At 42.4% G+C, this 69,334-nt stretch overlaps 2 protein-coding genes across 2 annotated transcripts in view; one reads left to right on the top strand and one right to left on the bottom strand.

The window, feature by feature from the left end:
• The first annotated feature begins 11,723 nt into the window (after positions 1-11,723).
• Positions 11,724-47,666, top strand: EVA1C (eva-1 homolog C). The gene is made up of 7 exons (XM_077807263.1): positions 11,724-11,810; positions 15,901-16,024; positions 18,957-19,109; positions 31,857-32,000; positions 40,414-40,494; positions 43,007-43,096; positions 47,263-47,666. The coding sequence occupies exons 1-7, from the start codon at positions 11,739-11,741 to the stop codon at positions 47,664-47,666; spliced, it is 1,068 nt and encodes a 355-aa protein (XP_077663389.1). The 5' UTR covers positions 11,724-11,738.
• Positions 47,667-65,389: 17,723 nt separating this feature from the next.
• CFAP298 (cilia and flagella associated protein 298) overlaps positions 65,390-69,334 on the bottom strand; it is a 13,254-nt gene continuing 9,309 nt past the window's right edge. The window contains exons 7-8 of the mRNA XM_077819333.1: positions 65,966-66,061; positions 65,390-65,839 (exon numbers count right to left, since the gene is read on the bottom strand). Coding sequence (XP_077675459.1) covers positions 65,729-65,839; positions 65,966-66,061 — 207 coding nt within the window. The 3' untranslated portion in view covers positions 65,390-65,728. The remainder of the gene's footprint in view (positions 65,840-65,965; positions 66,062-69,334) is intronic.

Raw genomic sequence — 69,334 nt, 5'->3', positions numbered from 1 at the left:
AGATTGCATGCCAGTTTCAGCCTGCTCAATTGCCACCTACTTTGCATATGTACAACAAGCATGTGCATGCACAAAAGCAGGGATTTTCACACCCACAGAGTCAGATGGCAACTATCCATATAGCTATCCAGTGCACACACTCAAGTCTTTGATTTACACACGTGTATGTGGTAGTTCCTGCAGTAAACTGTCACGCACTTGAACATGTAATCTCATTCTGAAAATCAGTCCTCTAATGTCTTGAGTATAATAGTTCCTTCTTTTACATTCTTCCTAAATGCCTCTTCTTCAAACTTCAGGTGTCCAGAACTCTGCAGCCAAATGACTTTCTCACTCCAGGAAGCAGAAACATTGTGTAACAAACTAACCCTCTGTCATTTCTGATGGCTTCATAGTTTTTTCTAAATCCAATTCATATTGCCTCTCCATGGACATGTTTCATGCTACCTCTCTATGTTTGCTTGCCTATTTCCTGTCTATTTCACTCATCTCCTCCACTATTGTCTTCCTCTCTCTTACCTCCACATGTAGGGAATCACTCATTCATTTGTACTGCCCCTTTTATGGGCCTTTCCCCCTCATTTATCCCCTTGAATGACTTCCCCACTTCACATTTCACCTTAAATCCTTTGTTTTATGGTAATGAAGATTAACTTTCTCTGACAACTGTTTTGTGACATCATGAGTGGAGATCACTGTATGCTACAATAGTACTGTATTGTAGCACAGTGAAACCGAGCTGAGTAAACCTTAGCCACTTTCATTTCATCACTGCAAAGCGATAGAAGCTGCAGTACATGGTCTGTGGTGTTAGCTGGATAGAGCCATTAGAAATGGTCAAGCCGCCTGTACAGAAATTATAATTCTTGGAGCAATATTAATTGATTATCTAACACTGCTAAATAGCCCTGCAGTGTCCTTGTGGGGCAGCAGTTATCACTGCAGACCAGCTGAGAATCAGTCACTTTCTGGTAACTTAGTGGGAGAAATCCTGGCCCCATTGAAGTCAATGGGAGTTTTGCCATTGACTTCAATGGGGCCAGGATTTCACCCTGTCTCTCTACATATCAATAAAGGAAGTGTTGCTGGGTAGCTATTACTAAAAATTCACCCATGGAACAGCAAGTATCCAGAGATAATTCTTCAAGAACTGACTAATATCTCAGTTGTAGTGGAGTTTATCAGTGGCTTAGTCATCACTGGGAGAGTTCTCTTCTGAGACTGTCAAACCTGCCCATACAATTTTTACTGGCTGTTGGCACAATTCTTGGAAAAACGGCAGGGGTTGATGGAGATTTATAAAATGGATTAGCTTTTTGGGACTCCAGTAATAATATGTGTGGTATTTCAGTCTATTTTCATCTGAAATGAATTAGCATCTCTTAAAAAACTGAGAACAAATTACTACGCTAATCAAGCTAAATTGAACTATGAACTATAACCAATACAATAAACTTATATAAAGGCCTGATTCAGAGAGCTGCTAAGTTCTGTGGGCCTTTCATATTCAGGCTCTAAAAATAAATGTTTGCAGAATGCATTCTTCATAAAAAGGCATTCTATTAGTAAACAGTTAGATTGCTTTTAATATGTGCCAGGTATTATCCTCAGAACTCATGATTATGTTCGACAGTGCCATTCTTCACTAAGGGTGAAATGCACCCCAGTGCAGTGGGCCTGCACAAAGCTTATGCATCACTTTAACCTTATTTCGAGAGAGATAAGTGGTGCACAGGTCTTATGCTGGCCACCTACACAGAGATGAATTAATCCCAAATGCAATGATATTGTTCTGGATAAGAACAAACTAATGAATTCCAATGTATTGTCAATTACAGTATTTGTGCTATTTTATGATGCACTGGAGTCTTAACTGAGTACTTCCAGACTTTCTGATGTTTACATTTGTAAACTACAACATTCCAATTTCCAGACTTTCAAACTTAAAAATAAAATTCTCCCTGAATTTCCTGACTTTCAAAGTTTTTTTTAATTAACTGCTACAGCATTCTAAGAATGTTATTTTAAATTGAGAGATCTATTTACAATCTTAACTCTATTTAAGCAAGGTTGGCATTTGGGGGCTGGGATTGTCTTTATGGTTGATCAGTGCCATGTCCTCTTTGCATTAAGAAGTGACAGTGAGGGGCCAACTTGCCAAATCTCTAATGATCTCTTCCTAGCTAAAGCTCAGATCTAGTACCCCACCTTCATTCTCCTTGACATGCCAGCCGCCTTTGACATCATCAACCATGCTCTTCTTGAGGTCTTGTTCTCTTGGCTTGTATAACTGTCCTTTCCTGATCCTCCTTTCACCTCTCTAGTCACTCATTCAGCATGTCCTTTGGAGGATCCTCCTCATCTACCCTCCAGTTGTCTGAGGGGATTCCACAGGCTCTGATCTTGGTCCTCTTTTCTTCTTCCTCCAAACCTTATCTCTGGTCATTTTATTTGTAAACACAAATTTAACTACCATCTCTATACTAACTTGTAGATCTACCTCTCTACTCCAGAATTGTCTCCTTCTGTCCAAACTAAAATCTTGGCCTAGTTACGTTCACAGCATACACACAGAAAAGTCAAACAAACAAGAAATACTGCTTACAAAAGTGTAACACTGCTTTATTTCTTAGAATGCAGGTAACATATGAGAACCAAAAAACAGAGTGACAAAGCAGGCTGCTCCCTAAACCAACTCAGCCACCTTCCTCTAGGCTGTCTGGCTGCAGACTGATTGCTGCTCCCAGATCACACACTTCACTACAGAGTTCCCTAGCCTGCAAGCAGGACCAGGAACCCTTCACTCATTTCTGACACTCTTACAGTGATAGCTTGAAATTGCAACACAGTCCTCAATACACCAGAGGCCTCTCTCTCAGACATCCCCTCGTGGATATCTAGCTGTCAGCTCAAGCTCAACATGGCTCAGGTCAGGTGGGGCTCTGAGACTGCTGGGTGTGGATGCAAGCGTGAGACTGGGGGGCTAGCTGTTGCAGCACCCGGGCTCGGCCTGGGGAGCAGGTAGGAACCGGGGTAATCAGGCCAGGGCTGGGAGCAACTACCTCAGGCCCAAATCACCAAGACCCTTCTTCCCAACTTGGTGCCAGCTATCTCCCTCCTCAAAATCTTCAGTAGCTCCCTTCACATGCCGTGCAGAGCACCATCCTGCTCCCCCTCCTTTCCCTGGCACCCCGACTGTCCCCCTCTCCCCACACGGAGCACCCATCCTAACTTTCCCTGACATCCTAACTTCCTCCCACTCCCTCTAAGTCTTCCCGCTCCCCATGTTAGTACATTTAGGTTTCCATGTGCGCCTCCACCCCTCCCTTTCAAAGCGACCTTCTGCCACTTTTGGATGGTTTTCCTAGTCCATTGCTTTGACCAGGTCTCACACCTCTTTGAATCCCTCCATTGGCTCCCCCGTTCTCAATTGCATCAAACATAAGCTGCTTGTTGTCTTTTTCAAGGCCCTTCACAGTCAATCACCCCTACCCATCATCTCATCCATCATCATGGTGTTGATGCTTGCCTCCACTCGCCCCATAATAGCAGCCTTCACTGCTGACTTGTTACATTGCAAACAAGCACCTTTGTGCTTTCTCCCATGCTGCCCTTCTTGCTTGGGAGGTACTCCCCATAAATATCCACAAAGCTACCTTGTTGTCCACCTTCAAATTCCTCCTTAAAACTCCTTTCCCGTGATGCCTACAAAAAACTGGACAATGGTTAGGTTACTGGTGTGCTGAGACCACACTGTATCATGCTGGCCAATACTGTGTCATTATTAATTTGTGCTCCCTCATCTGTCTGCATCCAGCTGTTGTCTCTAATCATATACTTAGAGTGTAAAGTCTATGGGGCACGGATATCTTTTTGTTCTGTTTCTACAGAGCCTACCACAATGGGGTCATGGCTTATGACTAGAGCTCCTAAGCGCTATGGTAATAATTAATAATAATACTATAATAATAATAATAACAACAACAACATAATACTGTAGCTCAATCTGCATGTATTTCATGCTTTATCTGTGTAGTGAATTTTAGTCAGAGTTCTTTGTCAGCACAGTGGACACTGTAACTAAGCCGGTCAATTTTGGAAGAAAGGATTCAGCTTGGATTTCATGTGTCTTTTGAGTCCTAGTAAAAAGTTGCATTGAGTTCCTGACTTGTGTTACACAGAAGGTCACACTAGATGATCACAATGATTCCATCTGATCTTAAAAATCTTTGAACCTATAAATCAATTTATGATGCTGTGATTCAGGCTTAACTTCTGAGTAGGGTGGTACAGGTTTTTAGGTTACTTTGTTCACAGTGTAGCCCATATAATGCTTATAACTATATGCTTTGAGCCAATAGGAAAAGTCATTTTCCTTAAATCCCCAGCTGCTGGTGTCATGTTATTACAAAGGAATCTCTACTTTCATTTGTGGGGGGTGGGAAGGTAGGGAAAGGAAGTTTCTAGCTCTCATGTTTCAGAAAAAACCTTGAAAATGTGAACGCTTGAAGGCTCAAAAACCAGAAGACAAATTAAAAGAACCCAACATTTATTATTTTTTAAAATCTTGATTTTTTTAAGCATATCTCATGATTTTGGGGGGCCTGACTTGTGAGTTTTGTATGCTCGGGTTCTGCAATACTATCTCTGTCAGATTAGCTATGGCTCCCAGTTTAGATGTGTTTTTAAAATATACTTTTATAGAACATAAGACCAATAGAAATACTTCCATCATATTAAACAAAAAAGAGACATCTTGTAACACAAATAAACATTCCCCTGAAATGTTTGTAATAATACAGTCAATGCTGCAGAGACTGTATCAGAACCCAAAGTGAAACAACTTGACTGTAAAGCAACATGAAACGGACCGGTTGCCTACCTTCATTGTCCCAGCCCAGAGAACTGCAGAAAAGGAAACAGACATCATAAATATTGGCAAGTCCGTTCAATTGCTAAAACATTCTCTCTGAATAATCCCAGCTGTTATTAGTTAGAGAGATAAGGACATTTTTTTCTAACCTGACATTGCCCTTTGGTTGGAGTAGTTGCCTTTAGGAAAATTGGTCTCTGCACAGGATTATGTAAACAATATAGAAGCACATTGTGCCACTGAGGCACAGGCCTGCATTAGAGGTGTTATGAAGTCACACTCCCTGGGGAAGTTGAAGGAAGCAATTGGAAACTGCGACTGTCTGCATGGCCCACCTGGGAGACAGCAGCTTTCCTGGGAATGTTATTCCCCTCCATGAGCGAGTGTGCAGAGCCATGCCCCCCAGGCACAAATCAGTGGAACTGAGTCAGCATGAGGGGGAGGTACGGTGCATTTTGTAAAGGACTGCAGTGACTTATTTCCTCTTGGAGCGAAGGAGAAGCAGGCAGATAATTGTGGCTTTGAGGCACCATCCCTTCCCAGGGCTGCTATGTGCACCACCCGTTCCATAAGGCGAGACATTCAGTCTCAATATAGCCCTCCAAGAGGTGCAAGGCTGTGTGTGTAGCACTCTGTGTAATAATAAAAATGCACGTCTACATAGTACCATGTGAGTGAAACAATCCAGATACCAGTACGTCACCACTTTTCTTATCAAAGGTTAGCAGCCAATTTCCATGACTATTTTTATCCTTTATTGTGTGCAAATATACAAGCATTTTAAATGCCACTTTGAAGGCTGGAGAGCATGATTTCTTTTCGTGTCAGTCCCTTTACCATTATTTTCTGAGAGAAATGCACCTGCTTATATAAAATCAGAGCAGATTTTTTAAAAAGCATTTTTAGAACTGAATAGTTGTGGTTGTTGCAGAAAGGTGCTTAGATCCTGGATTAGGAATTTGCAGGATCAAAATTGCAGTTAAGATGCCAGGGAACTCATCCAAATCACACCATCACTGATATTCTTTAGGGAATACTGGGCTGTTTTTTGTACACAGCACATTTGGTTCCAAGAAACTTAAAACCTAAAGGATTGAAATGATTACAGCTATGGGACCAAATCTTTCATGGTGTTGAGCATCCACGATGCATGTTGGGCCAGATACTCGTTTACACTCTGGTAGTGTAAAAAGTCTTTAAAGTAGCAGTAAGTTACATTTAAGACCCCTTTACAATGTTAGAGTGGTGCAAAGAAGCCACAGTGTAAATGAAAGATTTCAGAGTAGCAGCCGTGTTAGTCTGTATCCGCAAAAAGAAAAGGAGTACTTGTGGCACCTTAGAGACTAACAAATTTATTTGAGCATAAGCTTTCGTGAGCTACAGTTCTGCATGCATCCAATGAAGTGAGCTATAGCTCATGAAAGCTTATGCTCAAATAAATTTGTTAGTCTCTAAGGTGCCACAAGCACTCCTTTTCTTTTTTACAGTGTAAATGGGAATTTGGCCTATCCTCAGTACAAGCCCAGCACCACTCAGGGGGCCTCAGCACCTTTTGGCATTGGGTCCACAGAGAAATGTCTCTGGCAGGGAAGGTACTTTATTTCTGTACAGTTTGAGTAGAGAAAAGCTCTTGTTTAATTAGAACGTTTTAAAAAGGAATGTAGAGCCTGATCCTGAAAACACTTTTTCGTGTCAGTGGCCTCGCTGACCTCAAAAGGACAGCTCACACAAGTGAGGGACTGCAAGGTTGTGGTGAAATCCTAGGCTTCCTGAAGTAAATGCCTGAGCTCCTGACTTCAACAGGGTCAGGATTTCTCCCCATGTCTTTGGTGCTATGGGAGATGCCAGACTGACAGCCTTATGCCCTCTGTTTACCTTACAATAAAGACAGTACAAACTTTCTCCTCCCTCCTCCCCCATGCCTCAGACTTTTTCTGGACTTACCAACTCTAGGCATGAGAAGGTAGTTGAGTCTTCATGTCCATACAGCCCTTGGCCGATATGGTGAGATTGCCAACGAAGGTGTCAGTTCAGATGTCTGTCCTTAGGAATTAGATGAAGAATGCCAAATCATTTCACATAAGCCACCACACAGCCAGCAGATAGCAGTGGCTTTTACTGGCTATTAACCTACATTAGATTTGATGCAGTGACCTAGATGTGAAGGGTCCCATATATCTGTCTATAAGCCATCTATTCCTTTATGAAATCTATCCTTAGGGCAATTAAATATAGAGGTTTGATTTGTTTGTACCCAGGGGTTTTCTACCACAGGCTCTGATTCTACTCTCACTGAAGTCAATGGAGCTTTCAATGGAAGCAAAATTGGGCCCTTAGTGAGTTCTAAGGGTGAAAAAAAAAGTCAAAATTAACAAGACTAGGGGAATAAAACTTCAGGAAATACCAAAGCAAGACTGTTGGCTATTTTTAGTGGGTAAAGAGATGACAAATCAAGGAAACTTGATGACTTAGAAGTTCAGCATATGAGAATATCCTTTTGTGTGTGTAACACTCTTTAATATTATAATTCCTGTCTTTCTAGAGGTGCAATTGTTATACTCAGTAACTTTTCTCATGTGTCTCGGGGTGGCTGCATTTCAGTAGTAAGGTGAATCCCTACATAAATATAGGTTAATATTTTCAAAAGCGCTTTTGTGCCTTTGAAACCTAACTCTCATTTACAAAAGTGATCAAAGCACTGAAGAGCCTAAACCTCACTGAAAGTCCGTGGGACTCTCATGGGCATAGTTCCTCCACCACACCTCCCTAGGATTTGATGGTGTCCTGTACTCAGCCTCTTGTCACCCAGGTCTGGGAATGGAAACTCAGCCCTCTGGTTGGGGTCCGCTGGAGCTTGCTCCTTCCAGGGTTTAGGAGGAAAGGAAAAACAAATGAACAGGCTCAAACATCACGCAGGCCTCCCTTCCTTAGAGGAGCCTCTGGTGAATTGGAGTCAGCATTTTTGAAAATCAGGCAAACAGGGATGATTAAAAAATGTTTTAAAATAATTCATGCACATTTTGAAAAAAATGGTCATGGAAATGAAAAATTTTGATGAAATTTGACACTAAAAAGAATTTGACTAGCTCAGAGTTGGTTGAAAAATACACCAAAAATAATAAAAAATGTCATCCCCCCCAATTTTTTTTCATTTCAAATTTTGATGAAAAATGACAAAATTAAATTTTGGTAAAAGTAAATTTGGTAATTAAAAGCAGGGGATATCTACCTGGGGTTCGTCACCACCCTGCCCTTCTTATGTTGCTAAACAGGAGAGAGATCTCAGCATGCAGAGAACCACTTATCTACATAGTTTCACACCTCAGTGTGCATGCCTAAAAAAAAAACAGTGGCAAAATAATATATTGTGCATGTTCAACACATTCTGTTGAGACTTACAATTTGATTATTCCTAAACCAGACTTCTTTAATCATGTCTTAGGCATGTGTGCTTATTGACATCTAGAGCCATGACAAATGGGAACTTTTAAAATAAAGCTGTTTTTGAGATATAAGAGCACAGAAAGCTTCTGAGTAACTTTCTTAATGTGTAAAATCCACCATTTGTTGTGCTCTGGTAACTCAAAAATGGCCAACCTGTATTTTCCCAAACTTGCAGAAAGAGAGAGAAGACAGAAAGAAATGCTTTTGAGTTAGTAACAAGAATGAATATTTTTAACCCAAAGGGTAATTATTTTCAGATTTATAAGCATGTGAAAAAATGGGCTGATAATTAAACTTCCTTCTTCTCACTCCAAATTTAGTGCTGCAAGTGGAGTTCTGTAAGGGTTTAAATCCTAAATTCACTGACATCCGTGACAAAGCTCCCACTAACTTTAATGGTGCGGATTCAGAATTGTAGTAGTTTTTTTTGTAACTGTTACTTTCTGGCGTTCTCAAATTTCCCAAGTAGGTCAGAACATAAAAAGTGTGGTTAGCTGCTAGATGTGGCCTAAACTCACCAAATCTGTGTATCATCTATGAACAACCAACCTTAATTTTAACAACAAAAAATCTAAATGTGGGAAAAAATATCAGACTGTACTAACATAGAGTATTCAACTGTTGTTATGGTAAGGGATTTCCTGTTTTTCCCCTGAAATTTCTTAAAAGTTGTTTGTAGAGAACTGAATTGTATACTGACGAATTAAAATGACTCTGTTGTGCTATTTAGCTTGATTTTAAAAATTCTGTTTCTCCCAGTTTAAAACAAATAACTCACTGGAAGAGGTCACTCTATTAAAAATGTTGTGGATGTTTTTGTCAAGAATATGTACTATTTTGTTGCTATAGGATTGTAGGTTTTGATTTTTTTAGGGAGCAAATATATAGAATGTCATGGCCATCTCAAGATAAAAGTTCAAATGTTAGGCTTACAACCTTCCAAGTGCTCCTTTAAATACCATTGTTGTATACACATCAACATAAGGGTGTGTTAAGACTGGATAATTAAAACAGAAGATAATTAGAGATAAATTTTAAATGTAGCAAATGGGGCATTAGTCAAACAACTCTTCTTAAAAAAACAACTGTGGTTCTGATTTCTTGGCCATTTCATTAAATTATTTCCCTAATTTTATTTTATAACATTTTCTTTTTTAAATTTAAATGTGAGAAGAAAAATACTTAGGGATGCTGAGTACTGAACATGCATTAACTTTCAAATGTGTGATGCTGAAGGTTTAAAAATGCAGGAGTTTGCTGCATTTTAAGACAGTAGGGAACATGGTCATGCATATTACCTGAAATCACATGATGAATGCAGCTGTTATGACTAGGGTTGCCAGGTGTCCAGTTTTTGACCGGAACGCCCACTCGAAAAGGGACCCTGGCAACTGCGGTCAGCACCACCGACTGGGCCGTTAAAAGTCTGGAGGGTGGCACAGCGGGGCTAAGGCAGGCTCCCTGCCTGCTGTGGTTCTGTGTGGCTCCTGGAAGCAGTGTCATGTCCCTCCTCCAGCTCCTATGCATAGGGACAGCCTGGGGGCTCCGCACACTGCCCCCACCCCAAGCGCTGGCTCCGCAGCTCCCATTGGCTGGGAACCACGGCCAATGGGAGCTGCAGGGGTGGTGCCTGCGGACAGGGCAGCACACAGAGCCTCCCTGGCTGCCCCTATGTGTAGGAGCCAGATGCTGGACAAGCCAGATGGGGGACATGCCGCTGCTTCTGAGAGAAGCCTGAGGTCAGTGCCGCCCAGAGTCTACACCTCTGACTCCCTCCCGCACCTCAAAACCCTCATCCCCAGCCCCACACCAGAGATCGTACTCCCAGCCGGAGCCCTCACCCACTGCCATGCCCCAACCGTCTGCCCCAGCCCTGAACACCCTCCTGCCCTCCGAAGCCCTCTCTCCCAGCCCAGAGCACCCTCCTATACTCAATCCCCAGCCCTACCCCAGAGCCTGCACCCCTAGCTGGAGCCCTCACCTCGCCACCCCAGGCCTGATCTCCCTCCCACTCTCCAAACCCCTCGGTCCCAGCCTGGAGTACCCTCCTACATCCAAATCCTAATCCCCAGCTCCACCCCAGAGTCTGCACCACCCTAGAGCCCACACCCCCAGCCGGAGCCCTCACCTCCTCCTGTATCCCAACCCAGTGCCTCAGCCCGGAACCCCCTCCCTCACCCTGAACTCCTCATTTCTGTCCCCACCCCAGAGCCCACACCCCCAGTCGGAGCCCTAACCCCCACCTACACCCCAACCCCCTGAGCCAGTGCGGTGAAAATGAGAAAGTGAGGGTAGGGAGAGCAAGCAACAGAAGGGGGAGGGGGGATGGAGTGAGGGGGCGGGGCCTCAGAGAAGGGGCAGGGCAAGGGTGTTTGGTTTTGTGTGAATAGAAAGTTGGCAACTGTAGTAGTTATATGCTTCATCTGTGGTAGTTATATGCTAGCAAACACAAAACTACATGCACATCAGACTAGTATATCCAACTTTTATTAATAATGTCTAAGAGAAGTTAGGTGAGGTAATATCTTTTACTGGACCAAGTTCTAATGGTGGAAGAACCTGAAGAAGAGTTCTATGTAGCTTGAAAATGTGTACCTTTCACCAGCAGGAGTTGGTCCAATAAGAGATATTGCCTCACCCACCCTTGTCTCTCATTATATTGGGACCAACACAGCTACAGCACTGCAAACAATTAATAATGTCTAACAGTTACACAGTATCTCTCATCAGGAAGGATCCTGAACTACTTTAGACTCTGATATGCAAATTATACAGAGAGAATCACTTTATCCATCACTTGGATGAAACAGAGCAACCATTTAACAGTACAGTAAGATTACACCTCAATTTAGGACAGGAAATAAAGAATACCTTATCCAACTGAGACTGCAGGGGGAAATAGACCAGAAAACTGAGGAATAACACCTTGGACTTTTGAGAAAGTGCCTTGGGATCTTTAATGACCACAAGTTGCCATAACCTAGCTTCAGGTCTGATCTGAAAAATGGCATCTCCAGCAGCACAGTGCCCCCTACTGGAGCATTGGTTTAGTACTGACTCAGTGGGAAGGGTGTCACCTACTGGATCACCAACAAGATTGCCTGTAGCATCTGGATATTTTTGCGACCTGATCCTGGCTAGGTTGTAAAGGCTGATAAGCTCATAGTGTCATGTGGTATGGCCATGCTTACAATCCTGATTTTTATGCCCTTTCCAGAAGATGACCACGGTTTTCATATTACCTAAAGAGTTCATCATTGCCTGTACTAACTGTAACATAGCTAAATATTTTCTAGGTTACCTAACCAAACTTCTGCAAAATCACTCTGTGTATGCCTGTGATGGCGATCGTTTGAGCCTGCAGTGTCCTCGACATTCAACAATAAGTGTCCAATCAGCATTTTACGGGCAAGATTACCAAATGTGTAGTACACAGCAGCCTGAAACCGCGATGAAAGACCCCTTAAACTGTGTGGCATCTACCACTTTGCAGGTAACACATATTGTAGATGTTTTTTTAAAAAGCAGAATGTTTTAGATCGGATTTCAATTTTGTGATCCATATTTTATGAAAATGCCAAGTATTCACAATGTTAAGTGAATTCCACAATGTTTCAACTGGTATATAACACAAAATGGCACACTTGGAAGCACTAATTAGACCAGCAGAAATATCAGGTGAATAGGTTTTATTATTCCTGTAGGCTTGTAAAAGATTTTCAGGGTTCCTTCTACACTAACCTCCACATCTAACCCCCATTTTCGAGGCCCTACAACACCCATCCTTTTAGCCAAGCAGATCTGGTCAGAATAGTCTTAATCAGTCTCAAGGACCCCTGACATGAGGCACTCCTTACCCCAGCAGTTGAACACACTGAGCCAAATTAATCACCCAGAGTGTCAGATAACAGGACCTGAACCTGGATCGCCCGCATGGCAAGACTGAGCAAAACCCTCTGGCCACAGCAACCTACTTTATCATAAATTTGAGAGGAATATTGAAGTATACCAGTAATATCCTAAGAGTTGCTTCACATACAGACTGGAGTATGGCTTACACTGCAGTTCATTACTTGCTGTCATGGTGTGACAGGTTTTGGTTGGTCCTCCGAGCCCCTAGGGGCGATGGAGGCTATGGTCTCACTGGCAGACCTCAGCCACACCTTCCGGGGGTTGGGGAATTAGCGGGGAAGGTGTGCCAGCACGAGTCAGTGGCGCGCCCCTCAGGCAGGGGAGCGCCGGGGTAGGGGAACGCAGGCCCACCCAACTCCACTGCGTTCCAGCCCAGGGCCCTGACAGTGGCGGGAGGCAAAAGTCCCGCCGCTGGGTCAACGGGGCCGTCTGCGCCCGCTGACCAAACACACCCACCCCACGGTGCAGTTCGGCCCCTGGGCTACTTCCTACCCGGTCTCTCAGGCGGGTCGCTCTGGTCCCATCTCGTCCGGGTATTCCGCTGCGGGCCACTCCCGCTTCCCCTCGGTATTGGACTCATGCTGGCCCGCGCTGTAGTCAGGTCCCTCCAGGTCCTCTGGGTATTCAGCGACTGGCAGTCCTGGTTGCCACAGGCCTTCCCCCCGGTCAGGCTCCTCCTTGCCCAGGGCTTCGCCTGGGTCAGCAGGAGGATCGCGAGGGAGCAGCCTGTATCTGTCTCCCTCCCTGGTGCTCTCTTCACTGGGCAGAGGGCCTCGCCCTTTGTACTTCCTGTCCCACCCTTCCCCTTCCGGGGATTGGCGGAAGCTTGGTCTGGCCCCGCCCACTCAGGCTGAGTGGCCCCGCCCACTCAGGCTCTTTACCCTCTGGTTCGGAGGGGAGCCACCCTGGCTCCCTACACATGGGAATTTCTTTACATCAGTTGAGGAAGCCCGTGCTTCGAGTATAGTCAGGAGCTTGTTTCATCACAGGAAAAAGGTCTAGAGTTCCGCTGTTAGGCTATGCTTCAGCAAAGCATTATCAATGGGATTTAAACATATGCTTAAAGTAAAGATGCATTTAAGAGCTCTACAGAACAGGGGTGCTTTGCAGAATCAAGGCCTTAGTGCTTACAGCTGTTCCATTGCTTCATGTCAGCAGTGAATTTCCATTCCATCCATTAATAATAGTATTAATAAGTGATTTAGTATAACATCCTTTCATAAAAACAGTGTTGTGACAGAGAGTTTTTAAAAACGTGGCTTGTCCGTGCTGTACTGCAACTAACATCTAAAGGCATTCCATGAATGACCTTGGGGCCATGTGAAAGTGCAGCTGTCCACTAAAAAAATGTGGGGGCCAAATGCATCCTTGATGTCATTTCATTGACTTCAGTGGAGTGACACCCATGATTACTTTGAGTTCTTGAGTCCTGAGGGTCTCTGTGGGGTTTCCATGGACAATTTTTCTTGAGTACACTACACATCTCAGCTGACAACTGCATTGTAAAATAATATTAACTTTGACAGATATTTTCCTCTTTTCACTGTTCAAAACTACAGATATGAAAGATAAGTGTCTGGCTTTTGCATCCCAGAAAGCTCTGACTCTGTCAAATAGAAAAGACACATACTGTAAACTGAATTCTTGGAAAAGAACTCTGATGATCTCATTCTGTCCCTCTCTGTGAAACAGAGTCTGAGATCTGCATAATCAAGCACAGTATTATCTTACAGAAAGGAGAAAGAATAGCTGGCATTTTATACAGTAGCCTCCTAGTGAAAGGATAAAGGCAAAGTTAGATCTGTCGCAATATGTTAATAACCTGACTAATAATGCAATCTAATTATGATAATATAAGTAGCTGGATGTTTTTGCACAGCTGAGTCAGTGCAAAATGTGTGCACTCTTTGTATAAAGAGATACCATTATAAAGAGATTTACAGATGATGGTTCAGCTCAGGTGTAAACAGATGCAATGTTCATTGAACTCAATGGGAGTCAGTTATGCCCACTTGTTCAAGAGCTAAATTTGTCCTGATTTTGTTTAACTGACTCTTTCCTGAGCAATTCCAGTGAAGATGTGCCAGGGTGGTAGAGATTATTGATTTGACTTGAAATATTTTAAAAGAAGAATTGAGTGACCAAACTGAGTTCTCAGTCCTGTTTTCCCTTTTAAACAATTTAATAGGAATGTAATGTTCACAAAAAGTGTTGGATTTCAGTCCTTTTTCCCCACAAAAAAGAAAAAAGGGGCCAGAACTTTATAAGATCGTTGTGATGTGCTGCCAACGTGCATCATTTCTGTTCTGGAGGGACTGTGTCCAAGGATTATGATAGTTCAGCTATTGACATCTTTTCTGAAAGTGGAAACGGGAGTGTCAATTAGTGCAATTGTTGTGATTTGAACACCTAATTTAAATTCATCCCTGGTGTAAATCCACTGAAGTTGGTAGAGCTATGCCAAGGATGAATTTAGCTCCTTCTGACTAGAAAATAGACCAGGGGTGGGCAAACTATGGCCCGCGAGCCGTTTTAAGCTGGCCCCTGAGCCACACCAAGTGGCTCAGCCCCCCTCCAGCCGGGGCGCTGGGTCAGGGGCTGAGCCGCGTGGTGTGCCCCACTCCAGGGGGTGCTGCATCGGGGGCCACATCCCCACGTCCCAACGCTCTGCCCCAGCCCTGATCCCCCTCCTGCTCTCTAAACCCCTCGATTCCAGCCTGGAGCACCCTCCTGCACCCCAAACTTCTCATCCCCAGCCCCATCCCAGAGCCTGCTCCCCTAGGCCAGCACATCCCTCAGACCGTGCCACTTCCCACAGCCCCCATTGGCCTGGAGCGGCAAACTGCAGCCAGTGGGAGCTGTGATCAGCCAAACCTGCGGATGCAGCACGTAAACAAACTGTCCCAGCCTGCCAGCGGCTTTCCCTGGTCGGCCGCGTGCCAAAAGTTGCCGATTCCTGGTTTACACTATCCTTTTTTCCTTAAGATTTCCCACCATCGCTACCACTGGTACAGCTCCAGCAGCAGAAGCAAAGTGTAAGTGCTGCTGTAAACAGCTTCTGGCCTGCCAATCACCATGTTCTTTCACCCTGCTCAGAGCAGCTCTAGTTGACAACATGGTTATAACGTTGGAAGCCTTTCTGCTCTACTCTTCTCACCCTTACAATTACTGATTACTTGCTGGAGCAGCACAATAGGAATGGCAGGATATTATTAGAAAAACAAACTGATGTTGATCAAGGTCTGACTTTTTTAAAAATAGATTTTAAGTAGTTTGGTCACATCTACATCGGCTAACCAAATTATGTCTGAAATGGATTTAGGCCCTAATTGAGGAAGGTATTTCAGCATGTGCCTAACTCTAAGGACACGAGTAGTCCCTCTTGAGTCTACTCATGTGCTTAAGTACCTCGCGGCATCAAGTCCTTAGTTTGAACTGTGTTTCAAATGAACTCACCCAGGATTTTCAGCCACCAGTCAAAGCTCAGCATAGACATGGTCTTATTCCTGTCATATATCTTTTTTTTTTTTAAATGCATCTATGACCAAAAAAAAAAACAGTGCCACTGAATAATTTCTTTCATGTATAGAGCAAAATGCAGCTAAGAGTTTTGGTTGCTGTATAGCTTCATATCTTGTTTTCATGACTATCCTTTTTGCCCGTTGTTCTAGAAAGTACTGGATGAATGCCAGAACCAGAGAGCCTGCCAACTCCTTGTCAATAGTCGGGTTTTTGGACCTGATCTATGTCCAGGAACCACTAAATACCTCCTTGTCTCCTTTAAATGCAAACCTAGTAAGTAATTTCTACAACAGGCATGTTCATTTTTGTGTGTGTGTTTCATTTGTTTTGGTTATAATGCCAGTGCAGAAAGCTTTGCATAAATCTACGTGAAGTTTTCAGATTTTAAGATTAATAGCAAATTGTATTTCTACTTTATCTTAGCTTTCCATCTTGTCTGCAATATTCACATGCTTGCTACCAATATAACTGCTCGTAGAGTTTGTCAGAATCTAAGACAAAGTTAAAAAAAAAAAAGGTGGAAAAGCTCATACTTTAGAGAGGAATATTATGCCATTTTTCACAAGAAGTGGTTTGTATTAAAAGCATACAAATGCCAAAAGGCTAGATACCATGGTGATGAGTGTGGGAAAAAATGCCTAGATAGCTGGAACAAAACCTCAGAATCTTTTGAAGTTCAGCCATAACCAGTTTTTGTGCATAACAGAGATTTGTTTTCAGTGGACATGTAAGAATAAGTATACACAAAAAACTGAAAGAATAAATATACATGATAAAGTATTTATACTTCAGTAGAACCTCGAATGAGGGTAGGTTCTGACAACAAATGTAAAGAGACAGTCATTGCCTCAATGGGCACTCATTGTACAAACACGAGAGAAAAATAGGAAGGGTGGAGAACAGGGAAACAACAATCAAGAGGCTGGATTTTTTTTTTTTTAAAGTTTTGTCTTATTAAATATAAGAGTGAATTCCAACTCCCCAGCACCGAGCCATTATTTGCTGGCTAATTTTTTGTATAGTGGAAATGGGTCTTCAAGAAGGCATTTGGATTTTCAGAGAGTAGTGACTTTGCCGCACAGAGAAGATATTCCGTGTATAGGGGGAGCATCATCGAAGCACAAGGGGGATTGTGAAAGGAGCAAGGAAACAGGGCATCAAGACTGGCAATAAGGAACAGGAGAGGGGAGGGACGGGGTGACACAAGAAACAAATAGGTGAAGGGAGACTGAATTGTGTAGGACCTCAAAGTCAAGGACAGGAAGCTCAGATAAGGAATCACTAACTTTGAAATAGCACCAACACATTGACTCCCATCACCGATATTAATAGGTGAATCTGTCTTCAGAAAAATAAACATGTGCCTGCATATTTACTTTCCAGGATTTCTATCTGTTATATTTGTATGTATCCTGGATATTATATTAAGGTCTATGTCATTAAAAAGCTCTTTCATTTTATGGATCTCAGTGGATTGGGATTTTCTTTGTTTTTTTAAAGTCACTAGATATTTTTCATCTACTGTAGTGCAGATATTTCATATCTATGATTGACTTTGTGATTTGACTTTTACAAAAGCTACCTAAAAGTATATTTAATGGAGTTTCCTGTCTGCAGAATTATTTTAAATAATAGGTTTCAAGGTGAGTGCAAACAATCTAATCTATCTCAACATAAGATTTATATTTCTCAGTATGATATTAACATTCTTAGTTAGGCCTGATTTTGGAAAACATCCCTATATTCAGGAAAACTCTTGTGCATATGCATAATGTCAAGCCCCTTTGTCTACACAGGGATAAATAACCTCCATCTAGCCCAGGTCAGCTGACTCCGGCACTGGGGCTGAAGAATTGCTGTGTAGCTGTTCGGGCTCAGACTGGAACCCGAGCTCTGGGAAACTGCAAGGGTGGAAGGTCCTAGACTTCAAACTCCAGCTTGAGCCCAAATGTCTACACAGCACTTTTTAGCCTCACAGCCCAAGTCAGCTGACCTGGGCCAACCATAGCCATGCCAGGAGTCTTTTATCCCTGTGTAGATGTACCCATTGTCTTCAAGCATGTGCTTGAGTACTTTTCCAGATTCTTAGAGGTCAGCTTTATGTAGTTTTTAGTCTCATTAGGAATGTTATTTTTTCTTTATTAGTATGGTATAGCTACAAAAAAATCTTCATTATATTCTTATCCTAGGCAACTGGTTTGGCTTGTCCTGTAGTATAACAGCTTCTGGTTTCTTTATTATTTGTATTGCAGTTGCCTCTAGGAACCTCAGTCATGGACCAGGATCCCATTGTGCTAGGTGCTGTACGAACACAGAACATAGTTTTAGGCTGTTAGCTCCCCAGATCAGAACTTTTTTTGTTTGTTTCACACAACTTACCTATTGTGCAGCACCGTTTGCACTTCTACACAACTAATAATCAGTGAGCCAATACAAAGAATGTTTAAAAGTGACTACTTTCTGTCTGCTCTTGTGTGGGGAACTGGATTATTCCCAAGGAAATCAAAGCTATTTTATGTCTCTTGTATTTCAGATGAAACAATTAAGTTTGTTTTATGAATAGATATGAAGTTTTCCTCTCTCCAGTCTGATCTTAGTACTTCATGTCAACATCCCTGATAACAATAAGGTTTCCCTTCCCCCCTTTTCAGCTGTGTAACCCCCTTTTCCTGTTTTCATGACTCATTTTAAAAGATGTTCAACAGAATGGGCTAACCTCCACACTCAGTCATATCTGTGCAAACCCATTGCCTTCACTGAAGTTAAATGGTTATGGCTGAGACCAACATTTGAAATCGAACCATTCTTATACGATAGTGCCTCAAATTCTTTGGCGCTCACTTCAGCTGTATGCTGTGGCACCAAGTGATGCAGACCATCTATATTATTAATGTGTGGGCTGAGCCATTTAACAGTGAAGCAGTGGAGAATGTGGCCATGTCCTTTGGAGAAGCAAAGAGAGATTAGATTTATTTTAATGAGTATTTTTATAAAGCAGGTCATAGAAGATGAGCCAGTGGGAGAGAAGACTGGGAAAATTATTTTTTAATTAATTTAAAATGAGGGAACCATCTAGGAGGAGTTAACTTTCCCCTCGCTGTTTGGTTGAGTTCCTCCTTGTAGGTATGCCACATTTCATTAATTAACCATTAACAGTCCAACGGTCCACCTCGTAATATAACATTGTTATTGGTTTCTATTTTAGCTGAACATAAAACCAAATCAGCGTGTGAAAACGAAGAACTGAAACTCCACTGTAAAGAGTCAAAGTTTCTTAACATCTATTCTGCCACATATGGCAGATTAGCACATGAGAAGGACATCTGCTCTACAGAAGTGGGCCATGCCCCTCAGTTTGGTAAGTTTTAGTGTGTTTATGCAGCCTTCTTAAAAGAAATGTGGAAATTTAGAAAACAGATAGAAAAGTTGATATGCAAGATCCACTGTTCTTTGGAATAGCATCTCACTCAGCTGTTAATGAGAACTAGTATTTTTAAAACACAGTGTCCAGGCTGAGGAACAAAAATGAGATCGGAAGTGTAGCTGAGATATAATAATTGCAGTCTAGAAAATGGTCCAGCAATAGTTTTAAAAGTTCTACTCCTGATGTCTGTTGTGAATCTAATTAACTTGTAGTAAATATCCCTGTTTGCTTTCCCTTTTCCCCTAACCTCTGTCTGCTTCTGACAATGGTTAGGCAGCCAATGTGCTGTGACAGCTGCTTATAATGCTTGTTTTATCCTTGCCCTGTGCTCCCTGTCTGTCTGTATTCACTGTTGGCTCTTGTCTTATACTTTCATTGTAATGTCTTTTGGGCATGGTCCGTCTCTTTGTTCGGTGTTTGTATAGCTCCTAGCAAAACTGAGTCCTGGTCCATAATAGGGGCCTATAGATGCTACTGTAATACAAATAAATAACAATATTTGTCCTTAGACTGTGAACTACTTCAGGCAGTGACTATACCCCTTTCAAATGTATAGAAAGAAGGCCAGCGGTGGGTGCTACTGTAAATAATAAATAATAACCGGTCAATAACAAATGCATAAACTCAGCTGATGCATGGCAGGAAATAGACCATTTAAAGTATATTACTGCAGCTGCCTTTAAGTTAGATAACCTTAAACTGTAGCAATGTGAGTGCTTAAGGTGAGTACAAGCCACTGAATAAATGAAAGCTATTCAGTGGATGATATTCAAGATGTTTGGAGAGAATTTCACTCTGAGGACCAGCACAAGATCTGTGCACCACTCAAGTCCCACTGAAGCCCTGTATTGAGGGGTTCAGTGTGATTTAACTGATGCATAGAATTTGTGCTGGCCCTCTGCACAGAGGTGTATTTCATCCAAGAGTGAGAAATATGATACTTACAACGTGAAGAGGGGATCAATAATTAGTCTGCAAAACCATTTGTCTGCAAGCCAATATTTCTATTTAGCTTTATATGTACTATTAAAAAGTGTATTAGCTGAAAATTATATTCAATGCTTATACAAAAACTCAGTAAAAAGATCAATACCAATAAAACAGATAAAAGCTTATGATTATTTTTATGGAAATGGATCAGATCCTCTGGTGGTACTACAAATCGGCAGTGCAAGCGAGGTCATGTTGTGTGGAGGATGCCATTTTGCTCTTCAAAATGGCATCTTCCATGCTGTCTGGGATTCTGGGAGGAAATAATTCATCAAAATAATGTCATGCCAGCAAAAAGTCTGGGAACCCCGGTCTACATGCAAACTTGCACGGATGTAATGAAATTGATTTCCTAAAACTGATTTTGTTGTGTCAGTGCACATCTGTGTGTGGCTACATTAATGGCAGAACAAAAAAGGCTACAGTAAATTTAGCTAAAGTCGATACCAAAATGATTTTGGCTCAATTAATTTTTGCTGTTTTTATTAGAAAATAAGAGGGCCTGCACGCTGGCTTGCATCACAATAATTAAATTAGTTTTAATTGACACCTGTTGCTATCTCTGTACGCGCTTGTGTTCAGATCAGCCCTAAGACCTTTAGTCCTACAATTACTTTCTTTGCCTCACAGTGCAGACATAAGAACTTTTTAGTTTACATCAAGGAAGAAATCACCTGAGGTGAAATGCTGCCCCCACTGAAGTCAATGGCAAAACTCCAGCTGATTCCAGTGGAGCCAGGGTTTCACCCTTGTTCAGTACTGGGTCAAACTGCCAGTGGTGTTGGGTACTGAATTAATTAGGATCTAGGTTTTGGTGACCTTGCATCCCATTGAATAGAGTTGATAAGTAACTCATTACAAGACGCAGCTTAGAGCTGACACTATTATGGAACTATTCTAAATTCTCCCTAAACTTGTAAAGCCAATTGACTGATTTTCAGAGGCTTGATTCAAATGGGGCCCAGATAAAGTACATAAAGCTTTAAGAATTAAAAACAGATGCAAAAAGTGTACTCTCTCATACATAAATACAAGATAAGAATTCTCTAGGCCATGCTGAATGTTCTGTTATTGTTTAGTTTCCCCAGCCCTGAAGGATGAAAATGAGATCTAAAGTTGTTCTTGTTCCAAAGTTTGAGATGTTATTGCCCTGATTCTTTGAGTTGCTGAGCCCCTTTATTGATTCTGCATTGCCACTTCTGCTTCTTGGAATGAGCCCCCCTCAGGGCCAACTCCAAAGGCACTACTTGAGCAGGAGTGGCAGGTGGTCAGGACCTCTGAGGATTTGGGGCCAGCTGAGTTGATGGGAATGCTCCAAGTCATGCTTACCAGTGCAGCTTAGTTTCCTATGCCTTTAACAAGGGAATGTAGGAATTGCCATATTGGATCAGACCACTGGTCCTTCTAGTCCAGTATTCTGTCTCCAACATTGGCCAGCACCAATTGCTTCAAAGGAAGGTGCAAGAAACACTGCAGAAGGCTATTATGGAATAGGAAAAGTTTCTTCCTAGCTTCCATTAATCAGATGTTGGCTTATGCCTTGAAGCCTGAGTGTTTATACCCCATACATCTTCAGTGGGACATCAGAAGCATTGGCCAAACTCTGCCTCTTGAAGGTCATGGCCCACTGACTTCAATAGGAGCAGAGTTAAGCTAGCGTTGAGTGCTTTTGAAAATCTTACCCTTCATGTGTTCCAAGAGTAGAGTCAGTTCAAAAATGAGGGAGGAAAGCAGTGCTTAACTTGTAATGAAGAAGGTGCCAGGGCTCAAGCAATTTTTTTTTACATTCATAACTGATGCAGCAAGCCCAGAAATGTCGGGGCTCTGAACTGCCAAGCCTCGAGGTACCTTCATGGTGCCCAATATTTTTAAGATACTGTAACTGGGATCAGCCAGTACGGGAGTTTGTAGCAGTTTGTTTCCGTGTACAGCATTGTCTTTTCTAACATGTTCTGTTCTTTTCTTTTTTTTAAAATTCCTAGTAACATGTGAATGGGAACAAGATGTAATAGAGAAAATTTATTAGCCAAAGGAAAATAAAGCATTGTGCCAAAGCATAGGTTACCATAGAGCGTGCAAGGAAGCTTCAGGTCAACAAACACTCCTAAATTCATAAATTACTCTTATTAACACATGAAAGTACTTGAAAGAAGGGTTGGTGCATAATAGATAGCCCCTAGCTGAAATGTTCAAGGTAAGATACTAAAATACTTTTACACAGATTACATCTATTCTCCCTTATTGATCATACACATACATTTCCTGAAGCACTAACGGCCTAATTATGACCTTGGATATGTGTGCTCAATTCCCACTGAGGTAAGTGGGCTTTGTGTACATGTTGCTAAGGGAAGAACTTGGCCCTAAATCGTTTATTCATTAATAATCATCAAAAAGCTTGCAGCTTACATAGTAAGGCGTATGTTGTCCTCTTGGTGTGAGGGATTTCCACGTGTAACCCTTTGTGCACTGAGATGAGAACACCCCCTAAAAAAGTAAAAGTACAAATCACTGCAGGCAGCTCAAGGAATACACATACACCGTTGTAATTATACCCATTATTAACTACACACTTTTAATTTCCAGAAATCATGAACAGTTTAATGCAACCAAAATCTAGGAAATTGCTAGACATTTAAATACCAGCAATTCAGGGATTATTCAATGTATTAAAGGAAACCTTCAACTGTTTTGCTGCAAATTCAAAAGCACTTCTTGTCAAGAGCTGATGTACAGAGCTATGTAAAGGGAAGCAAATTACAGTACACAAGTCTTATTGCTCCTACAAAACCCAGGGACCATGCAACCTATTTTTGAGTGCCATCTACTAGTAATTTATGTATTAAGTAATTATTTACATACACATAGACATGGAGCACTCTTGTAGCATTTCTCACCATGAACAAAGTGGGGAAAATACTTAATGCGCAGGGCCTAGTCTAGAGACTGCCAGGAACTGCTGCATACCCACAATCATGGGAAAGCTGTAAAAAGGGAAAGAGATTAAGAAAGTTGTGAGGAGAGAGAGCTCCACAATACCCGAGGGAGATTAGTGGTGTTATTCAAAGGCAGGAAGAGAGCAGCAGCCATTTTGGAATCCCCTCCCGCCCCTCTCAGTGCTGGGAGTTGGAGAGGGAAAGAGATGAAGAGTTATTAACCAAACTTTTTGAACCTCAAAAACAGTTTGAGAGATGGGCAAAAATTGGGGGCCAGTTTTCCTTTTATGTGAATCAGTTTGCATAGCCCTAGTTCTAAAAGAGATATTGTTTCTTGTTTTCAGTTGTTTATACATGTATTTCACTATGTTTCCCTTCAAAAAATACTGTCATTGCAATCCAAGCAGAACTACTGAGAGGAGGAAATCCAATCCACACTCCTATGTATTTATTTTCCAGACAGTTCCTCTTTGATCTGTTCTCCCCCTGAATTTAATTATGAAGTTAGGATTCACACTTTCTGAGGTGAGAGCACCTGGTTAACTACTCTTGCTGTAAACCCAGGTTACAACTCAACTCTATGGATGCTAGCTGTGCAGTATTGTGTTTCATTAATATATAAAGGCTTTCACTAGGAGGACAACAGCTTGAGATTTTGTGGGGTTACACCTACTTCCTCCAGTGACTAAAAATTTAAAGGAGTGGTTTCCTTCAATGGCCTCCTGTACTAGCCTAGGTGCCTTGGTTTATGCCTCCTCCTAGCAGCAGACAGAGATAGGAAAAGAACTTTCTTGCAGCATCAGCACTGTTGTTTGCTGTCTCCAGCAGCTGGAATCAATCTTGATGCTGATTTTGCTGCAGGCAGCTGATGAAGGTTAGGCCTTGGGACTAGCACAAATCTGCACCATATCTCAGAGTGCTGTATTTTGCATTTGAATTGCAACACTCTCCGAGATGTATGAGATCAGAAATATAAAAAGAGCTTCCTATTGCCTATACTGTTTTGTGTGGCTCATGCAGTACATTAAATGTAAATTTGCCACCAAAAGGCAGGAGAGGCTTTTGATATGGGGACAGGATACATCTTCTCTTTCCCTTCCTCTTTTGGCTACTGGAGTTGACTTGACATTTGTAAGTTGCAGAGAAGGGGAATGCATTGAATTTTTCACTTCCCACCCCAGCAGCTATTCATAGCGTGTCCCACAGCACCTTGCCCAAATGCCTGCTGCTACATCCAACCACCGTGGAGAAGTTTCTGCTGAAATCATAGAATCTCAGGGTTGGAAGGGACCTCAGGAGGTCATCTAGTCCAACCCCCTGCTCAAAGCAGGACCAATCCCCAATTCAATGATTAGCAGTAAAATAGTTAACAATGATAATATTTAAAACTTCTCATTAGGCTTCAGCATTGACCTCCAGAGTTGGATGGGCAGATCGTATCCCTCAGAGTGATTTGTTTCAAGTTGTCTGCAGACTCTTGCAGACACAGTTGTATCAGGTAATGTCCACATCCTTGCAACCATAAAGGTTAACAACTTAGGTTGGTTTGTGTTTTTTTAAATGGAAGCTTAGATTTCTGAATTATTTGAAAATGTATTCTGGGTACTGTAGTTTAAAATAAAATAAGAAGTCCCTTTAACCAATCTATATACATATGGAGCTGATTTCTGCAAAGTGCAGTGATAAACATTTAAGAAGTTTGCAGCAACAAATTCTAGTTTATCAGTACTCTGTTATCACCCCACAAAGAATAAGGAACCACGTGTCTGTCCTGCACACTTGTGCTGGCAAGTTTCTGTGCGTCAGATAGATAAAAATTTTGCTAAATCAATAAGGGCTGGATTCTGAACTCGGGTCCACTTCAACATACGACCAAAACATGAGATAATCCTGTTGGAGACTGATGCTGTCTGCACAATCACATAAACGGTTTCTCTGCAAAGAGAGAGATCAGTCTTTCATTATTGAACTTACATCCAAGGAATGGTTTCAGTCATAAGTGGTATTTTTAACCCGATCTAGTGCTTTGTTTACTCACATACTTGGATCTGAAACTGAAAGGTATCAGGAATATGTTTCATAAACACAATGTATTCCCAAAAAGAAAAGGAGTACTTGTGGCACCTTTTCTTTTTGTGAATACAGACTAACATGGCTGCTACTCTGAAACCTGTCACAATGTATTCCATGTATTTGCTACCGTTAACAAGATTACTGAGTGTCTTCTGATGCACAAGCTGGGCCCCATGTAATATGCTCCTGCATAAATTGCGATGTTATTGTCCTTCTTTTTGAATTTCCAGCATTAATGTGCTCCAGAATTGCATTGTTTCCCCCAGTCAATTCCTATCCCCAGAGTGACCTTGGGCTCTGCAAAGCATGAACCAGCCTGGTTTGATAAACTGAAAGCAGAGATTTCACACTATTTAAAATGCAAGTCCTGACTAGCTCTTTTTTATTGAGGAGACACCCTTGAAAACATAAAGTCATGAAAACCAGTGATCAGGGATGAAAGGAACAAGCAGCTGGGCTCTACTTCTGTGGTCGGAAGTTGGCAAGGACCTCCTCTTCCCATTCACACATGTATTAATTATTATTATTTGTATTATCATAGCACTTAGCACCCCCAGTCATGAACCAGGAACCTATTGTGCTAGGGGCTGTACAAACACAGACCAAAAAAAGACAGTCCCTGCCTGCAAAAAGCTTACAATCTAAGTAAAATTGGTCTAATTTTGAGGTGCATCCCAAAAAACCATCTCATTAACTCCTCCCCACAATTGCTACACCGGCTCTGTGCATGGCAGTGGGATAGTACTGGACAGCAATTAGTAAGGAGTGACGGAACATTGTTTCACAGGCTTGGCTAAAATTGCTGCTTCAGCCAGCTCTGGCCATTCCATGGAATTGCAAGGTTTGTGTGCAAGGGAAAAGAGAGTACAGGCTGAAATGTGAGAAGCCTTAAGAAATCAGAAGAATTGCTACTAATTAAATCCTGAACGATTTATGCCTACAGCGGCTAGGTGTAATTTGCATGCCAAAACATTTCTGACTAAAGCTAATTACGAGCTGAAAGAGCCCTTCCTCCGGAAACAAGACTTTCTAATTCATTAAATAACTGAGGTCAGAGCCGATATTTTCCTGCTGTATTAAACCCCTTTTTGAGGCCCCATATTCCTCAGTTCCACTCAGCTAAATGTCTGCTTCACAAAACCCACCACCCAACACTATTGGCACCTAGCTGGCAATCTCAGCAGAGAGGCCTGGAGAATTAACTGTCTTCTCTCGAGAGAGAGGCTCCCTTCAGAGAAGGGTGAGGTAAACTGGCAGTGTGGAGACGATTATACTGCTACTTTCTATATCATACGTGTTCTGTGGATGGAAGACTTCAGCCTCCAGCTCCATCGATCAGCCACCTTTCACAAGCAATTCATTTCAAACATTTAAGTAACAGTTCAGCAACCTATGCGAGCACATATCTAATTTAAGCATTAAGGCATTCCAGAAAAAAAGAATAGTATGTGCTTACCTTCAAACCTTAGTCCATGCTTAAATTCAGCTCTGTTCAGGAAAACTCTTACACATGTGCTTAGCTTTATGTACAGACTTTAGTTCCATTGAGTTCATGGGACTATTCACTCATATGCTTAAAGTTAAGCACTTGTTTAAATTCCATGCTGAACTGGGACCTCAAAGAAAAACTCTTTTTGAAGTAATGCTCTTTAGCTGGAAAACAGATCCTGTTTGCAGAATACAGTCTACCTACTGTGTTTAAAGCATTGTTGCCAGAAATATCATAAGGTTGCACAATCTTGAATTAATCTTTCTCATTTGAAGGGTGTGTTATTCTCTGCTTTCCATTATTGAAGGAAAGTTGATTTATTTTTCTTATTAAATAACATGGGACATAAAAATGAATTTTTCAAATATAATATAATATACAGGTCAGATGAGGCAGATATATTTTAGACTGTTTTTGACTTTATTAAATTTTCCCTTTGAACAACAAGTGAACATATTTATTTATACATACATCTGCCCATCACAGATGTGGTAATATGATACATTGCATTTATTATGTATCTTTGACTGACTCACCTGCACGTTGCCCACTAACCCTTCTCCCCTAGGAATACTTCTCTTATTCCAGACCTCCATTAAGCTACGCTTATTCTTCCCCTCCCTTGAGTGGTGCTAGATGAGTGTGATCCCTCTAGAGTTTGTGACAAGAGACATACTGCAAAGAGCCCTGTAGCACTAGTGATTCAGGGAAAGAGAGGCCTTGTTTTCATTCCTTACAAAGGTGTGCTTTTTACCTCGGGACAGGTAACGCTGTGACATTTGGGAGTTCACACAGGCCCGTGAGGGGTTTGGTCACCGTTTGCCTTGTAATCCTGGGTGCCCTGTGGCTGGGCAGCTTCGGTCCAGCACTCTGACCCCATCAGTCTGCCAGCAGCCGACAAGCCTCACCTGGACTTTTTTCAACTTGGTTACTCCTTGCAGGCTGACCTTAGTACCCTTCCAGCCCCAAATTTGCCCCAAAATTGTCCTTCTGCAGGAACCAGTCCCTCTCAGTGGACCCTCACAGAGAAAGCCTTGGGTTTGCTGCCTTTACAGAGACAGTAAAACAGTCCAGCCTGTTAGCTTTCTGGAAGCACACACCTCACTGAACTTACCCAGCACTGATGATTGATAATGAAAGCAAAACAAGTTTATTAACAAAAGAGCTTGTATTAAGTGACGCCAAGTACAAGCGGGAAAGGTAGAAATGGTTACAAGCAAATAAAAGTGAAAACACACATATAGAAGACTAAAACTTAATCTAGCAAGATAATCTTTGTTCATGACGGTTTCTCTCACCCACAATCTCCTTTCCAGACTTTTACTGGCCAGGATCCATCACAGAGATCAAATTTTTGGTTTCATTGTCTCCTAAGGTGAAGGATCAAGATGGAGTCTCCCTCTGTTCCTTATATCCCAAAAAAGATGCCTTTGTCATACTGGGGATTCAGTCTCCTATGTCTCTCTGGGGTGCACAAGCTATGTTCATTCTCTCTCTCTTGAGTTTAGCTCAATGGCTTTGTTTATTGCTAATATGTAAATTGAGGTAAACCCACATTCCTTTGTCTAGGACAGACCAGTTTATCACCTCTTACCTAGGCTATGCTGTCTGGTCTTAAACATGTTCTAGTAACATCATGCAGATGGAATTCTTAACTTTACATATAATGTTAACATATGCTTTGTAAAATTATATTAATAACCAGCATGTTCTTAGCTTTCATATTGCACCTCACAAGGCATATTTTGCACAAATATTATTGCAGTAGTGTGTAAGGTGTGAAAACAAGGGGGATCTAGGCTCACAAATGCATATGAGCGAGGGGTTCCCACAACAAATTTTGTGGTGGCCTCAGAGTGTGGCCATCACTTCATGCTGGTGGCTGCTCTGACAAACCCGTCTCTCTGTCCCTGCCTCCTGTGGCCCTTCAGCAAGAGCCCACCCTGGGGAAGGTGAGTCGGGAACTCACCAGCTGCCTGTGGAATCCCAGGCTCCCCAGGCCCTGGCCCGGTGGGAGTGGGTGAGCTACCGAGGGAGCGTCCCAGCAACCAAACACCATAGCCGCTTCCAGCGCTGTGCACACCAGCCCCACGTGTATCCAGACGTGCTGCCTGGAGCCCCTGAGGAGGCTGTGCGGTGCAGGGCTCCAATCCCTGTTGGCGATGCCAGCACAAACACCAAGGCAGTGCATCTCGCTGCCATTGCTAACAGCTATTCAGGAGCAACAGCTGGGTGCTGCAGGGAGAGGCTGTTGCTTTGCCCCCAATCTCTGCCCAGGGTTTGGAGGCTGTTGTAGGCCGCAAAAAAATCTGCTGGTAGCCGCATGCAGCCACAGTGGCCTCGTTTGAGAAATGCTGATAGGAGCGACCCTGCAGTAAATGTACAGTGAAGACAAGGTACTTTAGTTTTACCATGAGGTAAACTAGTTGAGGTCCTACCCCACTGGGGATATAGAATTGACTTCATCTAGTTTACTGCACAGTAAAGCTAAAGTGGCTAGTCTCTGTGCTTTTACTTTAGGATAGCTCATACATGTTAGCTACCCTGAGGTATAAAGTATACCTTTTTTAGCAGTGAAACGAGGCCTGAGAGAGAACATATAGCCGTGGCAGCAGAGAGAGAGAGAGGAAAAATGGCAGACCGAAGTGGGGGAATTTGGAGGCAAGAGGAGGACAGAGTGGAATGAAAGGGCTAGTATGAAAAAACGAGGTAAAGAACAAAAACGAGAATGAAGGATAGAAGGCAAAACTACTAGAAATCTACAGGAGGGAAAAAGAACACAGAGAGAAAACGGCTCAGAATGGACAGTGGAGAGAGAGAGGAAATAGATGAGACAACCAAAATACAGTATGACATGGCGGAAGAAGAATAACTAGGCACCAACTACTACAAGTTGGCTCTTCAATCGAGAAAAGGATGGACTCACTCACTTGGGCCAAATTGTCAAAGATATTTCAATCCAGTCCCATAAGTTGCACCTGCTATTCTGTGTATTCAAAAACCTGAATTTGAATGTGAGAATAGCATATGCAGCTCACCTGGTTAGGCATCTCTTTGATTTATCTGTGTAATTTCTGCTTGGGGAGGTTTGCATGAGCAAAATTGCAGGGGCACATTTTGAGCCTGTTCTTGAAAATGTACTCTTTAATATTAAGTATACAGACTTCCTGCCAACTGAACCACATGTTTGCCAGCATTCTAACTGTGGGGAATTACTGGAAAGATAACAAGCACACACAAAAAGTATGCATGAAGTTGTAGAACATTTTGAACTGAATTGTTTAGCTGTTAAACATTGGCTAGCCTATGGGGAACAATTAAATAGTTTTCTTTAGTCATAAAACTTTGCATGTAAAGCCTAGAAAAACTACCCCTTCCTGTAAAAGAAAAAAAAGGACAAATAATTAACATGAAAGGTTTGAATGGATCCACCCAACATGAAACCAGGCAGATTCTGGAATTTCCTCCAAAACATTTAGATGCCAAGAGCCTATCAATCTATGTGATGTGCCAAGAATGGCTCAGGTAGAGGAGCCTAACCCAAAGTCAACATGAATATGGACTAAAAGGAGTTATTAACTTGAACAGCAACATGAACCAACACCTAAAAACATTGAAATAAAACATGTTCTCATTATATCATTGTACTTGAATGAAATAAGCAGGCCAATGGCCCTCATATAAGACACCATTCATATAAATAAAATTAACAGCAGAGCAAGAAAGGTTGTAGAAAATATAATTAAACTTGCAAGAACAATGTTATTATCATGAGCACTTCCTGTATGGATCATCTGATAGTTCCTCTACAGAATGTTCTTTAGTTTCTTTCTTACTTGCCAAGATAAACTATTTTGCTGCCTAAAGAGTCCTAAAAATGTCCACCTAATCTACTCTGTCTTCCAGCGTTCAAGCTCACCAAAGGGAGACTAAAACAGCTGAGTCATTGAATCAAAACTCTTCCTTCTCTTTGTCAGCTTTGAGTTTACAAAATTCCGCTATGACAGACTTCATATGTAATGTGGTCAGAAGACTTTGCAAACTAAAGTATTTTGTTTCTTATAGTTTTCTGACTCGCATCAAAAGTGCTGGAGTTAAGAGTCACCAGCTTTTTCTTATAGCTAAGAATTGCTTTCAAGGGAATATGTATCTCAAGATTACCAGTCACTAAGCCATTTACCAAAAACAAACAAAACAATGCAGTATCCGCAGACTAGCTACTCAGGTTTACAAATTACTCATAGTTGCTTAAGTCTGGTCTGCATTTAAAAGAATTAAATCGATACATTACAGATTTGTTCTATCTCTGGACTTCAAATTTTGAATTTTTATTTTTGTCAAAAACCTCAATATGAAATCTCTGTTTTCTTTTCAAAGGTGACTGATTTTTGCCTTGTGTTAAATCTATTGTAAATCCTATTTTAACTCCTTGTGATCATTAGCATGTTTCTTCTAAAGTAGCACTAGCCAACCCAGATGGAAATGAAGAGGAAGAAGATAACGAGCTGCCTTCTTTGTCTGACATTTGTGGTCAAAAGGAGCGAAATATATTTCTTTCCTCTTAAAAGTCCCCAGCTGGAGACTCCAAAAAGAAAGCATCCATCGTTCATAGAAAGCCACAAAGGAAATGAAATAATATTGGTTGGGAGCAGAGAGCTCCAGAAAACAATGACCTTCTCCTCACTTGCAATTTCAGAAGGTTTTGTATTTAAAAAACAAGACAAAAATGCATTTTTCCTGTTGGATTTGTGTTTAGTACATGTGAGAAATTAATAGCATTTAAAGATATTCTGCTTTTTCTGAAGTAGATTAAAGCAGGTAGGTACAGTACATAAACTTTCCTATTCAGTTCATTTCACCTTCAATGTAAAATCCAGGTGGATGAGTTTATTTTTATAAAATTAATGCACATGGCATGTTATTGAAACTGGGAGCACATTTTTGACCTGCAACAGAAATATACAAATCCCATTTCCTAACAAATGCAAGGCAAATGTAGAAGTTAGCAACGTAGGTTTATATTCAATGAATAAACCTAAGATCTAATTTTGCAGTCCTACTCAGGGAAATCAATGGGAGTTTTGACTGAATATGGATGACAGGTTCAGGTTCATAAGTACACATGTAGTAGATATTGTCTTTGATAACATAAGTATATGTATATAACCAACATTTCAAATTTTTTTCTTTCAGACTGTTTCTCCTATACAGCTTTAGAAGTATTATCAAAGAGGTGTTATGGGAAACAAAGGTGTAAAATTATTGTCAACAACAACCATTTTGGAAGTCCGTGCCTTCCTGGAGTGAAAAAATATCTTAATGTCAGCTATGCATGTGGTAAGAGCAAATATGTGATAATTTTGAAGACCTCATTCTACTTACAGAGCATAATAATGCAAAGTTGTGTATATATATATGAGCGCACATGCCCAGAGCTGGATTCTTAAACCTGGCCTTCCTGTTAGTATCTGTAACCTATTATAGCTACATGTCAAAATACCTGAGATGTAGGTACAATCACACAGCTAGAGATCTACAGAACATAAATTGCAATAATTAAAATATGTGCTTGACAAATGCACTAGATATTAAATTGTGCTCCACATAATTCATCTACAGCAGAGCTAAGTAAAGAAAATCCACTATTGTATTGTGTTAGCCTTTATAAAGCACTTCAGCATAATCAAAGCACTGTATAAAGGCCCTGATCCTGAAATATGATCCACATGGGTACACCTAAGTTCCTCCCCCTACAGAGAATTTCCTTACTCTGGGTAAAGTCTCAGGCCAGGTCTACACTACAGACTTACATTGGTATAACTACGTTGCTCAAGTGTGTGAAAAATCCACCCCCTGAACGACAGAATTATACCAATCTAACCCCCGGTGTAGACAGAGCTATGTTGACTAGAGAGCTTCTCCTGCCAACATAGCTACTGCCTCTCTCAGGGCTTGTCTACACTTACATTTTATAGTGCTCTAACTTGCTGGCTCAGGGGTGTGAAAAATCACCCCCCGGAGCGCAGCAAGTTGGAGCGCTTTAAAGCGCTAGTGTAGACAGGCTCAGCGCGCTGGGAGCCGCGCTCCCAGTGCTTGGAGCTAATCCCCTCGTGGAAGTGGATTACCAGGAGCGCTGGGAGAGCTCTCTCCCAGTGCTCGCATGTGACCACACGCGCACTTCAAAGCACTGCTGTGACAGCGCTTTGAAGTTTCCAGTGTAGCCACGCCCTCAGAGGTGGATTAACTAAGCTCTCCTGTCGGAGAAGTAGCATCTCCACCAAAGCACTACAGTGAAGCACCAGTGCAGCTGCACCCCTGCAGCCAGAGGTGGATTAAGATTTATTGGGGCCCTCAGCACAAAGAACTTTTGGGCCCCCACACCTCCCACCTGCAATGGGACCCCCTGCTCCTCCTCTCCCCCCGCCCCGAGGCCAGAAGCCAGAGCTGGGCTGTGGTAAGAGCCACCCAGGGGGCCTGGGTTGCTGTGGGGAGCCTTGGACCCTCCACTTGCCCAAGGAGGCGGGGACACAGTCCGGGGCTGCTCATGGGCACTGTCTTTCTTACCTCTCCCCTTCACCCTCACAGGGCATGGCTACACTTGCAGATGTAGAGCGCTGTGAGTTAAACCTGCCTTCGGAGAGTGCAGCAGGGAAAGCGCTGCAGTCTGTCCACACTGACAGCTGACAGCGCACTGGCATGGCCACAGTTGCGGCACTTGCAGTGGCATTGGGAGCAGTGCATTATGGGCAGCTATCCCACAGAGCACCTCTTCCCATTCTGGCGCTGTGGCTTGTGGGAAGGGGGTGGGCAGGGCCAATGCCCCATTATGCATCAGTTCGCATCCCAGCAATCCCTGTGTTTCCATCCACATTTGGCGCCATCTTTCAATGTTTTTTGTACTGCGCGCTCTGTCTTCCCTTTTGGTCTGTGGGAATGGAGCCCGAACTGCTGAGGAATATGCTGACGAGTCTCGCCAGTGCATCATGTTTGGCAGTCAAGTTACTCCTTAAGCTACAAACTGACAGTGAGGACTCTGACGATATCAACGCGAGTAACGCATACGACACGAGTTTGCAGGGAGCCTTGACAGCAGTAAGGAGTGGTTCAACAACAGGCTGAGCCAGTGCAAAATGACTGTGGAGTGTGCTTTTGACCGTTTAAAGGGCCGCTGGTGCTCTCTGTATGGGAAGCTGGACCTGGCCGATGACAGCATCCCCGTGGTTATATCCGCGTGCTGTACCCTCCATAACGTTTGGGAAGGGAAGGGTGAACGATTCACTCAGGCATGGAACTCGGAGGTTCAACACCTGGAGGCTGAATTTGAACAGCCAGAGAGCAGGGCTATTAGAGGGGCCCAGCACAGGGCCACAAGGATTAGGGATGCCTTGAGGGAGCAATTTGAGGCTGAAGCCACCAGTAATGTCTGGTGCCCTGCACAGGAGTGAAGTGCAGTGGTTCCAATGTTAGTAGGAATTTGTGTTTGCTAAGCTGACTTGCAGTGCCTATTTCTTTCCTGGGCTAAGGTCTCTTTTACTTTATGCAATAATAAAGAATGTTTTCAAAGCCAAAAAATCCATTTATTGAACAGAAAATTCATTTATTGAAAAGAAACACAACTGCTTGGGAAACAGAAAGGGTAAGGGGATGGGGTGGTGAACGGTAAAATCACAGATTTGCATATGTCCTGTCTGGAGTGCTGTGCAATAAGTGCTGCACTTCAGGATGGCTATACTGCATTGTGATGGGGGTTGAGTGCACTGGTAAAGGGTCGTAGTTTGCAGGGCTGGGTGGTGAAGCTACAGGTGTTGGAGGCAACTGGTGGCAGTAAGAACCTGGATGTTGGGGAAAGTGGGTTGGAGGTGACATGGGGGCACAAGGGAAAGAGTATTGGGACAAGGGCTGCAGGGCGGGGGAGGCCAGCGCGGTACTGCTCCGTCTGCATGGCTATGAGCACCTGGATAGAGTCCGCTTGGTGCTCCATTATGCTTATCAGCCACTCCGTGCTTTGGTGCCGGCGATCCGCGCTTATGTGCCAGCACTCCTCATTCTGCTGGCGGATCCTCCTTTCACTGTCCCGCCCCTCCTGCACTTTTCGATTTTCGTTACTTGAATGCTGCATTACTTCATGCAACATGTCTTCCTTGCTTTTACATGGCCTCTTTCTGATTCTTTGGAGTCTTTCGGCCAGTGATAACAAGGACGGCTGAGATCTCAAGGTTGCATTGTAAAGGCAAAATGCAACACTTAACAGAGGCAGCATTGTTCACACCAGACAGAGCAATGATTCCCCTGTACTTAAGGGCAAGCACAGTCTACACAATAGTATAATTTGGCCTTCCCAAAGTGAGCGCACATAACGCACAGGAGCCCCAAAATGGTGAGTAAGCACAGGGTCAAGCGTGACTGATTGTTTCATGTTCGTACTTTCCTCTAAGTTTCTGTGCCTTGGGGAGAGCCAACAGCAGCAAGGGGCCCCTATACTGAACACTCTCCCCACATTTTCCACAGGAGTTCGTCCTGGAAGATATCTCGCTGCTGAGGGTGATGTGGGAAGCAAGGGAGGGTCTTCTACTGCAGTGTGGATTCTGCCCTGGCTCATATGCAGCTTGCCTGTGTGCAGCAATGGTCCCCCCACCCCTCCCAGCACAGTGGCGTGGACACGTTAGCCTTACTGGGACAAGGACCACAGTGGCTCTCCCAAGAAACCTGCGCAAGCGCATTGCCCAAGTTCTGGCTGAGACCTTTGAAGAGATCACTGAGGCCGATTACTGCAATGTGAGAGAGCACATCAATGCCTTATTCTGCATCTAGGCATGCATGCAGCCCTAACCCTCCTCACCCCAAGAGCCCGCACCAAATAACTTCCTTCCCAAAAGAAAAGCTGCTTACCGGGAACCTCCTCTGATGTTTCTTGTCCTTCCCCAAGCACCGGCCGCTACGACTGGCTACCTTCCTCCTGGCTTGAGAACAGCTCCCGGCTGCATGCATCTAGGGATTCTGGGGTGTCTTCCTCCGCCTCAGCACCCTCACTCCTGCTTTGCTCCTCCTCCTCCTGCCTTGTTGCACTGGACTCTGAGGTGTCCATGGTGGTACTCGGAGTGGAGGTGGGGTTGCCACAAAGTGTTGCGTCCAGCTCTTTGTAAAAATGGCAGGTCGCGGGGGCAGCACCAGAGCAGTGGTTTGCCTCGCGGGCTTTGCGGTAGGCATTCTGCAGCTCCTTCACTTTAATCCTGCACTGCAGTGCATCCTGCTCATGGCCCCTTTCCATCATGTCCCTTGATATCTGCCTGAAGGTATAGTAATTCCTACGGCTGGAGTGCAGCTGGGGACTGGACAGCTTCCTCCCCCAAACACTGATGGGGTCCAGCAACTCGCCATTGCTCCATACTGGGGATCGCCCGGAGCATGGAGGCATGGTCACCTGGAAAGATTCACTGAGAGCACTCCACGCCTGGCTGAGCAAACAGGAAGGGGATTTTCAAAATTCTCAGAGAATTTAAAGGGCGGGTCTGATGGTTGGTCACCTGAGGGCAGGGCAGAAGAGTTCAAAGTGATGACCAGAGTGGCCAGAACAGGCATTGTGGGACACTTTGGGAGGCCAATCAGAGTGCATTAACAGGTGTCCACAATGGCGCTGCGGCGCTCCAGCCAGGGTGCATCAAATGTTATTCCACTTGCCGAGGTGGATTACCAGGAGCGCTCTAGCCACGGAGTCAGAGCATTCTACGTGCCTTGCCAGTGTGGACGGGGAATTTTGGAATTTGCGCTGTAACTCGCAAGTGTAGCCAAGGCCACAGTATGCAGTAGCAATTCTGCTGTGGTTGCTGCTTCCTGTTCTGTTGTGGAGGTATAGTTTGAATTGTTGAACTGTTTGCCGGGTTTTGGGATTAGGAAGGAATTTTTCCCTCAGGGCAAGATTGACAAGGTTCCTGGTGGGTTTTTCCACCTTCTTAGCAGCATCCTGGAGGCCTAGTTTTAGGTAAATAGAGAGCAAAGATAAGATTTAAAAGGTGTAGGTTTATAAATTAGTTTGTAATTTTGACACAGCTTGCAACCAGTGGCCAGTGTGGGTGAGAGCTCAGAGGGGCCAGTTCCCAAAGGTGAATAAGAGTATGCTGGTGAAAAATGGGGAGACCATAAGTCTTCTACTCTCATTCTCCCTCAAAGGGAAGAGAGCCAGAGGATTGGGGGAGAGGTGAATCCTAGGGGAGAGGCTGAAGAGGTCCAACCCTGAACATTAGATATTTGGCATAGAGGTCAGTTAACACCCACATTGAACCCAAATATGTTTTTGGTATTGGGGGTGGGGAGAGTTAACCCACTCCATTAAAGTTAAAAATGAATAACATAACATCCTTCCACTTTAAATTCCGTCCCTGTGTCTGTGTTTTCATTCTCCTGTATGTCCTGATCAATAACTGCTCTTGCCCAGTAGTGGGTTTATTTTAATGGTTCTGCTCAAAAAACACCAGAGGCTCCCAACAGTTGGTCGGTGTGTGGGGCAGAAAAGCCCCCAGACCAGAGAGGGAGCATGGTCTGTGCCCCCTAGAAGCCTGCACATGTCATTGCGCCTGAGCACCAAATAACTGGGGCTCTGCATTTTTGGCAGCTGGGTAAGGGTGGCATCTAGCCAGAAGGGAAGTAGCTAGCTCCTGTAGGCAGCTTACATATAGCCTGATCCAAGTCTTTCCAATAACTTCTTCAGAGGGCTTTGGATCAGGCCCCTACTGCTACATTACAGAAACTGCAATAGTATCATTAACTCCCCCCATGCCTGCTTTTTCTTACCCCCTGGCCTGAGCACTGAGGTAAGATACTGGTATAACTGGTGAAGCCAATCGCAGCAATCTGTGCTTCCAGTCGAAAGGAGGTGTTAACTCTTGGCAATATCACCAGAGATCCTTGGACTTCATAGATTTGAAAGCTGTGCACCCTGCCCCTTCCCCTCTGCAGCTGCAATCTCCTCCCCTCCCTGTGGGGAATATGCCAAATTAACTCTATGGGGAAACACTGTGGAGTTTTCTGAGTCTACCTCTGGCAGGTCTTCCCATTGGAGAGGCCCAAATAAGCAGTACTCAGAGTTTACTTGCATGGTTGGCAATAAGTAGCCATATTGGGATTGATTCTTATTTTAGTTGTACAGTGCCATATATCTGAAGATCAGAGAAAACAATGATCATCTATGGATTATCTAGAAGGCAGGTTCCTTGCAGGCACAATAGGGGATTTTTAAAGGTATGTTTTAGAGCTTTTAAGAATCTACCCTCATATGTTAGCCTTCAGGTGAGAGGAATTATGAAGATTGATGTTTATTTTTATGAAGAAGGAGCTGGAGGCTTGCCATGGAGCTAATACATAATATGCTTAGACAGTAAATTCTGTATTGTTGGTCCTTTTATAAAAGTGAGTTACTGGAATTCCCTTTAATTTCGCTAACAATAATTATGACACCTTGTTCTTTATTTGTGGGCTGAGGGGTATGTATGTGGTAAGATAACTCATACTATTAATCATTGTAGTGGTTTTGCAAAGACACATAAACCAGGTAGTAGATAACATTCTTTTGTGTTGCTGGCACATTTTGCAGGTTTTTTCTGCCAAACACTACTAAACTGTGCAATCTGAAGCATTAGCAAGTGATTTGCAGCTCTAACTATTTTACAGATCATCTAGTAGCCATGAGAAAAGAAGAGTTTTGAATTCTTGAAATTCCACACACAGGGTGGGAGCTCCTGTTGATAAAAGACTCCCAGTGGATAGGTACAGTAGTATATTTTTAAAGCAAACCTCTCTATAGAAATTTCTGATTATGGCAGTATATCAAGTTTTACTTTGCTAAAGCAATTTGCCTGTTGAAGCCAAACTGAACTGAATTGATAGCACATCACAGTGGTAAGGAATGTCTATGTTCAGAAATACACGGCTTTCTCAATTGTAAATCCACTAACTATGTGCTTTGAGAGATGTTCCTGATTTTGCCTCAGAATTTCTTCTCACCTCCTCCTCTCTGAGCTGGTGGTTTCTCCTCACTCGAGATTTGGATTTTAACATAGACAATATCTGTCCCAGTTTCAGGGCTAGCTGCAACTCTGTCCTCTTTCAGATCTTTCAGATTTTTCAGAGTAAAACTATACTTCAACCCCTTGGACTGGACTTCACTCTGTTCCTGTCAATCTTCTTTTACACAGTTTATTGGCAAACATTAGCTTCATACCTGAAATGTCTTCCATTTTCCAAATGCGTGTGAAACTCCATCAGTCTGTCTTTGTATAGTACAGTGAATAGGTGCCAAGATCAGTATAACTGAAGGACCCATTCATCTGACACAGGATTTGTGAGCTCTTAACATGTACACAATGTGCCTTCCTTTGAGATCATTTTAATCCCTGTAAGAAGAGTGTGAAAGCTTCCAAATTAAATCCACTAAAATGCAGAAGAACAATAAGTTAATTAAAAGGAAACAGTTCTCTGGCCACTCAGACCAACGCTTAGTCTACACTTAAAATTTCGATCAACCTAGCTGCGTCACTCCGGTGAAAAGTTCACACCCCAGAAGGGTGTAGTTAAGCTGAAATAGCTCCCGGTGTAGCTCTGGCTAAGTCAATGGAAGAATTCTTCCTTCGATGTAGCTACCAGCACTCAGAGGGGTGGATTAACTGCAGTGACGGAAAAACTCCTTCTGTCGCTGTACGAAGCATCTACACAACAGCAACACAGTTGCAGCACCGTAGTGTAGACATGGCCTAAGAGCTCATTCCATCTGGAACACTCTCCGGTTACTTACCTTACCGTAACTGGAGTTCTTCAAGTTGTGTGGTCTCTGTATTCCACTGCAGGCTCTCTGGCACATGGAGTGCGTGCACGCCCACAACGGAATACTAGTAGAGTCCACCACTTGAAGCAGAACAAAACCTTCTCCTCAGGAAAGTCACAGAGCACGCCACACAGAGCTTCAAACTTTTCTTTACTGACCGTTACAGACTTGATCTATTCTCCTCATCAAAAGCAGCGGTTGGCACAATTTAAGGTCTATCAAAAGTATGCCTCATTATTTCCTGTTCATTGGCATTTCCTTTTGGTCCCGAAAGCTGGATCTAGCTATTGGATAGTTATGTCTTATGGAAACCATGCCCTGTGAGACAGATCTTTGGCAGCAGTCCAGACCCTTGCTCTCACCTGGGGCTAAGGGATTTAACAAGAACTTGTTTCTTTTAGCATCTATTACTTTTGACTACAAGTAGGAACATAAGAAAAGCAGCAGAAAAAGAAAGATCTTGCCCCTGAAAGAAAGAAAACTGCTCTCCATTTGATTCATCTTTTGTTATTAACAGGAGAAATTTAGCTCTTTCGGTAACTGTGGCTCTGGGAGCACAAACTCTGGCCCTGTTCCTTCAGTCCAACCCAGAAGAGCAGACCCTACCACCCTCATGCAGCCACACTGGCTGCACTTGAGCTGTATGCAGACACAAGGGTCTGCCTGTGCGAATCCAGTTGCAGGACTAGAGCCTTTGTATGAATGTTCTTTAGTGGACGAGGCCCGCAGAAAATTACAGCCCTGGTCTTTTGTGTTACAGTAATCATAAAGGTGTTGATTGTGCACATTTAAAATGGATTAATGATGGGTTTGATTATTATTCTGGGCCATAGTTTATAGTGAATTTTCCTTATTTGCAGTGTGATTAAGATAACAGCTCAGACAGCGTAATGTTCTTAAAATTGACAGTGCACAATTTTTCTTTTTTCTTTTTAGTTCCCAAAATCATACTTACAGCAGTTGATCCAATGGTTTCTAATCTAAATCCTTCTCTGAAGCAGAACGACGGTGAATATGGTAATTTTTATGGTTTTATTACCATCATTTGTCTTTAAGTCAAAATAGGAAATATGTCTGATCACAGATGGACATAGCTGTATTAGAATAAAGAGGGGGAAATAGTAAAATCATGTGTTAAAACTGGCTCTGACCGCTGAAAGTTGCTAAAAAAAAAAAAAGATGTTTTATCATCAATAGAATGAGTTCTACACAATTAGATTCTGATGATACTGTAATGTGGGAATTTCACAATGAGAAATCCATTCAGGAACAAAGGCAAAATTCTAGGGCCTGATATTAAATAAGTTATTGTGGGCCAAATCCAGCAGTCCAAATGCCTGTAAAAATATATAAGATGTTGGCTCGAGCCAGGATTGCAAGATTTGGTCCTAAATTTGAGAGGTGAAGCTGGTAAGCTTGCAGCTGAGGGGTGAGGACATTCTTCCCACACCTATTCCTGTGGAAGAACCTGTTGACTCAATAGATGCTCAGTGGCTCTGGTAAGTGAGGAGCTACCCCTTTTCTTCAGGACCCGAGTGTGCCAATCGCTGCCTCGTTATGTCCACCTTTTAAGGAGGCACAGCCTGGAATTCTGTCTCTGCTCCAGAACGCACATGCCCAATGTGCGCTGTAGTTCACTGCCAGCGCTTCTGAATATTTAAAGGGGTGCCTTAAAGTGTGGAGAAGTCATTTGCCTGAAACTGCATGTTCAAACCAAACAAGCTACATGATGTGGTTGTTTGTCTACAGAGCTAAAGATTTTCTGAAAAAAGCAACCTTGATCAACAATGTGTTTATATACACAAGATTTCCTCAAGAATCAGAGTGGCAACACTTGTACTGTTCATTTTCATCGCTGTTCTCCTCAGCTGCTTCTCAGTCTGGTCACTTTCATTCCCTGGGAAGCAGCCATGCACAGTATAATCTTATTAATGTCTTAGCATATTTCATTCTTGTCTATTAATTTATTAAATTGAGATTGGAATAAGGTAGAGGGGAAACTGCACATAAAAAACGAGTTATCTTCTAACCATCCCCTTACATTACATACTATGAGCTGTGATCTTTAATTAAGCCACTGAAGTCACTTTAAACAGAACTTTAAACATATTGCATTTTGACATTTCCATCACTGGGACATGGGCACATTGTTGTTATCCATAACTATTGTACATCTTTCTTAACTGTGGTCAAGAGATGTGAACAGTAACATTGAGTATATGATTGTTTCAGACTGGATAACCATGTATGAGTAAGGCTGAAATGTAATTTTGTGAACAGCGGAGAAAATGAATGGTGTGGCTAGCACACATCCTCTATTGCAAGGGCGGGCAAACTTTTTGAGCTGAGGGCCGCATCGGGTTTCGGAAATTGTATGGAGGGCCAGTTAGGGGAGGAAGTCATAGCCCGGCCCCCACCTCCTATCTGCTCCCCCCCACCCCCCGGGACTCCTGCCTCATCCAACCCCCCCTGTTCCCTGATGACCCCCCCGGGACCCCTGCCTCATCCACAAACCCCCACTCCCTGTCCCCTGACCGCCCCTGGACCCCTGCCCCTAACTGCCCCCCACCGCCCCATCCAACCCCTCCTCTCATTCCTGACTTCCCCCTGGGACCCCTGCCCTATCCAACCACCCCTTCTTCCTGTCCCCTGACTGCCCCGGAACCCCTGCCCCCCGCCGCCCCATCCAACCCCCGCTCTCCTTCCTTACTGCCCCCCCCGGGACTCCTGCCCCCATTCAACTCCCTGTTCCTGCCCTGACCCCTATCCACACCTCTGCCCTCTGACCACCACCCTGAACTCCCCTGCCCTCTATCCAACCCCAACCCCCACTCCCTGCTCCCTTACCGCACTGCCTGGAGCACTGGTGGCTGGCAGCACTACAGCCATGCCTCCCGGCTGGAGCCGGGCCATGCCACCACCACGCAGCACAGAGCACCGGGTCAGGCCGGGCTCTGCCGCTGGACTGCCCCAGGAGCTCACTGCCCTGCCGCCCAGAGCACGGCGCCGGTGGAGCAGTGAGCTGAGGCTGCTGGTGAGGAGCCGGGGCCTAGCCTCTTGGGGCAGGAGCTCAGGGGCCGGGCAGGAGGATCCCACAGGCCGGATGTGGCCCGTGGGCCGTAGTTTGCCCACCTCGGCTCTATTGCCACCATTTCTAGGATACTGCAGAGATTGTTTTGGGAAGTGATTCATTTAGGGTCTGATCGAAAGCTCAGTGAAGTAATTGGGAATCTTTCCTTTGGCCTCATTGGGCTTTGGTTCAGGCACTAAATGGGATTGGTCATAGCTGCTGTTTAATAACAACTTCGTAGTTTTCTAACTGTCCGTTATGTTTTGTTTGTAGATCACGGGTTTGGTCTAATGTTTTGCAAAGTCCCTGAAACTATAACACTGTCAGTCCTACATTTTTCCACGAGTTCAGTTAGATGACCTGTTGGATTTAAAGAACTTGAAAGAAAAATTAGAATTTAGTAGCATTATCAAGCATAACATACTGTAATTGAATTTGTCTTGTATTTTCACATTACAGATATAAACATTGACCCCAGGGAATCAAGGCTTCCAAAGAAAGATGGAATTATTATTAGCAACTCTTTGGCTACATTTGCTTACGTTAGAGGTAGGAAAACCTTGGGTTTTTTCCCCCTCCTTGTACTGTGTTTGGTAATCCTGTTACTTCTAGTAACTGTGCTGGTAGAGCATTACCACGCTGCCGGGAGGGTGAGACGATCATAACATAGCAACTGACATTTATGTAATATGTTCCATCCCGAAGGATCCCAAACTCTTTTAGAGGCTGCAGCCAAGATTTTTAAAATGAGTGATTTCAATGGGAGCCACTGTGTGCTCAGCACTTTTGAAAATTAGGCACTTATGTAGGAGCCTATCTTTAGGAATCCATTTCTGGAAGTTTTGGTCCGTGTATACAAGGATCACTGAAGCACAATTAAAATTCAGCCACCTCTGGGATGGCACATGACAGGAATTCTGACCCATTGCCACCACCACCACCACCACCAATCATCAAGGCAAATCCCAAAGGGACGTGGTCTTGTTGCAGAGTGCCACCCAGATCAACCTCTAGCTAGATCTTTAAGATGGTCTAGTTGGATGTTCAGTCTGTGTCCACCATTGGCGATGTGGGAATTCTGACCCAGCAACCCTACAAAGCAGGATTTAGGAAAATAAATATAAGATAATGTTGCCCCTTTTAGATCTGAGTGGCTAGTCAAAGTTTGGGGCCCTATAGATATTCCAGTTAGAAGTAGAAATTGGTAATAGGAGTTTTTTTGATCCAGTTTTGTTTATTTACAAAGAATGTACAAAATCCTGTGTCTCTGAATGCAAAGGGGATCAAATAGCAAGAAACAGCTTCTTTTGCTCCCAGCACCAAGAGCACTCTTTTAGCCTGCACCCATAATCCAAAAATCTCTTCCCAGGGTTCTTCCATAGTCAGCCACCTTCAGCTTTCAGCTGCTCCTTTAGGTTGTCTCTCATTCTCAGGGCTGATCTACACTGAAAAGTTAGGTTGACCTAGCTACATCACTCAGAGGTGTGAAAAATCCACAACCTTGAGTGACGTAGTTAAACCTAGCACTGACCTAAACCCTAGTGTAGACAGTGCTAGGGCAAAAGAATTCTTCCATTGATTTAGCTACTGCCTCTCAGGGAGGTGGATTAACTACAGCGACTCTCTTCTCACACACACACCCCTACCCAAAACAGCATTCAGCCAAAAACTCCTGAATGGGTTCACACACACTTTTTGCCTTCGGTGGGGCTTATGCTTACAGTTATATTAAATGAAGGATGAGTTCACACCTACCACTCTCAATGGGCTTTCAACTCAACCCATAACAAGGTATCACCCAGCTCGTATCAATAATATCACCAGCTAACTGAAAACTGAGAAAAAAATGTAGGTAGACAGACTATAACACCACAAGTTGAAATTTGGGAGCAGCCCTGGAGCCAACATTTCTACTCTTTCAGAAGAGGTCATGGAATCTGTAAATGAGCACAAGCAATTACGGCTTTAGTTTTACATAACATTTGAAATATGACACCGCTGCAACACAGTGTCCCCTAGCACTGCACTGGGAAAGACATTAACTACTGAATCAGATACAAGAGTATTCCCTACTGAGTCACCATCACACCTTCTTGTAGCACACCTTTGCTTTAGAGGTCTCTCATTCAAATACTGGAGGCCTCAGGGTCCTGCCACACTCCATCTCAGAGAGGAGCAGAAGAGAAGTCCTCCAAGCGGCCAAGAGTGGTTGCGGAGAAAGAGCCAACAATGAGAGAGGCTTCAGGGAGCAGTCAATCAGGGCCCAGCAGGACCATATAAAAGGAGCCGCAGAACAGAACATCAGTCAGTTACTGCCTGGAGTTGGAGGAGGGAGGACTGTGTTCCTGACTGTCTGAAAGAGAAGTAGGACCATGGACAGCTCAGTGTGGGAAGGGACCAGGGGAGCAAGAGAGAGCTCCTGGCTCGCTGCTGGAACTGAGCCTAAGATAGTCTGCAGGCTGGGACCGGGGGAGCAAAGAAGGATCTCCTGGATGACTGCTAGGACTGAGTAAGGACTGAGCCCAGGGAGGGCCACAGGAAGACAGTGTCTCCAGCGAAGAAGCCTTGAGGATATGGCCTATACCATGCCCGGGGCAAGTTAAAGACTGTGTACTCTGGAAAGGGTTTGTTCTGTTTCACATACAGACAGTGTGTGTGACTCAGCCGGACCACCTGAGACACTATTGATGGGTCACCATAAATGGAAAGACTGCAGACATACCATACCAAAAGAGGGCATTTGTGAGAGGTAGATGTCAACCCCATTACACCAGGGTTGTGAGGCACCTTGCCGTCACTTGCCCTTCACCATGAAGCAGCGTCTCTGCCTGCTGTGCATCAGCTCCCTGAAACCAACAGCCTCTGGCAGCACAAGCACTGCCTTCCAGGCCTCAACAGGTCTTAGTCTGGTTGTACACGTAGGGACAGGCACACGCCAGTCTCCTGAGTTCTCAGAGCGTTCCCAGCAGTGTCCAGCCCCTTATTCACGGAACACTCACAGCATTACCAGGCTTGCTGTTCCCGAAGGAACAGTACACCAGCGTGTAAGATTCAATTAAGAACAGCATTTTTCTTTACACCCCAGCACTTAGATGTAGGTACAGTGAAAATAAGAATGTTTGTTATAAAAAACCAGAGATTTAAGTGGTAATGGGTAGCAGAAACAAACGGTTACATATAAAACAAAATCATAACACACTTTCTAGAGACTAAACTTAACCTTCTATCTAAAGAAGCTTATCTCACCCAAAATTCACAGCAGCATTTTCAATCTAGCCTGATTGAGGTTCCTTTTTTTCATGAAGCAAAAGTGCTATCCTTTTCTTCCTCAGTAAAGGGTGCCCAGGTGTCTTCTTTCCCTCCCAAATATAGTGGAGTAAACATTTGATGTGTACCTGCAGATGGAGTTCTCTGTGCTCCACTCCTCCCCCCACTGCTTTTCCTTTCTGCTTAGTTTCTTTTTAAAATTCTTGCAATCCTTCATTTGCCTTCAGGCGAGACTGGTTATAGGAGACCCACTGTGAAACATACAACACTTAATTTACATGAGAACAGTCAGATAGATAAACCTTTCTGGAGAGAACCTGTTTTTCACCTATGCTGGTGACTAGTCTCTCGACACAAACTCAAGAACATATTTTTAGTATCTATGCATAACTCCTTACAAATTATCTGTACATTCATTTCACAATGCTATTGCTGACCAGTGTGACACCAGCTTTTATTTGAGACCTCACGTGACATTCTTTGGTGAACCAGAATGGACATACCAGAATCAGGAGGTTTGGGTAGCCCCTCTGCACCCCCTTGTACATTGGCATTCTCTGGCCTTTACTTATGACATTTGACAAGAGCACAGCCCGAGATGGAGTGACTGCAGATTATGGCTCAGATCATCAGGACTTGCCATTTGGCATGTGACAGCTTGGGGGACGGGAAAGCTGCAAATGGGTAAGATACCTTTGGGTTTCCCTGATACTCAGACTGCACGTGTTGGTCTGGTCCTGAGTGGCATTTGAGCTCACAGGTGCTATTCTCAGGTGAGATAGATGTACCCACATGAGTGCTGCTTATGCTAGAGCACTAAATATAGCCGTGTATCTGGGGATAGCAGCCATGTATCTGGGGGCTAACCCCTAAATGTATCCAGGGGGGGTGGGCAGGTATGTACTCAGATGGCGAGCCAGAGCCACTACCCTGGCTACCCTGGTTGCACTGCTATTTTTAGCATGCTAGCTAGAGCAGAGTACGCCTACGCTAGCTAGGAATCACACCTCCCAGCTCAAATGTAGATGTACCCTTTGTCATGAAGGCTGCAACAGCCCAAGGGACTATTCTGGCAACCAGAGTTCACCAGAACACAGAAGCTCTCTGCCCATGCCCCCTTTTTCCCAGGCCATGCCCACTATGGCAAGAGGGCTGGAAAAGGTGGCATGGCCACCAGCCAGTCGTTAAGAGTGCTAGTAAACTATTCATAACACACAGCCTAATACTTTTAGGGGCAAGTCTTTTTGCACAGTAATTAAAGAAATTGACTAGACAGGATTTAGATTACATGTATACAGACTTTTTGTTGCATGGCAGATAAGGCTAAAGAAGTGCCAAACTTACCCAACATCATGTAGGGCTCTTTGGAAATGACTGCTGACTTTTGTATCCGTTCTCAGCTTTTGTTTACAGATGTTTTAAGTCTGGCTTTTTGTTTTGAATTTTAGATCACCCTGAAAGAGCTGCTCTCCTGTTCGTGTCTAGTGTGTGTATTGGCTTAGTCTTCACACTGTGCGCTTTGGTGATACATGTGTCGTGCACTAACGACTTCCCAAAACTACACAGAATGAAAGACCATTCAGTGCTGGAAAGTGACAAAGCAGATGATCACAGTGATGATGAAGAAGAGGAAGATTCTTTGGATTCAGATTTGCCAAATGAGCTAACAGGGTTTTATAGGACTTCTTACTCGGGTTATAATTCAACAGAAGCAGCTGAACTGGCTGAAAGGATAGAGCGCCGAGAACAGATAATGCAAGAAATTTGGATGAACAGTGGTTTGGATATGTCTCTTACTAGAAATATCAGTCCGTTTTATATTAATGAACAACAAAGTGTTTATTTTGGATGATCCAAGCTTTTTGTTTTTAATGTACCTTCTGTGAAGGGACACGTGTAACTATATATAATTATTTGTAAAGTAAAAAAATATATCAATAATAAAAGGACTGTTTCAAACCCTTGACTACATAACCCAGTGTGGAACAAATTCTGCAAGTATTTATAGTTCGTTGTTGTTCTTTATTGACTAGTTGAAGATAAATTCCTGTACATAAGTGAAAAACATACACCTTTGCAGAAAGAAAAGTAATAAAGCAGCATAATACAGGATTAGGTATTTGTGTTCCATAAGGACTTGGCATTTATTAGTTAACAGGTTAGTTAGGACAGGCTTCTACAGTACTTTGGAACTGCCATGTGCTAAAGCAATGTAAAATATTTGTATTATTAATAAGGCAGGTGGAGCTAGACAAAACCATCCAGGGCTCCCTAAGGCCCTTCTGCTATTGCTCCAACCCATCCCAACTCAAACTTCCCCCCCCAGTAAATATAATTGAGCTCAGTATAGCCGGAGCTAAAATCCTGCTAGCATTAGGCAGGTTAACAGGTTTGGTTCAATAGGGTTGTATGCAAAAGAGGTAAAAAGTGTGGGAGCCCTTGAAGTTAAGCCACAGTGAAGTCATATTTTTTCTCAAAAGTGTGTGTATTCGCTCAGAACCATGGTAAGCCAAACCCCACCTTAATGCGCATGCAGAATGCACACAGGCCTAGGTGACGAGTCCCTAATGTATGCTGAAGCTTTACTCCACAAGTAGTCCCATTGATTTCAATAGCAAGAGTAAGGTGCTATTCCGTATGAGTAGGAGCTTCACAGTTGGGCTCTTTTTTCTGTATGCAGGTAACAGGAACATATGCCCTCAGCATGGAAAAAAAAATTCACTTGCAGGGAAGATATGCATGGGTAAGAAGTGTAAACTGGCATCAGGACCTTCAGTGGCATGTACTGCTGAAAAAAGGATTAAAAATAAAAATGCGATAAAGCACTTACCTGAGGCATATTCAGTTGTTACGTATGTCTGTCCTTGAGTTTAGCAACCTTTTAATTCGTAGGAGCCAAAATAAATCCCACCCCCACCTCCCCTTAGGATTGGTAGCATGTTAGACAAGTATTTTTGTGAGTATTGTGGCCATTTTTGCTAATGTTTGTATCAAAGTATATTTTTAGAGCCTGCTGATCTGATTTCAAGTTATTCTCCATGAGGCTCTTTGATAAGGGTCATAATCTTCACTTCAAGAGTGTTCATGGACTAATCATATTTGATTTAGTTCAGTCACACAGAAAATTAAATCAGAAATTTATCTACATTGAAAATGCAGCCTTCCTGCCTTTAAGTAGAATGTCTCCAATAATTGAACGGCAGTCTGTAGGGACCTAGCAGAACAAAAGGAGGAAAAATGTCACTTCCTAGTGGTAATACTTATGAGATCACTGTGCTGTCCCTGTTCAGCCCCCATGTACAATGTAGTTGTATGAATCCTTTGAAAGAAAAAAATAGGGATTGTTTTAAACTCAAAATTGAGTTTGGGAAAAAAATTAGAAAAGAGAAGCGGGACTTGCTCAGCTGGCTTAGCAGCAATCAGTTGCTGAACTGGAAAAGCTGAACACTGATTAGTGTCCTGTTAAGGGAAGGAACACAGATTAAGGAGATGGGAAAGGATGACATTAGCCTACTTCATTTAGCTAGGCCACTTTTCCAAATTACGCACATTGTGTTAAACATGCAATACAGTGTAAATTTGAGATAGGACTAGTTTTTCATTCGCTGGGACGTGAGAGCCCCCTTTCCACAGCAGTTATTATGGTTAATGCATTCCTTTCACAGGTTTTGGTTTGGAAAAGATTTAGTGAATTACTTGATCTTTTCAATGTGCACTGCAAAGTGAAAGACTTTTTTTTTTTAGCCTAATAAGGCCAGGTTTTTCTGTTGACCGACCCTGCGAGTAGGTGTTATCCCACAGGGAAATGCTGACTGATTCCAGCTGACTCAGGGAGCCAGCTGTGGTTCATTAACTTCACCCTGCCTATGAAGAGATGGGAATAGTTCTTTGACCAGATTAAGGCCTACCCTGCACCACACTAGGAAAGATACCTGGCTCCAGCTATTCTGGTATAGCTATACCAGCAAAACTTCCTAGTGCAGAGGCACACAATGCTGGCAAAAAAGTGCTTTTGGCAGTACAGCTTACACCAATTGCTCACACTAAATAAGCTGTACCAGCAAAAACGTTTTATGCCAGCATAACTGTGTCAGCACTAATGGTTTTGCCAGTATAAAAATGTCTCTACGTACCATCCCCATTAAGAGACAGTATTCTAGCAAGAACAGTTTCAGGTGCAGACCTGGCCTAAGAGAGAGATGAGTGTGCAGGGAAATCCTGCAGGCAGCCAAGCGGAAGGAGAGAGCTTGGACCCAGCTTTACGTTTTCATTGTTGTTAGTTGAGTCAGCCCTAAAACCAGTTCCCAGGAACAGCTTAAAGTTTGGACTAAAGACAGGAGGCCAGATCCTCAGCTGCTATATATGTATATATCAGTGCAACTTCATTGACGTCAGTAGAGCTGTGCTGATTTATACCAGCTGAGGATCTGGCCAGCGTGCTTACCTTTTCCTTTTCTGCTGTATTGCAATGCATAAAGACTGCCTCAGAGCAGCCCCAGAGTCTTTTGGGCCCTTATCCCACTGAAGAGTTTCAGCATCCCACACTTCCTTAACACATGTAATTTAGGCCAATGGTTCTCAAAGCCGATCTGCCGCTTGTTCAAGGAAAGCCCCTGGTGGGCTGGGCCAGTTTGTTTACCTGCCGCATCTGCAGGTTCGGCCGATCGCGGCTCTCACTGGCTGCGGTTCGCTGCTCCAGGCCAATGGGGGCTGTGGGAAGGGCGGCCAGCACGTCCCTCGGCCCCTGCCGCTTCCCGCAGCCCCCATTGGCCTGGAGCGGCGAACCACGGCCAGTGGGAGCCATGATCGGCTGAACCTGTGGACACGGCAGGTAAACAAACCGGTCCGGCCCGCCAGGGGCTTTCCCTGCACAAGTGGCAGACCAGCTTTGAGAACCACTGATTTAGGTTACTTTAGAAATGAAACCCCCTCAGCCCATCACCTTTTCCATGACAGTTGAACATTCTTCAAACCTTTTTACTTCCCAACCTTTCGGTGTCTCTGCCTTTGATTGTTTTCCTTCAACTCTTTGTTTGGCCCTGTATGTGACTGCATTTGACATCATTCCAAAGCTCAGGGCTTAGTCCTTCATCCCAAACTTTTACTTAGCATCAGCATAGTTGAAGGAGCCCTGCTGACACTTCTGACTGTTGTCCCTTTGACTTCTTCCATAAGCATTTGACTTTTGACCACACATTTTCCTATTCAAGGATATTTTGTATGTTGAACACTATTGACTGCATGTGCTTTAAACTGCTTTATCTTCCTTATGGCAACCACCAAGGATCCTGAAACCTAAGAACGTTGCTGAATGTAGGACGTAGGGAGAGGTATGTGATTTGAGAGTCAAAGGGTAAGTATTGCTGCTTTAAATTCTGGCCTTGTGCATTGGCAGATGGGCATGGTTTGTTCAGCTGTGTATATAAGCATGGATTTCAGCAAAGTCTATTTAACATGTGAGGGAACACTACAGGACCTGGTATTTCCTTGGAGACGGTATTGGTGGTATTAGTGGGACTAGAAGGATCATCCAGTTGTTATGACCGTAGCCTAGAGCTTGGAAGGGTTGGGTTCAACTCTCTGCTCTGTCACACATCCTGTGTGACATGGATAAGTTCTGTCTGTGCCCCAGGTTACCATCAACAAAATGAGGATAATAGCACACTCCCACGCACAGGGAGGTTGTGAGGTGGCTCAGATCTGATGGTGGCAGGGGCCATATCAGATTCTTAGATCAAGTGTAAATATTTAAATTATGATAACATCCAAAGGCCTCAACTGGGTAAAAGCACTTCTATGGATCAGAAAGGGCAGCTGTTCCACAATCCACCACTGTCTCTGTTGAGCTGCACCCTGAAAATGTGCTCACATACAAGTATTTAAGTGTGAGTATTTAAATGAAACATTAGAGGGATACATTTGTTTGAAGTCAGTGTGACAAGTGATGATGAGGGAAGGAAAATCAGGGTTGCCTGGTGTAGAAGAGGAAGGACTGTTTTGCATAAGATTGGAAACCATGACTCACTCCTGCTTGGGGGAAGTTTCCCTTTCTTGTTTACAATTTGAGTTCAACTTGCTACTTCATTTTTATTTAAAATCTAAATCTTCACAGCCAGTAGATTGGGTGAAGTTTCAGTAAGTCTCTCATTTGCTTCCCTGTACTGTATTGTTTGTTGTTTAAAGAAAAGGAGTACTTGTGGCACCTTAGAGACTAACCAATTGATTTGAGCATAAACTTCACGACACCTTTGAGTTCATTGCTTTTTCCTGATTGTTTTCGGTAGAACTAAGATGCAGTGAGCAGATCATTTCAGTTTCATTGATGTTATATCTCATGCTGAAAACAAAATTTGGTGTAAGAAACTGAAAATAAATGAGGAACAATTGTAACAGATACTGTCATAACCATACAGCTAAGGGTAGCCTAGAATTCCTCCTTACCTGTAAAGGGTTAAGAAGCTCAAATAACCTGGTTGGCACCTGACCAAAAGGACCAATGGGGAAAGAAGATACTTTCAAATCTTGGGGGGAGGCTTTGTTTTGTGTGTTCTCTTGGGAAGCAGAGAGCATCAGGTCAGAAAACTCCTTCTCCTATAAACCATCCTAAAAGTCTCTCATATTACAAAAATTGTAAGTAAAAGCCAGGGCAGTTAGATTATCTTTTGTTCTGCTTGTGAATTTTTCCTTTGCTGGAGGGAGGTTTATTCCTGTTTTTTGTAACTTTGAAACTAAGCCTAGAGGAAGTTCTGCTGTGTTTTTGAATCTTTTGTTACCCTGTAATTTTCCATCCTGATTTTACAGAGGTGATTTTTACCTTTTTTTAAAATAAAATCCTTCTTTTAAGAACCTGACTGATTTCTCTATTGTCCTAAGACCCAGGGGTTTGGGTCTGTGATCACTTTGTAACCAATTGGTTAGGATATTATTCTCAAGCCTCCCCAGGAAAGGGGGTGCAAGGGCTTGGGGGGATATTTTGTGGGAATAGGAACTCCAAGTGGTCCTTTCCCTGATTCTTTGTTAAATCACTTGCAGCGTACCCTCCAAGGGCAAAGAATTTGTGCCTTGGGGAAGTTTTAACCTAAGCTGGTAGAAATAAGCTTAGGGGGTCTTTCATGCGGGTCCCCACATCTGTACCCTAGAGTTCAGAGTGGGGAGAGAACCCTGACAGATACTATAACAAATGACTTACAATTTTTATAGCAAATAACAATGTAGGGTAATTAAACATAAAATGGTCTGTACTGAGAGAGCCACTTTCAGTATCATTCCTATCCTGTTTTACCATTGCAGGAGCAATGTGAAAAAGCAATTGACTTGTTAGCTAGCAGGGGGATGCATAAGCTGAAAAATTTAGTAGAAATATAGCCCATATCTACTTTGTTTGCAGGCTAAAGGCAGAGACACAATTAACTGATGTGGCATAGGTCACCAGCATCAGTACAGGAGGGATGGTCCAGCGTTAATAACAAGATGAAGTCTCAGCCGTACAATCCATGCTGCTACTCAGTGGAACTGCATAAGAAGAAAATATTACGAAGGAGAGCTTGCAAGTTACTTGGCTGACTTTGTGTGTCTTGAAGGTATTACATATTAGGGTTATATTACATGCCTGTCTATGTGAATGACATTTACATTTGAAAACACTGCATTCAATTACAACAAACATGAAATATTAAGTTAGTGGGAAGGTTTTGTTCAAAGTTTGCAGGGATCTGTTTTAAATCTACAATTTGCTCTTTTGAAATAACTAGGCCACCCAGGAGCCCAAAGTTTATTATCAGAAATCCCTGTGCCAGGCTTGAAAGAGGTTGAAAATGAATCCTTTTGAAACCCAGGCCTTTCATCAAAATCCATTCAGCTGGTGCGTGTACAACGGTTGTCTGACACTGAAGCCAAAAGCACGAAGCTGCACGGCAGTGGTTTTCAAGACACTATTGTGATCAGCCGAGCTGTGCATTGCCGCTTGAAAGGTGTCATGAAGAAGAAGACAATAAAGAAGGTGTGGTGCAGCATTAAAATAGTTTAGAGCTTTTCCTTATTCTCAAGTGAGAACCTGAAGCACTTAAGAAAGCATAAAAATCTGAGTGCCTGGGAGGTAGGGAATGAAAACAGAGAGGTTTAGAAACCACTCAACTGACTTGACTTCAGTATAAACATTGTGAAGCTTAAAAATCAAACCCGTAGAAACCTTGTGTAACCTTTCTCGTAGTCACATGGCTGAGCACAGACAAGCTTGGAAGTGATCAGTTCAACCACACAATGAAAGCAGTTTTGCAACGTTTGTGAAGCAGACATCTTGTAGCATAGATTTTCTAGGGCTCTCACAGGCCCCCCTCCAAAGCCCATTGATGGCAACGGGAATCTGCCCACTGCCTTTAGTGAATTTTGGATTGAGCTCTAAGGTTCTTTGTAGAGTAAACAGTCACATGGCTGCTGCTTTTCCACATCAAACACCACATCAATAGCACAACTGCCATCAACCTGAAATTCTAACTCAGGAGCAAAGAGTATTTTTTTTGAGGCTGTGCAAATATTAGCAACCTAAAGTTAAACCATTAAAACTCCACATAACCCTTACAAGAACTGGGTTCCGTGTTCTTTGATACGCACAGAACCCTAGGAGACAAGGTCCGCTACTATTCTAGTATCCATGACCCTGTTTACACTGACCTGTGAGAAGGCTACCTAATTAAAATAAGGTATATTAACTAACCCTGCCAGCAACCACTGATGACTATATTTGATTATGCTACCAACCTAATGCACACACTTACGACAGGTGTGTATATCATGATGGCTGCACCTTCCAATGCATATACCTGTTGCTACAAGAAATGAATGTACATACGTTCAGTTGTAACAACCACAGGTGTATGTGAATGATTGTACCTTCTGATATACACACCTCTGGCTAGTTGATCTTAATACCTGTACACTCATGAATATCTGAAATACTGCACGTGCAAAATGGTTCATTCACACTAGTTTAATTTCAGTTTAGTAATGGCAGCTTATTTTTGTTTGTTTGTTTGTTTAAAGGTACACACCACCCACCAAGAATGTGCTGATTCTTTTCTGCGCTGTTTGACTTTGTGCTCTCCACCCCACTGCTAGTTTCCCAGCATGGGCGGAAAGGGTCGAGAGGGACAGCAAGTGTGAGCTAGCTTGTACCAAAAGGAAATTCAGAGGAAAGAAGGCTTTGTAGTGGATGAGGAAATGGGGGTTGGGATTCATTCAAGTCCTGATCTGGGCCAGACTCTTGGCATCAGACACCCTCCAACCCCCCAGCACAGAGCTCCTGACAACTCCTCCTTAATCCTTAGGAAACAAGGAATTCCCCTAAGGATAAAAAAAATGGAGATAAGCGCAGAGAGAATGGCAGAATATTCAACTCTTTATAGACTATGAGCCAAATTCTGATTTGAGTTACAGCCCATGCAATCCCCGTGACTCCAGTAGGCTTGTACAGACGATGAAATAGGGCAGAATTTGATCCTAAGAATTCAAGTTGACATTCACACTACCCAACAAAGCTATGGTTTCAGATTAAATGCAATAGCAAATATCTGTTAACAATTCTTATCACAGAACAAAGGTTATACAGAATTTATTAAAATCACAGAGTAGGGAGAAACTGAAAGTGTTTGTTAGTCACCACCAAAGACTTCTGTTATATATTTTTTTTAAACTTGACAGTGATGGCCCCTCAAAGCCATGATACACTAATGATGAAGATAATCCTAAATCATTCACCCTCCAAGCTGGAGAGATTTTAATTAATTGCCGCTGTAATTTTTGAAAGCTTTAAGTTCTATCCATTTCTCCCATATTTCTTTTTTTTGCAGTTACTACTGTGAGATAAGCAGAGCATTCTGGGGAAGAAAATAAATATGCCTCAGGTCAGCTGAGGTCCGTAAGGAGTTCCCCTTACCCTGTGTTTTTTCCCCACTCTCTCAAAATCAGGACTAACTTTATTCAGAATTGATAAACGAAGAGGAAGTAATTCTTGCTCTGAATGGGAGGCAAAGTGGTGCTGAGGGAAAGACAGGAAAGCAGAGGGTACCAAAAGCAAAAGTGATTACTGCAGGATGGAAAAACTGTTGGATTAATTCTTAAATGTTATGGGTTATGTTTCCAACCAATCCAGCATAACACACTGAGGTACCAAAACACTTATCAGAAGAGACAATGCCCTACAAAAGACTCAAAATTAGTAACGAGTAGCATTTTTGTGTTGAAGAAAACTTATAAGACCCCACTAAAATGTAGCAACTAGGAATTTTTAAATGCATAATTTAAGTATAGTATATAATTATACATGGCTTTTATTACTTACCCTCTCTTGAAAAATCTCTCTCATGATTCTTGGAATATATATATAAAAAAATCGCTACAGTTTTTTAAGGAAGTGCCAAATTTCCTATTTTTGCTATATACTTCCTCTAAGTCCAAAACATTTTAACTGCTGTATAGTATGTACTTGTTTCAGTACAACATGAGAACAAGTCAAGTCCTTGAAAGAGACAGGTAGGTGTTTTATGGTAAAAACACAGGAACCCTCCCCCCACACTAATTTTGTTTAACTTTATTGAGGAAAGGGTTTTTTTTATTATGTTTTAGCCCATTTATTATGTCCTGCAGCATCCTGATGGGGACAGGAAGCAGGAGCTTTAGGAATACAAGTCTTTATTTCTACTCTTGGAGATCCCAGAGAGAGACATATTGCTATTTACAGCTTCCGAAAATATTTCACGGAGGTGGGAACGCTGCACACTCAGAGACTTTGTGCCTAATTCTCTTCTCACTTACACTTAAGTTAGAAATAGTTTTGCTGAGTTACATCATTATAAATTAGTATGAGATGAGACTCGGACCCTTTGTTTTCACCCAGTTTCTGACTGAATGAATGGCAATTATCTGTCAGTCAATAGAGTGGCAAGTTAAACTGATCCTGAAATACTGTGTGTAAAACAAAGCAGATAAAACTCCTGCATTTTGATTCTTCTTGAGTCCCTCATGCCCTTGTAAGGATCCTGAAGATCTGCTCATTTCTTCCCATTTCATACCAACCTTCATGGCTAGCATCATCTCCACAATTTTCTGGGCAAGTAGAACTTGGCAGGGGTCCCTTCAGAGTTTGTCAGCCCCATTCAGTAAGTAGAGCCATTGCTCACTAGAGCCCATCTCCTTAGGGGCTGAATTCATCATCTTTGCCATGCTTCCAGTTCTTGCTGGCTCAAAGAATAAGAGACTGGAAATAATTAAATCGAGGTCTCCCAAATGGCAGTGCATTCCATTAGGTCACTGAGCAAACCCACAATTCAACTCAACTATTTGAGAGGAAGAGAAAGCAGCTAAACCAAAAAATTAACCTAATTTATTTCAATGCACCGGTTGGATTACATTTATTTTTAGCAAGGCTGACTGCGGTGTAGCCTTCCATTGTGCCAACTGTCAATTTCCCCTGTTATTTTTGTGAGTTTTGCACCCAGCAACAGTGAAAGATCAGATACACTAACACAACAAAAGAGAAAATCTGCTTGTAAAATCATAAAAATTAGCAAGGGGATGCAAGGGCAAGTATATTGCCTGAAATCGCTTAACTCATTTTTAAAACATCATTAGATTGCAAGTTGACAGTAACCCTTTAGCCCCACCCCCAAATCATTCACACTTTTATTCCATAAGCTCGATGACTGTTTGCTTTTTCTTAAAAAAAAAAAAAAAAAAAAAATTAATTATAGTATATTGTAAACAACAGAATCAAAGGCATCATTTCAAGTGTTCCCTGAGCTCCTAGCATACAATGGTAATTAAAACATCTCTGTTAGGGTTCCACTGAAGTGACAACTTCAACGAGACATGGAACTATAGCAGAGCTTCTTCGACTTCTTTGATAAGTTTGCCAAGTGTAATGAGGAGTGTTCTTGGCAAAAAGGACCCTAGCACTGCTAATGAAAAACTGCCATCATAAGCAGACAAAGTAGTTGTACAATCTTCTTGAATTTACATGCAGAAATGTGTAGAGTGCAGATACCATTTTATTGTATGGTTATTCATATTTTGACTGTGATGTCGCCTCTTCCTCCCTTATACTTTCACAGTATCATAGAAATGAGTGAAATGGCTATAAGCCAACAATGACTTCAGTTATTTATAGGCCTGGAAACTAACAGCACAAACTATTCAAAAGAACGTTGATCTAAGATGAAAGTCCTATTTGTAAGAATGGAGTCATTGCGCTATTTTCAGGCATCCATTAAGACTGATCCAAAACATTTGTGAAACATCTTGCCAGGGACACTGATCTCAATGCAGTTATGACAACAGAACTAAAGAAAGTTCCTTTTATACCATGAAGCACAGACAATCCCTTTGAGGAATTATTTTAGCGTAGAGCCGTACAAAGGCATTGCCTTTGGGCTATAACGTTCTTCTGGATACATGGTACACTGTGCTTAAAACTTTATAGAACTCTCAAATTACAAAATACTTTAAAATCATCAACTGTAATGGGACTGCAATTCATGTGTTTTTTTCCTGACTCAAAAAAAGAAACAAATAATTTCAATTCCCCCCCGCAGTACATTGCGTAGACCTAAAATATTGTTAGAAAAAAGGCAAAAATAGATCTACGTGCAGCGATGGTGAATTATTCATTTGCGAATTCAATTATCTGAAGTTTTAGAAAACGTACTTCAGATTAAAACTATCTCATGCAATAATTGACGCTATGGAACATGAATGTTCCCAAACCATTGTGGCTTGTGATCCTGTTGGCACTAAGGAATCAAATATGGCTACACCTTTTGAACTTCTAGCTTTCCTGCACTACACCCTTGCAAGTAACACCAAGTATGGATTTTATGTTTTAGTATGAAGACTTTTTATGATCTATGTGAACGGGTTAGCACAAGTCGCAGCTGTTCATCTGAAGAAATGAGGTATTAGCAACTCTTTTATAACCTATTGTATTCTTTGAATGTATTAAAATAATTCCAAATTAGTTTTTCTTAAACAATTAGGACAATACATTTTTCATTCCGACTTGAGGACCATAGGGTCTACATAGTGTGTTCTTGAGACAAACAACTTCCATTAATGTTCAATTGAACTTTATATGTGAGACTGAAGAACTATTTTTAAAAATACAACTACTGATTGATGGTCAAAGTAGAAAGACCATTAACAATCTATTAAGTAGCACATGTACTGTGTTGTGTTCCAGCTATGTGAGTTCAATCAACATTTTGATGTAGCCTGATAATTATATATTATCATTGGGTAAAACTCTTAAGCCCCTTCCTTTTCAGCTTAAACTGATTTTTATTGAAAAATGCCTGGATTTTACAAAAAGTATTATTCAATTTTTTCCAATTTTCACCCTACTTTTGTATAATTCAAATATGAAAAATAACTTGTTTCATTAGGAAAATACAATAAATTGTATAAGCTATATGTATTATGATAATACATTAGTCTGTGTGTATATGCAAAGCTGCCTGTTGAAATAAGGCTATGTATCAGTCTAGACCAGTGGTTCCCAAACTTGTTCCGCCGCTTGTGCAGGGAAAGCCCCTGGCGGGCTGGGCCGGTTTGTTTACCTGCCATGTCCGCAGGTTCGGCCGACCGCGGCTCCCAGTGGCCGCGGTTCGCTGCTCCAGGCCCATGGGAGCTACTGGAAGCGGTGCGGGCCGAGGGACGTACTGGCCGCCCCTTCCAGCGGCTCCCATGGGCCTGGAGCAGCAAACCGCGGCCACTGGGAGCCACGATCGGCCGAACCTGCGGACATGGCAGGTAAACAAACCGGCCCGGCCTGCCAGGGGCTTTCCCTGCACAAGCGGTGAAACAAGTTTGGGAACCACTCGTCTAGAAGATACACACGATACACAAACAGGCAAGCACGCAAGCTCTGAAGTGCGTGCGCATCTGAATGTAGTGATTTATCTCACGTCCACCACGTACACATTTCAAGCTGTTAGCAGATGCTATTTAAAGATTTGACAAACTAAAATACGAAGAAACCAAAAATCTGTATCTGAATACGTTTCAGAACACAAGGAAGTATTCTAAAAAGAGTTAAAAAAACAAAAACAGGAGAAAAGGATGAAGTTGAAGGTATGCGCTGCAAATGCTGTGGCCCAATTATTAAATGTAAGTATTTATAGGCTAATAGTTCTAAGTCTACAGCAGTAAACTGTTTATTCAAATGAAAAGTTTTATTTGGGGATTAGAGATCTTGTTTTCTTACATTCAGAGGTGGCATTGTGTTCTGAGTTCGGTTTTAGTTCCTCAGCAAACCACGGCGAATTTCATTAATTAAAGCATTAATCTACTGAATGCTTTTTTCCTATTTTTCCAGCCACCAAAATAAACCCAGATATTTACCCAGAAAAACTATTAATAGTTTTTTGGACTGATTTTCACCTGTTTTTGTTGTTGTGGTAATAAACACTGATAAATTCCCAGGAAAAATTAAATAAAATAAAAAACAAAAATCAAGGGTCCTATATATAAAGGAATATTTAAACGATAATGTAGAAATATGCGGAAAATCCCTTCTCTTTGTGTCATATTGTAACTATTCAATCAGGTGCACTGCTGTATTGCTCTACCAGCAGATGTCAGGGTGATTGAAGTCCCCCATGAGAACCAGGGCCTGTGATCTGGAAACTTCTGTTAGACGAGGCTTTCTTTGGACGACTACCTCATCCTCCTGGTCTATAGCAGACAGCCACCACAACATCACCCTTGTTGCTTTTGCCTCTAAACTTAACCCAAAGACTCTCAACAGGCTTTTCTCCAGTTTCACACTGCAGCTCCTAGCAATCATACTGCACTTTTACATACAGTGCAATTCCTTCACCTTTTCTCCTCCGCCTGTCCTTCCTGAACAGTTTATACCCATCCATGACAGTGCTCCAGTCATGTGAGTTATCCCACCAAGTCTCTATTATTCCAATCACATCACAGTTCCTTGACTGTGCCAGAACTTCCAATTCTTCCTGTTTATTTCCCAGGCTCCTTGTGTTCATGTACAGGCACCTGAGATATCTAGTCGATTGCCCTACTTTCTCAGTATGAATCAGGAGGTCTGCCCTGTTGCACCCTCCTCCTTGTGTTTCTTCCTGGTATCCCACTTACCTCAGGGCTTAGGTCACCATTCCCCAGCGAACCTCGTTTAAAGCCCTCCTCACTAGGTTAGCAAGCCTGTCTGCGAAGATACTCTTCCTTCTCTTCGTTAGGTGGGTCCCATCTCTTCCTAGCAATCCTTCTTCCTGGAACAACATCCCATGGTTGAAGAATCCAAAGCCCTCTCTGACACCACCTATATAACCACGCATTTACCGCCACAATTCGATGGTCCCTACTTGGGTCTTTTCCTTCCACAGGGAGGATGGACGAGAACACGACTTGCACCTCAAACTCCTTTATCCTTCTTCCCAGAGCCACGTAGTCTGCAGTGACCCGCTCAAGGTCATTCTTAGCAGTATCATTGTTGCCCACGTGGAGAAGTAGGAAGGGGTAGCGGTCCCAGGGCTTGATCAGCCTTGGCAGACACTCCGTCACATCCTGAATTCTAGCTCCAGGCAAGCAGCAAACTTCTCAAATTTCCCGGTAGGGACAGCAAATGGATGACTCCGTCCCCCTTAGGAGGAAGTCCCTGACCACCACCGCTTTTCTCCTCCTCTTGGGAGTGGTGGTCATGGAAACCCCTTCCCTCGGACAATGCATCCCATGCCTTCCAGTCGATGGGGTCTCCTTCTGATCCTTTCCCTCAGATAACTCTTCCAAACCATTCTCTGCCGTAGTACACATGCAGAGAGTCTGAAAACGGTTTCTTACCTCTATCTGCATTGGGGTTATCTGGGTTCTCTTCTTTCTTCTTCTGGAGGTCACATGCTGCCAATATTCTTCCCCATTCTGCACTGCCCTCTGATTCTTTAGCATGCTGTGCCTGCAGTACCAAACGCTGACTTCTATCCAGAAAATCTTCCTTTCCTCTGATGCAATGCAGCGTTGATACTTGGGTCTCTAGTCCTTTAACCTTCTCTTCCAATATGGAGACAGCTTGCACTTCGTACAGACGAAGTTGCATCTATCCTCTGGGAGAAAGACAAACATGGCATAGCCTGTGCAGATCACAACAGCTGATCGCTCCCTATGCATAATGTCTTCCTTCTAAGAGCCTCTTCAGATGTTGTATTTACCACTCACAGAAGCCTGAAAGGCAAAACAACTCTGTGGAAAGTCCTCGCAGGCAAACTCCCTCTATTTGCCTGTCTTCTGTTTGCCATTCCATGTCCAGGTACCTAAACCAGTGACACGCACTTCATATCATCTGGGGGAGAAGGGAATGCAGAATATGACAGTGGTACCATATGTTGACTGTGGCCCAATATGTCAAACCTGGGAACATAGACACCTAAATAAAACTGGCCTGATTTTCAAAAGTTGCTGATCAACCTTGGCTCCCCTATAAGTCAATAACTGTATACACACCAGGCTTAAATCAAAGTGGTAACAGCTTAAAGGTTTCAGAGTAACAGCCGTGTTAATCTGTATTCGCAAAAAGAAAAGGAGTACTTGTGGCACCTTAGAGACTAACCAATTTATTTGAGCATAAGCTTTCGTGAGCTACATCTGATGAAGCGAACTGTAGCTTACGAAAGCTTATGCTCAAATAAATTGGTTAGCTTAAAGGTGTGATTTTATAACAATTAATTAAAAACTAATACAACTGTGTCTGGACATTCCTGTCTTTTTAAACCTGGTTTGTAGCAGTTTAGCATGCCTTGGTGAATGTACAGATGCAAGCTAACCTGATATAAGGGCCCATGCACAAGAAGTTGCAGCAGTTTAGCTAACCCCATTTAAATTAATTTGGTGCAACTTTTGTGTGAAGACTCTCCCTTAGGAGGTGCACAAGAGTGAGGGCTTCCCTTCCGGGGACCCTGATGTCTTCAAAATGACATGCACTGCCCTGCTTTCCTATGGATATCTTGACATGCATGAGGGGAAACCTACTCCTTGAGACCTTAGGTGGCGCATACTGAAACAGGGCTCCACCCAAGCAAATTCAGCAGCCATTTGACAAGTTAGTAGTCTTTTCTGGCTTTGTAATCTGTAATTTATAAACTAGAAGATGCATGCCTCCACAACCTCACAGATTTTGGGATAATTCCTGGAGGGATGCAGCCCCCAACTACTGCAAGCCTTAGGAGACCAGTTAGCCTCCAACAAGCTAAAATGGATGATCAGACATATGAGCACGTGCAATCTTATCAGTCTCCCAGTGCCCCTATTTAGGCTTCGAATGGGCCTAATAAAGCTCCCAAGCATGTTGAGTGATGATGAGGAATTTAATTTCCTCAAGTCTGAAATAGCATGAATAACAAAGATCAGCACATGCTGCAAAGCTCATCCTTTTCCCCAGGCATTTGAAATCAATGGAAAATGATAAGGGTGGGGAATTGATAGAGGGTAAGCTTTTGTGTTGGTTTGCTGGTATTGGATTATATTTAATTGTACTGCTGCACTGTAGTTACACCTGGATAATAATTTTGTTGTATTTCTTAAAATATGTCAAGGGCACCTAGAGTGTATGGACGGGACCATTTTTAGTATGCACAAGTCTAAATAAATATTAAAACTTCTGGTGTGTGTGGGGGAAGGATAGGATCTGATGGGGTTGTAAGGATCATGAAGATAGGGGAACCTCCTAAAGTTTGCAAGAATAGTGGAGGGATAGTTCAGTGGTTTGAGCATTGGCCTGCTAAACTCACGGTTGTGAGTTCAATCCTTGAGGGGGCCATTTTGGGATCTGGGGCAAAAATTGCAGATTGGTCCTGCTTTGAGCAGGGGGTTGAACTAGATGATCACCTGAGGTTCCTTCCAACCCTGATATTCTATGACTTCTATGAATGTCCCCCATTCTGCTGCCCCCCATGTCCCTTTTTATATTCCCTTTGCTCTGCTGGAATCCTCAATGCCTCCAAGCTCTTGCCAGCTGCTCTCCTCCCCTAACACACCTCATACAGAACCACTAAGAGCCAGGGGAAATGAGCATTTTAGGAAGCTGTGCAGGAGAAGAGAACTAAGGCTAGCAGGGAACTGAAGAGAGAGAGAGAGAGAGACACACACACACACACACACATCATAGAAGGGAGTCATACTTTAACTAGGTTAATCTACTCAATGGGAAATAGGTAATCTGATTTTGTGTCTCATTTTGTTCTAAAGCTAGAAAGTTATGCAATTTTGATTTTGCTAAAGAGTGCCTGCCAGTAACACAGACTCCATCACTCAAGAATTAAATGTTCTAGTTTCGTCAGTATATTATTTTGTTTTACAAAAAAAGAACAAGGAATTGAGAATCTACAATTTTTGTTACTATTGTAAAGACGTACTCTATTCTTTTTGCTGGCATATTTAAATACATACTTAAGATTCCTCAATAAAAATTGGTTACTGTGGAGACTACTTTCCTTTAAAGTAGGTTAATTTACAAACAGGTTGTTTTAACTTCAGTTTTGGTGAAAAATATTCTTCTCTCATTGGTAAGCCCCCCTAAATGACTTGAGTTATCTACTGAAAGTTAAGAAGGGCTAGACTTCCTTTTACATTTTAGTTAAACAAATGAAAGAACAGCTCTCCAGCCATCATTTGACACCTACATTTGTCAGCCAATGATCCACAGCAATTTGCCTACTGAAAAAGTTATTACATTTTCAAATTTGATTGTAATCAAATAGTCTTTGGTACTGTGCACTGGATTTCAGCTAACAGAATCTTCCTTTTCTTCTACCACTTGGCAACAAGTGAACTCTCGTGAACATTCCTATTTGAAGGTGCCATAATTCAGAAGCCCCATGTCCAGTTCACTTTAAATCTGATAAAAAAAACAAAAAAACCCCAACTACCCTGTATCTTGAACCCAGACTTACTGCTATAAACTTTGAGAGCAATATAAGTATTTGTGGGGATTTCAGAGAGGGGCCAAAATCAAGCTTATAATGGAAACTCAATTATAACTGGCCACTTTTATAATAAATGTTAAAATAAAAAGTATCTGTTTGAAAGAAAATGCGATGTTGATACAACCGCTGTAACTTTTTCCAAAGCTTAACTTGTTTTACAATCTTAAAAATTTCACCTTCACATAGACACAGCTATTGCATTGTCTCAATCCTATTCAGAAATGATGCTAATCATTTACAACTGGATTTCCTTTAGGCTACACATGAAAACGATGATATATGAAAACAAGATACTATTAACTGCGCTCAGTTCCTTGCTTTCAGTTTTAAAAGAAAAAAAGTGGAAAATAAGGAAAATGTGGAGTGAAACTGAAGCATACCAAAAAAGTTTCATTTTATTGGTGTTCAAACAAAACTACTTTGTTTAAATAATTGCTAACAAAAATCCATTCATTTAAAAACTGACAGTTTAAAATTAACCTGGGGGTTAAGATACAAACAAATAGCTAACACCGCTGAATTTGCATTGGATTCAAGATGGTACAAAAGAAAACTGATTTTCAAAATAAAGGAGAACTTTAAGGCTACCAGCACAACCATTTAATTATTTTTATTAGCTATGAATGCTGTTTGCAAAATAATTTAAGATTTAATTATTCCAGTTACAAACATTTGTAAAAACAGAATTATGAAAATTTACAATGTGTAATCTACATAGTCATACTACAGAAGAGTCCTGCTATAGACAGTTAATAGAAATGTGACATTTTCATTGAAAAACTCCACCTTAAAATGAACCTCTACTAAGAAACTGGAAATTTCAACATTTGCCACAAATGCTAACTGAGGTTTACTAATGTGCTTGTCATTTCCAAAACAAGAGTGGGTCAATTATTTATTTATTTCTAAAGAGGCAAAGTCTGTTTGGAGAGCTTCATCTTGGTCCCCACTTAATATCTTTTACACCATGAAACTGTCTTTTCAAAGCATGACTGTCTGCCCATTCTGAATTTAAATAGGAGTCGTCATCATTTTCTTCTAATTTCTGCAAATAAAATTGTTTCAAATAAAATTAACAAAGAAGCTTTTATGAAATAACTGAAAAGAGATTTAGTTATATTTGCTTCACTCTATTTGTTGTGTCATGTAACACAGTAGAATCACTTGTTACCTTGAGTTCCTCCTGCTTCCTGTGATAATACAGCATCATCTGTTTTTGCTCTTCATTACTTATCACAGGTTCACGTGATGGGGCACCCTGTCCTTTCTGAAAGTAAATTGATAAAAATTATTCATGATGGTACGTTCAGTACAAAAAAATAAGTACACAAGAATCTTAAGGTGCTAAACAAATATTTCCTCAAACAGTAAGTCGTCAAGTTTCATGGCTTTCTATAAGACAGAAGAATCAACGTTAAGGTTTAATTTAACTGAGAAATATTCCTCCACTTTTGGGCCTAATCAGTTATATTAAAGTCAAGGGAGTTGTGAGCTTGATGATGTGGCCTCTGTCTATTTTATTTATGAACTTAAAAATATTGAAATTTCTACTATAAAAGTAATTAACAAAATGTTTCACAAAGCTTTAGCCTGTACTCACTGACGTCAATGGCAAAGTTGTCATTGGCTTTAATAGTGCAATTCTTAAGGTTACAAAACAAACCCAATAATAAAACATTTTTTAAAATGTCTTGTTTAAATTCTATTTTTCCACAATTCTAAGATTCTCAAAGATGTCTCACTATTGTCCTCATGTGCATAACAATCTTAGTATCTAAATTTGTGAGGCACATGATGTGCTTTTCCCCCCCAATTATGTTGAATTTTAAATTCAAAGACTAGTTTTATCCATGTTCAACCAGTTTGTCTATGTACACTGTATTCATGACACAAACAGTTTAATCTATGAGAAGCAATTAAAATTTACATTTTAACAGAAGTATACTTAGATTTCATCTTTAATCTTGGATACTAAGGATGGTACAAATGCTAATATAACATGTAAGTATGAAATTAAATAGTATTGATAAATATCTCTGCACATCCCAGAAACAGGCCTACATAGCAAATGATAAAATAGGCTATTTCAATGACAGCAGATGACTGCTCAGCACTTTCAAAAGACAGGTTGCTTACTAAAGTGCCTAAATATGGCTTTGTGCGCCTAAATTTAGGTACTTATTTTTGAAAATCTTGGCCCAGGATGTTAATGTGTAGAATACTTAAGGTATAATATCCACAAATATGACCAGAAATCTGGGTTTGTTCTTCATTGGAATGAAACCAAGTTGACAAAATTTCTTGGTGAATCAAAAATTTCATTTAGGAAACACCAAAACATGGCGTTTCCAAAACCAAATATACGAAATTGACATTCTACTCAGTTTCACTGTGCTGCTGTTCCTAGTGGTTTGCGGTTCTGGGCTGGCAGCTCCACTATGCAGACTGTTCCAGGGCCAGGAATGTGACTGCAATATGCACACTGAACAGATCACAGTCTTCAAAAGGGAGATCCCTTATCTTCATCTGGACTTCTTTTGGTAGTCCTGAAGACTGGAGCCATGAAGCCCTCCACATGGCAATGGAAGTGGCTACTGAGAGTTCTGCCAGATCATAAGCAGTTAATGCAACCTATACTGATGTTCAAGCTACGAACTGTCCTTCAGACAATAAATTTCAGTTCCTCCCTATGTTCTTGAGGGAGTTTCTCTATAAATCGTGTTACCTTTTCCAAATTAAGGTAACCAGATTTTGACAGAAGCTCCTGGTAATTTGAGATGCACATCTACAGACTTGATAATGAATAAATCATTTTGCCAAATAAATTTAGCTTTTTGGGATCTTTGTTTTCCATCATCATCTTTGTGGGTCTCTGCTGATGTCACTCCCAGTGATCCAGGATCTGGGTATGTGTAAAAATCATTTAGATCTCTTGGAGAGGACTTGAGCTACCCTATCTGGTGATCTTGAGTTCCCCCACTACTGCAGCTGAAGAGCTGACTCGTACTGTAGTAGTACTACTAAACAATGAAGCAAAAGATGTTCTATTGGCTGAGAAGAGCAATGGTGACTCATGTTGCGTAGTCACTGCAAGATCACTTGGTACTGAGAAGAACTTCGGTACCAAGAAAGCAGCAAACAGTCTTGTGGAACCTTATAGACTAACAGACGTATTGGAGCATAAGCTTTTGTGGGTGAATACCCACTTCATCAGATGCATGTAGTGGAAATTTCCAGAGGCAGGTATAAATATGCGAGCAAGAATCGGGCTAGGGATAAAGAGGTTAGTTCAATCAGGGAGGAGGAGGCCCTCTTCTAGCAGCTGAGGTGTGAACACCAAGGGAGGAGAAACTGCTTTTGTAGTTGGCTAGCCATTCACAGTCTTTGTTTAACCCTGAGTGATGGGGGAACTGTTAGTCTGAGCTCAGGATTAAACAAAGACTGAATGGCTAGCCAACTACAAAAGCAGTTTCTCCTCCCTTGCTGTTCACACCTCAGCTGCTAGAAGAGGGCCTCATCCTCCCTGATTGAACTAACCTCGTTATCCCTAGCCCGATTCTTGCTCGCATATTTATACCTGCCTCTGGAAATTTCCACGACATGCATCCAACTAAGTGGGTATTCACCCACGAAAGCTTATGCTCCAATACATCTGTTAGTCTATAAGGTTCCACAGGACTCTGACATTTTTACAGATCCAGACTAACATGGCTACCCCTCTGATACTTAGTACCAAGAAAGCTGGTACCAGGAGCATATGCACTACAGGGGTCAGCTCCTCAGTCATGGTGCCAGGACCACATGTGCCAATACTCATGCAGTTTGGTACTGAGAAGTTGGTACCAAGTGAACTGTAGACAGCTGTATCAGAGGGTACCATGTGCACTTGGTTACCAGGTTTTGTTAAGACATCTAAGGACTCAACCTGGGCTGTAAAGTGCCTTTAGCGTGAGTGACCTCAAAAAATCTTTGCCTCACTTTACTAGGCCCTGGGAAAAGTGACCTAGGCCTGTGGTCACTGTGGGAACAATGTTCCTGCCTATGCCTTTCACATGACTGGGTGGAGGAGGAGGAGGAGGAGTTAGCTGACAGTCTTGGTCATTGAAGGGTTTGATCTCTTTGAAGCGAGGTTGGAGTAGAGCCACAGCTCAGAGGATCGTTATCTGAGGAAGAACGCTCAAGCCCTTTTTTCTCTGTTTCTGAGGAAGCTCTCACTGAGTACTCTGGAAGAGTTTAAGACAGGCCTCTCTCACCTTGTGTGTCCTCTTGGTGAAGAAGCAACACACTGAGCATCTATTAGGGATGATGTGCCCCTCACCAAGACAAAAAAGGCAGCTTGAGTGGCTGTCATTGAGCAGAAAAGCCTCATCAAAGGAGAGGCAAGTTTTGAACCCTCTGGGCTTTGTTTCAGCCATAATCCTAGCTACATCCTGGTACTAGGGAAGTCCCTAGCACAAAAAGTTTCACTTAAAAAAAAAAAGAAAAGAAAAAAAAGAGGTATAAAAAGAGGAAAAATTAAGCTTACCACATTACCTACCTT

The sequence above is a fragment of the Eretmochelys imbricata genome, chromosome 1 (genome assembly GCF_965152235.1).
Source record: "Eretmochelys imbricata isolate rEreImb1 chromosome 1, rEreImb1.hap1, whole genome shotgun sequence".
Lineage (NCBI taxonomy): Eukaryota > Metazoa > Chordata > Testudines > Cheloniidae > Eretmochelys > Eretmochelys imbricata.
This window is presented reverse-complemented; position numbering and strand designations above follow the sequence as displayed.

What these genes read in the sequence shown, in the direction of transcription:
- EVA1C (XM_077807263.1), top strand. Translation starts at nt 11,739, where the DNA reads ATGTGTAGTACACAGCAGCCTGAAACCGCGATGAAAGACCCCTTAAAC. An exon ending in CTCCTTTAAATGCAAACCTA is followed by an intron (nt 16,025 to 18,956) that starts GTAAGTAATTTC and finishes TTTCTATTTTAG; the next exon opens with CTGAACATAAAACCAAATCA. An exon ending in TAATGTCAGCTATGCATGTG is followed by an intron (nt 32,001 to 40,413) that starts GTAAGAGCAAAT and finishes TTTTCTTTTTAG; the next exon opens with TTCCCAAAATCATACTTACA.